The sequence below is a fragment of the Bos indicus x Bos taurus genome, chromosome 1, assembly GCF_003369695.1.
Source record: "Bos indicus x Bos taurus breed Angus x Brahman F1 hybrid chromosome 1, Bos_hybrid_MaternalHap_v2.0, whole genome shotgun sequence".
Lineage (NCBI taxonomy): Eukaryota > Metazoa > Chordata > Mammalia > Artiodactyla > Bovidae > Bos > Bos indicus x Bos taurus.
Window position 1 is genome coordinate 120,302,124 of NC_040076.1, and position 70,928 is coordinate 120,373,051.

The 70,928-nt window shown below is 46.4% G+C and overlaps 2 protein-coding genes and 1 pseudogene across 6 annotated transcripts; 2 read left to right on the top strand and 1 right to left on the bottom strand.

The window, feature by feature from the left end:
* The first annotated feature begins 3,595 nt into the window (after positions 1-3,595).
* Positions 3,596-4,156, top strand: LOC113898124 (annotated as a pseudogene).
* Positions 4,157-26,836: 22,680 nt separating this feature from the next.
* ZIC1 (Zic family member 1) lies at positions 26,837-34,786 on the bottom strand. The gene is made up of 3 exons (XM_027543917.1): positions 32,875-34,786; positions 31,269-31,432; positions 26,837-30,555 (listed from the first exon to the last, which is right to left on the bottom strand). Exons 1-3 carry the CDS (start codon positions 33,854-33,856, stop codon positions 30,358-30,360), a joined length of 1,344 nt encoding a protein of 447 aa, XP_027399718.1. The 5' UTR covers positions 33,857-34,786; the 3' UTR covers positions 26,837-30,357.
* Positions 34,787-36,748: 1,962 nt separating this feature from the next.
* ZIC4 (Zic family member 4) lies at positions 36,749-57,724 on the top strand. 5 transcript variants are annotated; one of them, XM_027543959.1, is made up of 6 exons: positions 36,749-37,610; positions 41,290-41,374; positions 44,780-46,444; positions 47,346-47,963; positions 52,501-52,819; positions 54,926-57,724. In XM_027543959.1, coding segments are annotated over exons 3-6 (945 nt in total). In that variant the 5' UTR covers positions 36,749-37,610; positions 41,290-41,374; positions 44,780-46,437; the 3' UTR covers positions 54,927-57,724. The 5 variants fall into 5 exon arrangements, with proteins under 5 accessions (XP_027399760.1, XP_027399730.1, XP_027399765.1 ...); XM_027543929.1 differs by lacking the exon at positions 44,780-46,444; XM_027543949.1 differs by lacking the exons at positions 36,749-37,610; positions 44,780-46,444 and adding an exon at positions 39,608-39,689.
* The last annotated feature ends 13,204 nt before the right edge of the window (positions 57,725-70,928 follow it).

Consider the following 70,928-nt stretch of genomic DNA (forward strand, 5'->3'; position numbering starts at 1 on the left):
ATTTGTCCTCACATATATCTGGAGAAAACTTAAATTCAAAAAGATAAGTGCACTCCAATGCTCACAGCAGCACTATTTACAACAGCCAAGACATGGAAGCAACTTAAGTATCCATCTATACATGAGGGAATAAAATTGTGCCATATATATATATACAATGGACCAGTACTCAGTTATCAAAAAGAATGAAATGAGCCATTTGCAACAACATGGATGGACCTAGAGATTATCATACTAAGTGAAGTAAATCAGACAGAGAAAGAGAAATATCATATGACATCACTCTTATGTGGAATCTAAAAAGTGATACAAATGAACTTATTTACAAAACAGAAACAGACTCACCTACATAGAAGATAAACTTGCAGTTATCAAAAGGGAAAGGAGGGGGAAGAGTAAATTAAGAGTTTGGGATTAGCAGATACAAACTACTTTGTATAAAAAAAGATAAACCACAAGGTCCTACTGTATAGCACAGGAACTATATTCAATATCTTGTAATAAACTCTAATGGAAAAGAATCTGAAAAAATATATATATATCACTTTGTTATATACTAAAAACTAATGCAACATTGTAAATCAATTATCTTCAACTTTAAAAAATACTTCTTTTAAAAAAGCTATTTGCCCTTATAAATAAGTAGCAATTTGGAAGGAAAATAGATTAATGAAAGAAGTTTGATTTATTGAATAGTGGAGCTCTGGCTAAACCTTTTTTACGCTTTATTAAAATTCCATTAATTTTGCTAATATTCTAAATATTTATAGTGCATAAGACCATAACACTTACATATGTCTTTATATTATGATCAGCTAGTATATGAAACAAAATATGATTTTTCCTATCTACATTTTAAGTCAACAGAGTCTACCATATTCCAACTTTATGTTGATTTACTGATACACATATAAAAGATTGAGATTCTGGTCTTCAGGCACTTTCAATGTAGTATGAAAGGTATATGGGCTTCCCAGGTGGCTCAGTAGTAAAGAATCCTCCTGCCAATGCAGGAAACACAAGAGACATGGGTTCAATCCTGGGTCAGCTTCCTGCAGAAGAGAATGGCTACCCACTCCAGTATTCTTGCCTAGAAAATTCCAGGGACAGAGGAGCCTGGTGGGCTATAGTCCATGGATTCACAGAGTCGGACATGACTGAGCAACTGAGCACACACATGAAGGTATATGCTCCTTAAAAATACATTTATGGAATTTTCTGGTGATCCAGTGGTTAGGATGCCATGCTTCCACTGCAGGGGCGCAGGTTTGATCCCTGGTTAGAAACTAAGATCCCCGTGCTGCATGGTGCAGCCAAAAAATTAAAAATAAAAATACATTTAATCATTTGGTTGAGTTTGAAATAAATAAAGTCTGAGTGACTCAGAGAGTAAAGAATCTGCCTGCAATGTGGAAGACCTGGGTTCAGTCCCTGGGTCAGGAAGATCCCCTGGAGGAGGGCATGACAACCCACTCCAGTATTCTTCCCCGGAGAATCCCATGGACAAAGGAGCCTGGCAGGCTACAGTCCATGAGAGTCAGACACAACTGAGCAACTAAGCACAGCACAGCTCTCATTTTTAAATCATGCATAATATGTGCACTTTGAAAATACTGAAGTTGGATCTATGTGAAGATTAAAAAATGGGAAAGAATGCAGACAGGGATTACCAACATATGAAGAAAAGAATAAAACAATGTAACACTCAAAAAGAAAATCTGAATGTAAGTTATTGAAAAAAAAATCAAAGAAATGAAAAAAATTTAAAAAAGAAAAGAAAAGCATAAAAATGTAATACTTTGTATTCTATTCAAGTTTCCCAGATAGAATGCAAACTAATAAAACTAACTTATTTGAGGAATCAATTACTTCTATAATCAAATTGTATATGCCTACCTGCTAAGTTGCTTCAGTCATGCCCAACTCTTTGCGACCCTATGGACTGTAGCCCACCTGGCTCCTTTGTCCATGAGATTCTCCAGGCAAGAATACTGGAGTGGGTTGCCATGCCCTACTCCAGGGAATCCTCCTGACCCAGGTATTGAACCCATATCTCTTACATCTCCTGTGTGGGCAAGTGGGTTTTTTACCACTAGTGCCACCTGGGAAGCCCCCAAATTGTGTGTGTGTGTGTGTGTGTGTGTATACACATATATATATATATATTATATGCTGTGCATTCATATGTATTAATCTAACAAATTTAAACTATGAAGAACATTCTAACACATAAAGTATCTTGAGTCCTTAATAAATTTATCAAAGTTTAACAGTCATGCCTCTTCTCTCTGATCATTGCTGCTGCTGCTAAGTTGCTTCAGTCATGTCCGACTCTGTGCGACCCCATAGACGGCAGCCCATCAGGCTCCCCCGTCCCTGGGATTCTCCAGGCAAGAACACTGGAGTGGGTTGCCATTTCCTTCTCCAATGCATGAAAGTGAAAAGTGAAAGTGAAGTCGCTCAGTCATGTCCAACTCTTAGCAACCCCATGGACTGCAGCCTACCAGGCTCCTCTGTCCATGGGATTTTCCTGGAGTGGGTTGCCATTGCCTTCTCCGATCATTAGCAACTCACAAAGTTTCTCAAAGGACATAGTCACACATTTCCCACCAAAACATCAAATGAACCTTGAAATTAGACCCTAGGATTAGTCCACAATAGACAACAGAGGTCTTCAGAGAACTGCAATCTGGCAGGGCAAGGCAATGACATAAATCCACCAAAAATCATTCAAGGGGCAAACTAATGGGCAAATCAACATTTGAAAAGATGGATGCAATTAATGGACTAATTACATTAAAAAAACAAAATTTAAAATATTATCTTTTACATTTAATAACAAATTTAATGATACTTTGTTTTTAGACACAAATAATGGATATCTCCCTCAGCAGTAAGAAGTATTCAACTCTTAACACTAGGATTCAGGAAGAGAATGACAGACTTTGGCAGACAGAGGGGAAAGACAGAGGCTACAAAGAACTCAAGGTACTAGGGAAAATAAAAACAATTAAAACATAATGGGTTAAAATGTAAGTGTTCAGTGGTGAGTTGGTACTTATTTAATATTGACTCAAAAGACATAAAATTGTGGATAAAATAATATGGAATCTGAGATTTCCTTTGAAAGACTACATGGGGTAGGGAGTGGCTGCTGCTGCTGCTAAGTCACTTCAGTTGTGTCCGACTCTGTGCGACCCTATAGACGTCAGCCCACAAGGCTCCCCCGTCCCTGGGATTCTCCAGGCAAGAACACTGGAGTGGGTTGCCATTTCCTTCTCCAGTGCAGGAAAGTGAAAAGTGAGAATGAAGTCGCTCAGTCATGTCCGACTCTTAGCGACCCCATGGACTGCAGCCCACCAGGCTCCTCCGTCCATGGGATTTTCCAGGCAAGAGTACTGGAGTGGGTTGCCATTGCCTTCTCCAGGGAGTGGCTAAGGATATAGAAAAAACATATATGGATGTTAGCTGATAATTGCTGAAACTGGATGATGGCTACATAAAGGTTTAAGATGTTTATCAGTTTCTTAAATATTTCAAATGACCCATGATAGCTTTTTAAAAAAGAAATTTAAAAAATAAGTGACCTGTTTTCATGAAGATGGTACCAAATGCAAAGAAGTAAGCCCCAGGCCCTCCCTATGTCATAGCCAAAGCAAAGACTTTGATGGCCAAGAAAGCAGTGTTGAAAGGCATTTACAGCCACAAAAAAAAAAAAAGAAAGAAAGAAAGAAAAAAGGAAAGGAAAAAAATCCAAAGGTCATCCACTTTCTGAATGTCCAAAACACTGCAGCTTAGGAGGCAGCCCAAATATCCTTGGAAGAGCGCCCCCTAGGAGAAGCAAGCTTGACCACTACGCCTTCATAAAGTTCCCCCTCACCATGAAGTCAGCCAGGAAGAAAATTGAAGACAGCAGCACACTGCTGCTCATTGTGAATGCCAAGGCCAACAAGCACCAAATTAAACAGGCTTTGAGGAAGTTCTCTGACATGGACAGGCTAGAGTCAACACTCTGCTCAGGCCTGATGGAGAGAAGAAGGCATATGTTCAACTGGCTCCTGACTATGATGCCTTAGATGTTGCCAGCAAAATTGGGATCATTAAAACTGAGTCCAGCTGGCTAATTCTAAACATAAGTCTTCACTATTATAAATAAATAAATAATAAAAGTAAGTTAAAAAGGGGTGGAGAGTAGGCATAAAAGAGACTCTTAATTAAAGTGTCTATATAATTTACTGTCCAAACTGGAACATGTCAGGAATGAAAGGAGACAATATTAATACATAATAACTGGTACATGCCTAAGCCAGTGCTAAGCTGGGAAGTCCTGGATGTATGGTCATTCTGCTTTTAACCAGCAGGTTTCAAATATCAGGCTACTGAGATTTAAGATTTGTTGCAAAAACAGGAAATATAGAGAACAACCTGTAGTTGAGAACATTTAGATCATTAGCAACCAGTTTTTTTTAAGTCTGAAAGAACCAGTCTCAAATCATTGCCATCACCACTGATCCATCTGGACCAGAAGTCACAAACTGATGGCCTGGCGTCGGATCCAGCTTGCAGATGTGTTTGCATTGGCCTGCAATGTATTGGGTTACAGAGTACTTTTCTTAAAGTATTGAGTTTGTTGCCAACATTTCCAAGCTGAACGATGTCATGTTAAAATCCAGATTCCTAGCTTCTCTTCAAACACTTGAGTATTGAGAGCAGGCAGACATTCTCACATGGCAACTGACGAGCAGAGCTTTCTCTCCCTGCTCCACCCCAGTCCTTATCTCCTTCCAGTGATTTCTAATACCAGGCTGCTTTGCTTGGTTTCTTCTTGGACTCCTACAGATACCTGACTTTTCAACCTTCATACTAGACCAAGCTCTCATCCTCAGAACAATGAAAAGTGAGGTTGGCTGCAGAAGCTGTCATTTTATAAACCATCAAAAATAGACATCAACCAACCCAGATACTAAATGGGAAATTATCTGAAGATTTGTAGGGGATGTACTATTACTACTCTTTAAATAGGCCTAACAATAACAACAACCAACTAATTCTATTCAGAAAATTCCTCTTTAATTTTTCTACAGTTCAGATCATTTCATATTTCCCAAGTCACATAGCCTGAATGGTGTAAGTAAAGCTTCCAGAAATTCCCTTACTAAAAAATACAATAGCCAATCTACAGCCCACTGGCAAAATGAACAACTGAAGGTCCACCCCAATGACTGTTATCCACCCTGCTTCTTTCCACAAGCCTGAAACATCATTGAGTGTGTGATTGTTAGCAGATCTTCATTAATTACAAGTTTCATAAACAGGTGTGCAGTGTGGGAGGTTGGGGAGAGACAGCTTCTGTCTTCATAAGAGTTTGGAACTAAAAGAGGTTTCTAGCTAGAAAGCATTCCAAAATAGGATGAATTATTTTGACAGTAGAGAGAATAGCATCAGAAGGCAAGGATGTTCGTCCTGGAGATTGGTACCCAAACAAAACTGGTACTTAGAAGAAAGGAAATGGAGAACTATATAGTTGGTTTCGTAACCAAATTATGAGAACTTACATGTTCTGAAAACATTATATTATGGCAGAAGACTCTGTGGCCTGAAAGGGGTCTCTCAGGATTCAGAGAACTGTGTTTGCTTGTGTAGTGTTGGTCCTAGTCCAAGGAGAGATGTCAAAGATGAGTTTAGGACTCTTTCTTTTCTACTGGTTTCCTTATGAAATTTCCACTGTAGCCAGGCTGCGGTCCACTGGTGTCTCCATATAGACTATTCAAAATGCTTTGGCCTTTCCTATGATTTTTGGATTTCCACTTAACATTTCATTTCATTTGTATTAGTGTTTGAGGGTAGGGATAACTGACATTCTTACTACTAAAACGGAAAACCATCTGTTTAGAGAACCATCTTAAACACTTTGTGGTCATTTATCTAACTGAAAACTATGGAATGATTAAGAGAAGTAAGATAAGCTATAAAGAATAGCATGGGGATTTCCCTCATGGTCCAGCAATTAAGAATCCACCTTGTAATGCAGGGGATGCAGGTTCAGTCTCTGGTTGGTGAACTAAGAGCCCACATGCGGTGAAGAAACTAAGCCCCGGTCCCGAAACTAGGGTCTATGCACCAAAACAGCAATACAGCAAAGACCCCACGTGCTACTACTAGGACCCAAGGCAACCAAATAAATAAATACATAAATAAATATATATCTAAAAAGAATAGTATGACTCCCTAGCACATATTGCTCTGAGAAAAATCTGCAGAAAACAATACCATTTTATTCATCTTATATACTCATCGTCTCCAGTTCTTTTCTTCCTTTGTCTCCTTCAAACCCACTGCAAAGATATATTTATCTCTACCACCACAATCGCAACAGTTTACATCAAATAGCCTCTACTTCACTGAATCAGACAAACAATCACTTCATTTATCCGATGGCCTATAATCAATATTTTACACAGCCCATCATTCCTTCCTTCTTGAAAGACTTTCTTCCCTTCACCTGGCTTCCTGGACACCACCCTCTCTTGGGTGTCCTTTCTCATTGTTTCTTAGCCTCCTTTGCTAACTCTTGCATATCTCTGAGACTCCTAAATATTGGGGTGCCAAAGATGGGATTTGCATGTGTGCTAAGTCGCTTCAGTCATGTCCGACTCTGCAACACTATGGACTGTAGCCTGCTACACTCCTCTGTCCATGAGATTCTCCAGGCAAGAATACTGGAGTGGGTTGCCATGCCCTCCTCCAGGGAATATTCCCAACCCAGGGATCGAACCCGCATCTCTTTTGTCTCCTGCATTGGCAGGCAGGTTCTCTACCGCTAGTACCACCTGGAAAGCCCACAGGAAGACTTCTAAATATTGCGGTGCCAAATATGGGCTTTAAACCTCTTCTTTTGTACCTTTATATTCATTTCTCTGTGGTCTCACTCAGTCTCAAGGCTGTAAATACTGTCACTATGCTGATCACTCAAATTCAACTGCCTGCTCAACCACTCCACCCAAATGTCTAAAGTGAAAGTGTTAGGTTCTCAGTCATGTCTGACTCTGCGACTCCATGGACTGCAGCCTGCCAGGCTCCTCTGTGAATTTTCAAGGCAAGAATACTGGCATGGGTAGCCATTCCCTTCTCCAGGGGATCTTCCTGACCCATGGATTGAACCCCAATTTCCCGCATTCTTTACCATGGCATCTTTAACATTCCCAAAACCACATTCCTGACTTTCCCACACACACACACACACACACACACACACACATACTAAAAACCTTCTCCTTCCACAGTCTTCTGTATCTCAGCTAATGAAAACTCCATTCCTGTTATTCAAGTTCAAGACCTTGTTGTCAACTCTGACTTCTGTCTCTCTCACGTGGACATCTAATCTATAAGAAACCTCTGTTGGCTCTATCTTCAGAACCAATCCACAATCTTGACTACTCACCACTTACTGCTACATACTTCTTTGTCAAAGTCACTGTGAGCTCTTGCCTGGATCATAGCAACAGCTTCCTAACATCCAACCACTGCCAGTCTCCTTCAGTCTGGTCTCAACACAGAAATCATAATGATCCACATAAAATGTTTCAGATCAGGGATTCCCCTGGTGGTCCAGTGGCTAAGACTCTGTGCTCCCAATGCAGGGTGCCCGGCTTGGTCAGGGAACTAGATCCCACCTGCTGCAACTAAGAGCTCATGCTGCAGCAAAAATGTCCAGCATGCCACACTAAGACCTGGCACAGCCAAATAATTTTTTTTTATGTCAGATCAGGTTACTCTGCCCAAAACCTTATAGTGTCTTCTACTTCACAGAGAATAAAAGCCAAAGGCCTCTAACTTGTTGGTGATAACCTGAATGATCAGTCACCCACCTCCTTCCCCCAGCTCCCAGTATTTCTCAGTCACCCTGACCGCTCCCACTCTCTCCTCATTCAGTCTGCTTCAGACTCACAGAACCTCTTCGTGTTTTTTGAACATGCATGTCACTTGATGTTCCCTCTGCTTAGAATGTCCTTTCTGTAGATGACCTCTTACTAGTCTTGGCTCAAAGCTCACCTCAGTTGGAGTTCTTCTCTGACCACTGTAATTGTTCCCTACTTATCCTCAGGATTTATTTTTTGGGGACAGCAATTATGATCTTATCAAATATAACACTTATTTAGTTTTATCTCTGCATACCCTAGAAGGTAAACTCCATGCAGGCAAGAATTTTTTTATTCATTTTATTTTTTTATCCATTTCATTAAATGCTAAATCCCCAGTGCACAACTTGTGTGTATGTGTGTGCTCAATCACATCTGACTCCTTGCGACCCCATGGGCTGTGATCCACCAGGCTCCTCTGTCCATGGAATTTTCCAGGCAGGAATAATGGAGTGAAGGGATTTGGTCCCTTCCCAACCCAGGGATCAAATCCGCATCTCTTGAGTCCTCTGCATTGGCAGGTGGATTCTTCATCACTGTACTCCATAAGAAGCCCATGAGTATATGTGCATATCTCCAAACCTAGTTTAGCTCTAGGGAGAGCAGTGGTGGGGTAGGAGGGTTGGTAAATGGGCTCAGGATTGGTGTGGCTGGAAAGTCTATAAATATGGTACTTTATAAGGACTGTTTTAAGCTTTTAAGTCTGATACAGTCATTAATTCTTCTTATGTAATGGGAGATTGATTATTTCTTAATAATTACCTAATGTATCACAGGTACTACTATGTAGCCCCTATCTGCTGTTCCCATACTCCAGCTACATCTGACTGGATCAGTTGTTATTATTTAGTCGATAAGTCATATCTGACTCTTTTACAACCCCATGTACTGTAGCCTGCCAGGCTCCTCTGTCCATAGGGTTCTCCAGGCAAGAACACTGGAGTGGGTTGCCATGCCCTCCTCCAGGGGATCTTCAGGATAGAACCTGCATCTCCTGCATCGGCAGGCAGATTCTTTACCACTAAACCATTAGGGAAGCCGACTGGACTAGAGTATATATCTAATTAAAGGTGGGAAAAAAAATCAGATCATCTCTCCCAGGAGTTTGGAATAGAGATGTGGAGAGATTAAGTCAGTCAGAGAACTGTGAAGACTGAAACTATAGACCATGTAGAGTCTGAGACTATTATCAACCAACACCATATGTAAAGTGAATTTTTAGACACACAAAAAAACCATAATTAAGGAAAGAAAGCTTATGAGAAGGAAGAACAGAATAGATGGTGCAGATATATAGAGACAGTGAGACATCTGGTCTTCCACTTTTCAGTGCCATCCACATATCTAAGCTCTGTTTCATTTACTCATGCTCTTTCCTAACAATAAAACCGTTTATCATGAGCTGCTTTAAACAGAATTGGATTCCTTACAATGTTAGACTCTTAACTTAAATATCCACTATATTTTCCATGGTACAAACTAAGACAATATTCCAACACTTGAAAAAATATATAAAATACACAAAAAGGTTCTCAATGCTGAATCCACTGCTTTTAATTTTAAAAAGTATAAGAAGGCGAAAACCAAGTCTGATTCTTGCCTTTGCAGGATTGCTCATATTCACATTAATTTGCATGCCCTCATTATTTAATTTTAAGTTTGATCACTATTAAAGCTATTATTTAACATTTATTCAGCAAAAGCTCCTTAATTCTGCCATACATTCCCATCCATTAAAACAGCTGTTTTGAGCCTAAATATCCCAAGCCCTTGGTGAGAAGAGTTGTATGTAATTTGCTACTACTAATAAAGTACATAAATTTACAAACTATTTCCCTTTTTTATAAACTCACACAGCTGGAGTTCCTTGCATTCCCACACGCATTCAACAGTGGAAGAAAAAGTGTTGGGTTGACTAGTAAATCACACATTATCTTCAGCCTGTATTACTAGGGCCCAGTCCGTCATTTGAAATATCCAAAGGGAGTAGGTGACACAAATGTGTACTTCACATTGCACCTTCTTAATATACAGGTCACCTACTCAGAAAGGCATTCTCTGGCTCCACCAAAGAAGTTTCTATCATGTTATTCTTTCTGAGTATTAATTCACTATCATCCGATACTTTTCTCGTTAGCTTTTGCTTTGTCTTTCCCACTGGAACATAGTTCTGTGAGAACTGGAACCCAACTTGTCTGTTTTGCTCGTCACCATTTCCCTAGTACTTCAGAGTATGTTGTACCTGGCGCAAAATAGGCACTGAGCAAATACTTGTGGAGAGGATAAATGGATGGTATAATGAACACACCAAGACGTTCCTGCCCCGGGGCCTTTATACTTTCTTTCCTGAGCCAGAATCTCCCACCCCTTATTCTTCTCATGGCTAATTCCTGTACAGCATTTGGGTCTCAGTCACTGGCTCCTCAGAAAGGCCACTGATGACACTAGACTTTCTATCTCTCAATGTCTTCTCTAACCTGTCACCTTATTTTGGTTTAACACAGCCCTTAAGTCTATCCAAAGTTCCTATTTATATGTGTTCTTTCCATGTTTATTATCATCACCTGTCTACTCACTGAAGTGTAATTTCCACAAGGAACTTTGACTGGTTCATCACCTGTCTCTAGAAACTAGAAGAGGGCCTGACTCTTAAGAGGCAGTCAATAAATATTTGTTAAGTGAGTGAATGAAAGGTTGAAAACTGCAGTTTTAAAATATATGCCCACACACACACTATTACTGTTCTTCAGTATTGGGATTCAAACAACAAACTAAATTGTTATAAGCACAAGTAATTTTTTAACAATTAAAATATCACATATGATATACATCAAAAGATTGCCAAATTATATTTCAGATGGATTTAAAATCCCAGTTGGGTACAAGTAGTACATGGTCAGTAGTTAGTTCAACTTTGACTAGCTGCACTTATAGTTTCCAAGAGAAAATCTTCCTTTCTTTCCTCATATGGACTGGAAACTAAAATTGCAAAGAAGGTGTTGCTACAATAAAACCACAACCAGTCAGACTTGCTACACGTATTTCACCATTCAATATATTTCTATAGGCAGACAGACAGAATTCCTAAAGAAAGAAAATTTTCTAATTCCAAAAAGCACCTTCCCATGCCTACTTCCCCAAACAAAATTAAGTTCCACTTCGTAACAGTCTCAGGTCTAAAAGGGGGGGGTGCAGTTTCCTCCCCAGAGCCAGAAAATCACAATTATAACCACCTCAAGTCATCAGTAACTGGGTTAGCCCATAGGAGGCAGACTAAAGCTGTCAATCGTGAAGACATTTACCCCTCTAAGACAATTTACCTTACAATCCCATAGCCTCCACCTATAACCATTTCCTACCAATCTATGGGCACCTGTGAGATCTCCCTTACACGCATCACCTTTTGGAAATCTTTTCTGATTAACTTCATTTAGTCAACCATAATGATAATCAGACAACAAATATTTATTGAACAAACATTATGGAGCTGACATAATCTGTGTAGTGAGAACACATCAGTAAAGAAAACAGAGAAAAATGTTCACCCCCATGGAGCTTATATTCTAACTACCTCACATCCACTTCAAAAGCAGAAAAATATAGATATGATAAATACCAGGCATTTGAGAAAGATGACTACTTAAATTCACGGATACATCAACAGATACAATGTTGGTACATAAACACAAGGTTACCCAGTATCATCCAGGGAACTCAGATTTGCATCACTAAAGAGAATATTTGGGGTATGAATCAGCTATGTTGCTTTCCAATCGTTTTCATGTAACATTATGTGTGCCTGTTATCCTCATTATAGACTTCCCTTGGGCAGAAAATATGTCCTTCATTTTCTTTGTACTATGTTCAGGGGGCAAGTTATACGGTGCCCCCAAATGACTATGAGTTCATTAACTGTTTGTTAAATAATACATTGCACTTATATAGTGTTTTAAACTTCATAAAAGGCACTTTCATGTGCATTATTATTACTAACATAGTGTACTTATTCTTACTCTAATACTAGATCAAGAAGAAGACAGTGAATTGCAGTAAGGGGACTGGTGGGAACACAAGTAGTATGTTTGAGACAACCACTTTTGCATGCCAAGAACCAGTTTTGTTTATGTTTTTCTACATTTCTACTAAAGTCAAGATACTAGCAAGTGCAGGAATCTGGCAAATTTAAAATCATAGCAATGGAAATCAGAGAAAGAAAAGAAAACCTGGGCTCAGAAAAAAACTCAAATCCAAGGGCAAAGTCTATGGCTTTAGTTAGTGATTTTTAAGCTTCATTTAATTAAAATGCGCTTTCCTGGGAATTCCCTGGCAGTCCAGTGGTTAAGACTTCATGATTTCACTGCCAAGGGTGTGGTTCAATCTCTAGTGGAGGAACTAAGATCTCACAAGCCGCATGGCACAGCCAAAGAAATAAAAAATTAAAAAAATTCACAGTCCAATGAGCATCCTAACCCAGACATCCTGATTCATTAGACCTGGAGTAAAGGCAAGGAATATGAATTTTTACAAACATCCTCCAAATGATTTTGATGCTAACCCTCTGGGAAATGGTGGCCCAGAGAGAGTTTAACTTGACTATAAAGGTTGGACCAGGGAAGGTTAGTCAGTTCAATGCATGGCATCCAAAGCTTGGCATGTTCGAATATGGTTTGGTACCAGAAGTCTGTCATAGCAGGCATAGCACAGTGATGAGAAAAGTCACCATTTTTGAGTGTGGTCAGAATAACCACTGCTACTGGAGATGACTGGACCAGGATCTAGCCCTGGAAAGGAAAGGGCTAGACTGCTTCCAATGTTGGTCTAGGGCTCAATCTCAGGTCTAGGGCTGTTTTGTACCCTAGGGGAGATTTGAGTTCAAGGCAGGAAAACCTGGCACAGCCAACACATGTAGAATCCCAATCTATGGGAAGATCAGTCAGGAGGGTAAACTTGCCCTTTGAAGGGCTTATTTGTCCTCGTCCCTAATATTCCAAACAAGGCTAGAAAATTAGGAAGGGCAACATAATCTAAAAATAGAGATATGTTATGAAAACCCAAGTCTGAAAATCATGATTCAGCTCCAAGTTCCACAATGAATTACAGTTGAGGATGCTATATTCTCTCTCCAGCAGGAATGGCCCAGAGAGTCTGAAGGGCAGATGTGGTATAAAGGAAGAAACAATGAGGCAGGGGTTAACCCTGAACTTCAAGAGTCTCCATCCCCCACCAGGGAAGTGGATGCCCCAGCATTATGCTCTACCAATAATCTCATTTTAAAATCTACAGCTATCATTGTTTTCCTCACATACTGAGAACGGTTCTATTGTAATCAGTGCACAAAACAAGCACAAACGGAAAGTAACAACTAGGTCTTTCCAGAGATCTCAGAACAACCAGACAGCAAACATTCAAGTAACTGCAAGTTTAAATTATTAAGCAACATTTTCACTAGCAAGGTGTTAGCAAAACAGAGCAGGACTCTATGGTCTTGCCACCCATGTACTCAGCCTGCCTTTTGTCTGTGGAAAAACTTTAGCCAAAGAGTAAATTTAATCAGAGAAGTGAGAAGATGCAGAAACAAAGGAAAACAGTCAAAGGAGACCAAATAATACTTTAGTCATTAAGCATAGTCAAAGACCTTCAGTTCATTCTCAAGGGCCATAGATAATATTCTGATTCATACCCTGCAAGCTGTCTTACAGATAGTAAAACTCCAGGTGGGGAAGTTAACTACATGATGACCAGACTGTAGCCATGTCATAAGCTGTCACAGTTCTGAGAACTGACCTCAAAGAAATGGAAACAAACCAACCCTAGAACTGAAGATTAACTGTACCTAAAAACAATCAAGATGATGCAGGTCAGACTACAGCATGACCAATTTCAAGATGACTGTAAGAGGTGACTATACTATTTCGCCATGTAGCCCCCTTACTCTGTCTATAAAAGCTCTTGCCCCCTGATTGTCACCAGGGAGATTTGGCCTTTGGATAGGCATCCCCGCCCACCCCACCCCCCACCGCCCCGTCCAAGGTTGCCAACTTCCAAAATAAAGCAAAATTTCCTTTCCATCAACCTGGCCTCTTTATAGACTTTTGAGTGGCGAGCAGCCGGATCCTATTTCAGTCACATTAGGAATTTATATCTAACATATAGGGGTACATGGAAAAATACTGGGATTTATTTAAACCAGAGGGAGTATTTTATAGGTGTGAAAATGCAAATTGAAAGAGGTTCATTGGCTTTTTCAAGTATACACATAGGTAGTCCAAGATGAAGGAAATAAACCTCGACCTTTTTAATTTTAAATTCCAAACATTTTCATCCTAACTTTTGACTTCTCTGCTGACACTTTTAAAGTGATAGTTTAGTGGGATATTTTTTCCTGGCTTTTTTTTTACTATTAAGAAAAAAAATATTTATAGAAGTAGTGAGAATATCATCAAGTTCCGATCACCCAGCAATAAAAATCTTGATTCTTTTTTCACTCACTCACCACCCCTCCCCCAAGGTTATTGAAGCAAATTCTAGACATTGTATTACCTCATCCATAAACAGTTTGGCATAGAACTCTAAAGGATCAGTACTCTCTTTTTAAAAATTAACCATAACATATGGCTTCATACAATTTAATAAGATAAGAAAACGTTATACATAAATCACAGTGCATGAATTCATATTTATTATTGTATGAATAATTGGTGGGGGGTTGCCTTGGGTAGTATGAAGTTGAAATTCAAGACATATAGGTGATAGTTTTTTAAGCACAATGGTTTTTCCATATCACTATGTGTTCATCTTATTTTTTATAAAGGGAATTTATAGTCATCATATTTTTCCAAACTCAGAAACTTCTGAGTAAATTATTCTGATTCCACTGTGACTATTAGACTCTGGGAATTGTGAGATTTCCCACTTGAAGCTTCCATCTTCATTGATTATGAAGATAATCAACTGAATTATTCTTTTCCTCTTGAGAACTACAGAGCTCCTTGATTCCAGTGGCTAATAAAGGCTCTGTTATTAGAAGTAAAACTGTTAAAAGGATCAAGTACAGCAACCTAAAAGCTCAAACCAGGCAGTGTTTCAGAAAAACACACTAGTTGCTTTGAAAAAGCTACTCTGCTTTATAGCAAACATTAACTATATATAGTTAAATAATAAATATTTACATATTGAATAATGTAATGCCTAGAATGTGCTTCAAAATAATCCTGGGAGAGAATGGTGGATGAAAATATAGACAAAATTAAATTGGCTATGAGCTGATAAATGTTGATGTAGGGTAATGGAGATTTATTACTTGTATATGTTAGAAATCGTTCAGAATGAAAACTTTATTTTATAAAGAGGATAGGAATTACACAAAAATGATAAAGTTCTCAAACACACTTTGCAACCCCTCCTGCCTGAATCTACTCACCCAAACAGCCAGTAAGTACTAATCAGACTGGTCTGGGCTGTGCCACTTTCCAATCAACCCATAGAACAGCAACAAAGAAGAAGAAAAGAAGAATCTGAATAATATATAACCTGACCAGTTATTTCTACTTCTTTGGTTAGTTACAAGTTAGTCCTCCTTAGAGCTTCTAAAACACTTGAATGCAATCTATTTTGGAGAAAATTAATTATTCCTTGGTTTCATGGGATGACTATCAAATATTATAAGCAAGACACAAAATTTCCCAGGAAAATACTGCCAGAAAATCAAGTCAGCCTCGGGGAAAGGAAAAACATAGCTCAACAGCTTAACATCACAGAACAGATCAAAAATTTATGAAACAATTAGTATGCTAAACTTTTATAGCAATAAATTTTAAATTGAATAGAAATGAACAAATGAACCATCATAAAAATAAGAAAAGGCTTATTTATTAGTGACAAGGAACCTGTATTTAGATCAAATAAATAACAGAGGAGAGAGAAATCCTGCACAGTTCTGCAAAGTGTAACGTCCTTGCAAGCAATCACTGTTCTCTTTTCAAGTATTTGCCTGGAGTTGTCAGAATTTGGTCTCTGTTTGGCCTGACCCACTTCAACCAGAAAAACGGACACTCTGGTACCTGAAAAGCTCTGACCCAGCTCTAAGGCCCCACATTCACAGAGCTTAAGCTCATCCATGGGAGCCCAGGCTAGCTGGCTATAGATGGGCACTCAGACAAAACTGCCCCCCAAAGACAAAGGCCTGGTGAGGACTCAAGCAACAAGCCCACAAACCCACTACCACCACCCTGAGAAAGGTCTTTTGCAAATGTCATATTGCCTTAGGTTCCAGAGTCAGGGAAAGGGGAAGAGAAAAGGGAGGAGAGCAAGGGAGGGAATGGAGAAAAGGAGAGTATGAAGGAGAGAGAAAGAAAAGTTTGTGATGCAGTATTTTGTTCTGATTTTGTAAATCAGCAAGTGATCAGAAAGTCAAACATTGCCCAACCATATTTTGTTCATGCCTCCCTTCTGACAAATATCATATTTTACCTTAAATTTTGTTTAATTCTATGTGTCTCTCCCGTTGTATTCCTAGAGGAAAGAAAGCATTTGGAATTTTTTTTTGAAATGCCACACTCTCAATAACAACTACCATACTTGACTTTAATGTTTGTTGGTTTAATTAATCAATCAATTAATTAATTGGCCTAGTCAAGTGTAGTCAGCTTATAGGTAAGTAACAAGCAACAGCTGCAAAACCTGTAGATTGAATAATATACTCAATATATTTAGCCCTTCACACTGATCCAGAAATGAGTGTGCAGAATTGTGTTTTATTATTTTTGTTATTTTACATAGTGGGATTTGTAAATTCAGTGAATTAATATGTACAGCAAACATATTTTACATACATTTGCATACAACCAGAACTTGAAGTTCACAATTCCCAAATGCATGCCCTTAAACTACTGAATTTAATAATGCTTCCATCTCCTAAGTACTCTCTGCCCCAGGTCCTTGTAATTCACATAAACAAAACATTAGGAATGTATGTTATTTCTTTTTCAAACTAAGAAAAAGAGATAGATTTCCTGTATCCCCCACCCCTTGTTTAATAGAATGCATATTTCTAAAACAGGACTCTCTCTCAAGTACACATACACAAAAGAAAAACCTTAACGATGAATTTTACAATAGGAATTGCTGATTACATTTATATCCAATCAGTTAAGTAAATTTTCCTGATTTAATTTTTTCACAAATAAAATTCTATCTTTAAAAGTTTTTAAAATGTCAATCTATAAGAGTAAGCAAGACCATTGCTTTAAGAACTATATAAAAATTCAGTGAGCATCTTATCTAGGGCACTAATTTTACACTGAAAAAACTAAGAGTCAAGGATATCAACTGACTTTGCCCGGTCAGCAAGTGAAATCAGGACTGAGGCAACACCAAAAATCACATAAGGCCCATAGGATACTGTCCAAATTGCACAGATTACTTATGTGGAGATACACATACATACATAATGACCTTGAAATTTGGCACTTCAATTATTGCCTTAAATCTATAAATAATTGATTCAGGAACTATAGCAATATTAGCTGACTTTTTTAATCTAATGAATATCTTAAGGTTTTTCTCAGCCAGAGTGTAACACATATAGTCTGGAAAATATCTTAGACCCATAAATTTCAACCTGTTGCACCAAAAAAGAGCAGAACTCTCTGGGAATATTTATAGTATATAAAAGTAGTAGTAAGTAAAGTAGCATTGAAGTTGCTGGATGCCGAATAACTGTTGTCCTCAACTTCAAATATTTATTACAGTTAACACACATTTTTGGAATTTTAAATAAAAATCTAGGTACAAGCCATGAAAACAGATAATAATAATCAAAGAAAAAAAGGTTGGAACTTGGACCTTTGTTTTTATTTACCCTGAGGTTCTTTTTTTCCCTCTTTGTATGCAGATATCTCTTTTCAAATACTTCTAATACAATTCCTGGAAATTTTTATTGGTGTGTATTTCTGGAATTTTGTATTCAATACAGGTATTAATATGACCTTTTAAGCTTTTTAAAATTCTCCATAGAATTTCTATACTACAAATATATTTACACTTGGTATTAAGCATGGGCTCCATTTTCCCTCATATTTTATGAACTAGGTCTCTTCTGAGAAATCAGTATATACTTGTTAAATGTTTATCATATAATTATTGGTTCAAAATAAATTACTGATTTCAGAATAAAATGGTCATCATCATAGATCTGAATCAAAAGCTGCCTACAGGGTTCTAAAGGTTTCAAAAGAAAAATTAAAGTTTAGTTCATTCTTTTTCAGTCAGTGAAACTAACAAATTACCTGCTATTTAAAGTACTTTTCAGGATATTTCTGCCTTCTATAGATATAACTAGAGAGGCCTTGTGTTCTGACTCTGGGTAGTATCAGATGCATTCTGTATTCACATGTATGAAGATAATTTTATATTTCTGAGAGCTGCTATTTACTGACGATATGCAGTGATATATGTGAGTTTTATTTTTATATTCAGGATCTTCCAAATGGCTAATTCAACTAGCCAGTTTCGAGGAAATTGTTTATGGCAAATAATATAATATTTAAGACATTTGAATTTGTGGATTATTGTTTCCATTTACATAAAAAATTTAATTTAGGTGGGGTTTTAGTTTAACTCTAAGTTCACTTTGTTCTTTTTTTTTTTTTTTCAGAAAATCACTTCACTATCACCTGTGGAATTTATCATATTGCACGATTTTTGTTCCCTCTGCAGAGAAGGGCCCAAGAGAGAATATGCCTCACAGTGACCCTGCTTATGTTTACTAGGCAGTGATCCTCGGAGAAAGGATTTTTGAAAATGTATTAGAGCTAGAACCAAGAATTGGTGTGATTTTTAAGAAGTTATTACCGCTTAAAATTCTATTTTGAGCTAGATATTGCATGCCTAATTCCTTTTAAAACAAAGGAAAAAAGGAAAGCTGCTTTTGACATTACCAGTGAAAGGTTTCGTTGCTAATACAGAATTTCATTTTTCATTTATCTTGACCCTGTCGATGTACGTGGGGTTTTCCCTCTTTTTACTCAACAACAGCCATAATAATATCAGATCTCTGGCCAAAGATCTAACCAAATAGAAAGGGTGATAACGAACATCCTAGATCCATCTTTAGGACGCAATGTCCACCCTATCTCACCTCCTTGGGTTCTGGAGATAATTAAACTCCTCAAACTTGAATCTACAGGGAAGTTGTCAATGCGAGTCCCGTAGGAACAAATACTAGCACTTCCACCGAAAATCTGCCAAACCAGCTACAAAGTGAGGAGCCCACACCTACGGAAGGGTGCACACAGGGGGCGGACCTGGACACTGGAGGGTGAGAAGTTACTAACTATGCTTTGAGAAACCGAATCACTGTTTCTCATTCCATTCCCCCCCTTCTTTTCTCGCTCCCCACACCATTATATATATATACATACACACATATATACATATATATATAATATACACACACACATATATACACACACATATATAACTCTCAAAATCAGCTGCCTCCTGAAAAACCTTGAGCTTCCCGTGTAACATTTACTGTCTGGTAATTAATGATGCCCGCGCCGCGCGCCTCCTGGCCGGGGCTGGAGTTCAGGTCACTGGGAGCCCCTGACGTCAGCGACCGCTCTGCCTTCGTCAGGTCCAGGGCAGCCCCTGGGGTGGCCAGGCCTAGGGCTGTGGGGGGCTGCGGGGAGGGAGCCCGGGTGAGGGCCGGAGGAAACCCCCAAGCGGCGAAAGGGGCAGCCCTGGCGCCCGCCAGAAAGTCCTGCGGCAGTCAGAACCACAGCGTCCGTGGCTTCCGAGCACAAGCGGGCACCCAGACTCCGGACCGCGTGCAGAAGCTCCAGCGCTCCTGGAGACTCCCGGGGCTGGACGTGGGTGGGCGGTCTAGACAAGAGGGCCAAAGAAACTCCAGACTAGTCTGCAAGCTGCGGGGGCTTCCTTCCTTCCACTCTTTATAAAAGTCAACGTTAGATGGTTTCCACTGACTCCAGAAGTGGACCTTAAAATGAAACAGACCCACCGTTTTTCAACCTCAAACTTGACACAACTTGGCAGTTGGTGATCCAGAGAGTTTCTCCCCCAAGCACCGGTTGCTGATGCTCCAAACCTGGGACCCGCCACCAGGGAAAAATGAACTCGATCTTGAAGAGGACTGGCAGCAAACTCTGCTCTCTCCACTCCCAACCTTTCCTTCTTCCCCTACTCTCCTGTTCACCATTAGGCCAGCTTTTGTAACCCTCCCAAACCTTAGGGGTTCTCAAGATTGTGCAGAGGTGTGATTTTTCAAAAGGGGGTCAGAGCCTGAATCCAGAAAAGTGATCCGCCCGCTCAGTTGCCCTGATCCTAAAGGTGGGGGACACGCGAGCCTGTCAGCCTGTGCGTGGGACTGGGTCTACAGAGCTCTGTCTGGAATGAATCCCGTACCTCTCCTGGGTCCTGTCTGAATTTCTTCATCATAGGTCTGGGAGAATCACTTCTCTCCCCTAGCATCCTTGTTTTTAAACTGTCTCTTTCTTTTCATGATAGTTAATTTTCCATCTTTTTATCCACACTCAGAGGACAAGAGGGGATTGGAGGCAGACTCCCAGAACAAAGATTTGAGGCCAAAAATTGCTTTGCCTAATAAACTCTGGTCCCAGAAACCGCCCCTGTGCAGCCCCAGCAAAACCTGAGGCAGAATCCAACACTCAGGTGTAGAAAACTGCCACGGCTGCTGCGACCCTCCCCCAGGATAGTAGTTGAGGGAAATCGGCCTTTGCAGGGCTGCAGGACACAGATTCCTCCTCCCCTTTCCACCCTAAGAATGGCTGGGAACTTACGCAGGAGAGAATTTCTCCCCCCTCTCTCCAATTCAGACCATTTCGCAGGCTCTGCTTTTGGGAGGAGGAGAAAAACATTTTCTAGGGGTGCTTCTTTTTTGTTTTTTTTTTTGAAGTTGGAGCTCTATTGTCAACTTAAATAAAATCACACCTTTCCAAAGTCAGTAAATACCGCGGGAGCCGCTGCAGCCTCCAACTGGCTTCCTATTCCACTGTCACAGCCAAGTCCCCAACTTCAGTCTCATCCGTGAGGCTGGCGAGCTGCAGGTTCCGCCGCCGCGCCAGGCCCGGGATCCCCGTGTCCAGCCTGCCTTCCCTTGATGGGCTCCGAAGTCTGGACACGAGTCGAACCAAATTAAATCGAGACGCGTCAACTTTGAAACGGTTTTAAAATCTGTGACTTTCCCCTCCATATGTGCCCCCACTGCCTGGCAGAAATGAACTGTCACATTCTAACATCTCCAGCGATTAATGAGAAAAAAAATTATATAAATGTGTATTAAATATATATCATATACGTGTATATATTTCCATGCACACACACATTATATATCCATAACTGTGACACTGTCTTCACAGCTTGGCCTCGTGTTAGGAATTAATACAACAGAATTCACTAGAACGAGATGATTAGCCTTATTTATAAGCATCACTTAAAAGGAGTGACTTGGAGGATTTCGGAAATCTTTCAAAGATGATTTGGGGGGTTGATTTTGTTTGTTTTTTAAGGAGCAGTGAATGTGCCTTTTACATAGTGTCTTTCGCTGCCCTTTTCAGGAAGCAATCGGCCCTCCTGACACTTGGTTAAGCCTCAGGACTTAAAAAGATCATTTCCTCGTACACTAATTTGAGCGAAATCTGGATTCAGAGTGTGGGTTTACACGCCCAGCTCGAATGTCTAATGTATCAAATCCTCGTTAACTAACGGCCCGCTCCGTGGCTGTGTCAGCCAAAGGTCAGCCCCGTGCAACAGGGCTGCTCGGTTCAAAAGCACTCTTCCAGCGCCCTGCCTTCCCCTCCCCCCCCCCCCAAAATCCATCCTTCACATTTCAATAACAGAGCACGCGGAGTCCCAACGAGAAATGGCAAGGTTGTTTTTCTTTCTTCCCTTCTTCCCTCACATTAGGAACTTGTAAACGACGTGTCCTAAGGCAACTACTGAAAAATTAAGTTTATTTTTTTTCCAGTGGGAAGGGAGAGGAGTTAGTGGACAAGGTAATTGTCGAAATGCCCTCCAGAGGCACGTATATCTGAGAAGCTGTGACTCTCAGAAATCTTCACTTGAAATAGTAATGATAATAACTTCACAGCATTCGAATGGAGATCATGAGTAAACTTTGTTGGGGACCTCAGGAATTAGAAACTGCTTAGGGGAAGGAGCAATTCTCCTCCCCTGCTTCCCTCCCCCAACACACACACACACTTTAGAGACCAGCAGAAAGCTTATTCTTAAAAGATAGCTTTAGGGGGTGTCCACAGGGACAAAGAGGATCCAGAGGAGCGAGGCTGGACCACCCCCCTCCGCTCCATCCTCACAGGGGAGCCCGCGACACCTCTGACTACTTCGGGTAGTGTGTTCACACACACCAGCCGCAGGGGCCCAAGTTCTCGGCGCGCGCCTCCAGCGGCTCGCGCGCACACGCAGCCGCCCGCGGAGTCCGCTAGAAAGGTGGCAGGGCGGGGTGAGGGGAGAACGCGACTTACCGGATCTGGGGTCTAGATTTCGGGCAAGGTTGGCAGCAGAGTAAGGCCGGGCAGACGGTCAGTCCTACCGGATACAGGCAACTTGGGCAGGGGCTGGGACTGGGGCGGAGGGAGGGGGAGGGGAAGAAAGCGCCTGTCCGGTTGGGGTCCCCGATTCCTTGGCCCTGACCCGCGTCCCCCGCCGTCGCTTCCTCAGACTAAACTCGGCCTGGCTCGGGGAGGCCCCAGAGCCCGCCTCGCCGCCTCAAGTCAGAGCCTCCGGGCCGCCAGGTCTCTGGCGCCGACCCCGGGGGCGCTGGGGGCGCTAGGGGCGCCGGGGGCGGGGAAGGGGCGTCCCCAACTCTCTGGCCCGGAGAGGGCAACCGCGTCGCCCGCACGGACTCTGGCGGCCAAGCGGGGAAGCCGGGCCTGTCAGCCACGCAGGGCTGCCGGCTCGCGGAACCCGGCCCGCTCCCGTTCCCGCCCCTCCCTCCCCTCGAGCCCCAAGCCAAAAGAAAAAGGTTCTTTGGGCCTTGGCCTTTGGGGCAAGAACGCAGGAACCCACGCTGAGTTTGAGCTTTCTGCTTAGAAGGAGCCGACTCAGGTCTTCGTAATTAGCGTAGAGTTAAGAATTAAAATTGCACCTCCCTCCCAACATATTAAAACACAAAGGGACCCAAATCGGAGCGAGTTTCCTGTGGAGTGTCCCTTTTAACGGAGGTTCGGTGGATCGAGGGCCTCTTCTCCCCTAAATAGACGCGGGGTGCACTGTCCTCCCGGGACCTCGAACAAGAGAACTCTGATGCGCCAACCCCTTTCCACCGAGTCCTTGGGACCGAACCCAGGTTGGTTGACTTCTGCCAGGCCTCGCCAGGCCTCCCCAGGCCCAGGTCCCCCGGCAGCTCTAATCCAGCCACCCTTATGTTATTTAGCTCTGAGACTCGAGACTCGGAGGCCTCCGGGTAGGCCTTTTCCTAGCAGGAACGTTTCCACAACCCCTCTGCTGCACTTCCAGTTTCAAAGCTGAAGACTTGGCTAGTGATGGCTGCCAGGTGAAATGATGCTATGGCGCTGGGATCTCAGAACTGGCAGGAGTGAAGCTGGCTCTTGGTTAGCTGCACTGAGAACCGGGCAGTGACAAAAGGCCTCTCCTGTTGGCAGTGAGGGAAGCAAAAGGGGTGGGCCCCATGGAATGGGTCTGCCTCTACTTGAAAGTAAAATTCAGAGGAGGATTGGGACCTGTCTGGGAGCCATTTTCTGATGTTATGGAACCTAGGACTTTTGACAGAAACACTCAGAAGCCTAACTCCATGGACACTGGTGTGAGGATGGAGGAACCAGGGGCGCTCCACTACCCCTCCCCTGTGCTTACAAGTGTTAGTCACTCCACCAGACAATTTATGCACTCACTCTGGAATGTCAGCACATTGGCCACAAAATATCATGAAAAGGGCAGAACCCAAAGAACGTCACCTGGAAAGCAAAGCAATAGCCCAGCGCCTGAACTCTGGGCTTTTCTCCCCAAACCCTACACTTACCAGGTCTCCTGGACAGAGTAGTTCCTCCACCCGTGGCTACTTTTGAGCTTAATAGAACTACACCAGCTCTTACACGTGCGTGAGCGCACGTTTTATTTGGGAAGGGTGGAGTTAAAACCTTAGAGCAGTTGTTCAAACAAGGGGCTGATAGTCCACCAGATGAGTGGGTAGGGACTGGGGGACACAGTCAGAAACAGGACTGGGAACCCGGAGAGAAAAAGGAAAAGGAGGAGAAAGACAAAGACAGGCCTGAATCAGAGCAAAGAAAGAGGGTGGGTGATAGGAAAACCCTTAGTACCCTGCCCACCATCTCAGGCGTGGGGTCTGTGACTGGAGAGGGGCCAGGTGACTAGAAAAGCCATGATGCCAGCTCCCTGGAAGGGGACAGGAGGAGGACCGCTTCTAAGCTGCATGGTTCGTGGTCCACCGGGGCGGTCTTTAAGGAAGGGGAAATTGCAGGGCCCACCCAATTGCTGGAGCCTACGCTGTCTGCCTGGCTTGCTGATCTCACTTAAACCCGCGAGGTTTCAAAACAAACACGTGCAGCTTCCTCGCCACACTATTTTGGCAGCCAGACCACAGGCTTTCGCAGGCCGAAGCCTCAGAGCTGTTTCCTCCGCGGCCCGCGTGGGCGGGGGACGCCTCATGCATATTCATCAGCACGTGGAATCGCGGGCCACGGGCCGCGCATGCGCACTACTCTCCCAGCCAGAGCCCCAGCCCGCGGCAGTGACTTGGAAAGCACCTCTCTGGGTTGCAGGGTGGCGTAGGGGGCCCGTCAAACGCTGACCGCTAGACCTTTGATGAAGGTGCTGTGAGGAAACCTTGGTGTTCCATCCCACCACCACAAACTCACCTCCAAAGCCTCTGTCTATATGTTTCCAAGAAATTCTCCAGGACAAAAATCTTCTTTGACTCACAGACTCACCCACCCCGATCCTTTTTCGTGGTTTTACCTTCCTCCACAACTTTCAGTTTTCTTTGCCAGAGGCTAGGATTTTCCCGGATGGACAGAAAAAAAAATTTAAAGGAGTTAGGATATGAGCTTCTCTCACCTTTTTCTCCTTGTTTTCTGTAGCTTAATGGGGATTTTTATACAAAAGTAGATGCAAAATAATCATACTTTTTAAAAGTTTGTTAAAGTCGCTAGCCTTTGAACGTCTTTTTTTTTTTAAGATAGCATTCCCATCTGTTTATATCCACGCTTAATAATTGATTCTTGTGTATGTTGTAGGTAAAAATATCACTGTGTAAGATTCACAACCCATGAATTCTTACGCATAGACTTACAAAGTACACCCGCTATGTCAGAGACAGCCAAAATTTTGTGGACAACTGACAGACAATGGTGAGTCTCTAGTATTATTGCCAAACAATGTTGTTTTTTTTCCATACTAGATAGCTAAAGTCAGTTTCTTATTCTTGAAAAACCCACCTCCAGTATAGCATCAATTGGAAACTTCATACTGTTTCAGGTCCTTGCTCTAAAGTGGAAATAAACGTTAGGAACTAATGCCAGAATTCAGTTTGCATGGTAAAAATAGCCCCTGGTTTGTTTGGCCTGATCATGTTTCCTCTTGCTTGGTGAGATATTCTGGAGTGAACCAGCCTTGCATAGATAAATAGAGAACACTTCCCTTATTTTTTTAATATTATGCCATTATAGTTGCAAAAAATTTTGAGGGAAAGGCTCAAATGTGACATGCTATAGGAAGTTACTAACATTTTTTTCTTATTTCTAACCCCAAACTAGTGATTACCATTTGAAAAAAGAGATTGCTCTATAGTTACCCCCATAAATTCTTACATTCTGTATATATAACCAGTTTAAATGGATACATATTACTGATGTGAATGAGTTGGTAAAAAGTTGGAAAAAAAAAAAAAACCTGAGTAATATGAACCTTTAGTGGTTTGCCTGGCATAGATGACATAAATCTTTCCATTGCCACTCTATTTTCAAGAATTCTAAAATCAGACAGTGATATCAACTGCGGCAAATTTTATGAAAACAACAAAGACTTTGTTTTCCTTATATGAACACATAGTTCTAAGAACTACATTTGATGCTAGAAACAAGGAGAACTCTATACCTAGACAGGAGAAGATAAATTTGTAATTAGTATTTTGAGTTGGAAAAAAGAAATGTGAGTTGGGAATCTGCTGACATCATACCTAGCTCACAAATAATTAAAGGCACAAGCTCAGTGCCTTCATTTTGATTTTGCCAAACCACATATGGTGAGTTCCTCCCCAACCCATCATAAATTGATGCTCTTTAAGGACCATGGCCTTCCCCAAGCTGCTTCCTGAAAAGCAGTAATGCTCAGGTACCAACTCCACCAGCACTTATTCACAAGGGTTCCAGGACACTGATCACAATTTGACCTCGAAAAGGGAACATCGGGAAGGTTTCAAGGCTGGGTAAGGTATTTGGGGAATTTAGTTCTGTTGCCAGCCTTTAAAAGTTCTGAGAAAACTTCCCCATCAACAAATAAAAACATCTAAATGCCAGGCCCATCAGCAAAGAAGGTTAGTGTTATTTTCATTGTCAGCTAAAGCAAAAAAAAGGAAAAAGAAAAAAAAATGATAAGCATATGGGGCAATTGAAAGGTTACATCTTTCTTTTGGAGGTGGTTTGCTTCTTAAAGGTTAACTTGAATGCTTGACTTTAAAAAATCAAAATCATCAGCTGCAAATGCTTAAAGCAGTTGGGGGTAGCTTTTGAAGACGAAAACAAAGGACCTGAAATGTTTGAAAATTAGCCCCCACATAAATGGTGCTTGTATATTTACATGCTTACTCTATAAATGTACACACACACGTACCACAACTCATTTCTCTTCATTTCTCAAATATGATTGCTTGTACTCAGGCATTTTTTGTTGACACAATATAACTTTTTAATAACTTGTTAGCTGTTCTTATCATTTGATAGTAACAGAATACAATGCAGTCAAAATATGAACCAGGACAACTTTCTGCCTAAATCAAAATCCACAACTACACACAGAAACCAGCCATTTGCAGCATCTTCAGCTCCTGCTAAATAGGGTCTAACAATATATTTCGCTGTTCACATTCATGTATTTCAAAACCTAATAGCCCATGAAGAAAAGTATGAAGAATACATCTCAACAAGCAGACATTAAAGGTACCAGCAAAATAATAGACTACATTTACGTATGAAGCATTATTTTAGGCAACCTACATCATTAATGACTTTTTCTTTGTGGTAAGTGTTAGAAAAGAGAATGCATAAGAGGAATTGACATAAATATTGGCTGCTACTAGAAAAATTCCTTTCTGGTGAGTGTGATTATTCACACACACAGTACTCCTCAAATGGCTTTGTGGTTTTTTAAAAAAAATTATTTGACCTTCAATGTCTAAAATTTTTTTTTACACTATGAAGTAGTTGTGAAGTAAATATTTATCCCTAAAATTTATATTTAAAATATCCTATTTAACTCATATATCACAGTATGATATTTCATTATTATACTTTTATTAAAGTTTAAAAGAGTATCAGATATATAACAAATCATGAGACATTTATATTTGAAATTTTGAGGTAAACTGCTTTCAGGAATAGTCAAAAAATGCACTCATTGACTATCTTCCTAAATGTTAACATCCTAACAAAGTTACAAAGGTACTGTTATTATTATGAATATTATATCAGTCTCCCAGAAATTCTGATCTCTAAAGGAAAGTATTATTTTTTGAGGTGCTTACTTTTCCTTCCTAGAAAGTTGAGCTATTTTTATTCTTCTTTCTAGGTTTATTAATTATTGGGCCTAATGTCTGGAGTCACTTCAAATACTATGCTGTTAGTTTTATACCTCCAAAGCCATTGGGAGGCAGCTTCTACTCTCACAAAATTTCAGAACCAGCAGCAATTCCTGCTTAGGTGTTCCGACTTCCTTAAATCTCACCAAACCTTGCAAGGTGGCGCTCTTTTCATGAAAGGTTGATATCTACTCTTATAGATCACAATAACATTTTTTTAAGTTAAACACCACCAGCTCTAGTTTTTTGATGTGCTGCAGAAAGTGTAGTAAATCCCCTCCTTACCCAATAAAATTTTGTTGACTAAAAGTGACAAATACAAAGAGCAAGCAACAAAAGGACAAGCCCCCCAAAATTTAAGAGAATTTAACATTTTGACTGTAATGGGTTGAAGGTATACTTTGGAACAGATGTATTTTAGGGGTTCTTATACTCTTGAGGGTTTTTCCCTCTTGCTTTCATTCTCAGAGTCAGTGCGGCCTGTGACTTCCTGAATACACACAGTATATTAAACATCCAAGTCTGGGTTCCTCCTGGCCTTCGGTGAGGTCAGTTTCTGCTTCCAGCTCTGACCCATCCACACCCTTGCAGCTACAGCCAAGACCCTGATTTGTGATCTCCGGCTACGCTGTCTGCTTAATGGGGCGATCATGCAAGCTACAACCAGAGACAAAGAAGCTTGCGTTCCTACCAGTGCAGCTAACTTCGAGGGAGCAGCATAGCTTGCAAATCTATCAAACTAAACTGCAAGAAAGACAATCTGATTTAGAGAAAAGGCGTTCTGCTACAGTCATTAAGCACAAGTAATTTAGATTTTTTATATTGTCTCCTCATTTACAAATTTACTGTATCAACGCCAGCCAATGGAACGAATTTCTTAAGTAAATGAGAAATAAATAAAAGAGATAGAAAGATAATCAAATTACATAAAATAATTCTCTTCCCTAGATGTATTTTTGAGAGAACTAATAACAGTGGCAAAATTATAGGAATAATAACACATTATAGGAGGTAATTAATTTAAATTAGCATCACGTTTGAAGAAATATAAGTAAAACGCTTTATGGACGTTTACTTTTGTACAAAGAAGGCAGGCCTGGAAAAACATGCATCGACATCCTGAAAATTAGTTATGGCCATAAATGGTTTAATTGAAGATGGCAATTTAAAATATGATATTGTAAATCTGCAACTTGGTTTCAGCTGGGGGAATTTAATTTGGGGGACAGCGGAACCCTAGGCTGCAAGTTCATTTGCAAAGCTGCAGATCCAGCCCCTGAGCTTCTGACAATTCGCCTGCATTAATATTGATGTTGCCTGTGCAATCTATTTCTGTTATTTTTATGGTTGTTATTCTACGTCTGCAAAGGTCATTTAAATTATACTGCGGCCGAAAATTTGTTTCATAAATTTTGATATAAATACTAATTACACCCTCTCGGAGAGCCAGCAGGGTAGCTTTCATTTATCATGTTTATACGACCTGCAATGACAGAAAGGGAAGACTGGTGAGCTTTTCCGAGACCCAGTAAGGCTGGTAGAAGAGGCAGCAGGTTGCTGGGAGTGAAGAAGAAATTCCTACTACAATCACTGAGATTTCAGAATCTTTAATAAGGTACGAAAGGTTACCAAACAGTTCTGGAAACTAAAGTGTACATACGAGTTCTTCTAGCCATAAATATTGAATAGCTGTAACATGAATAAACCGGCCCTTTACATGCGGATAAATATGGAAACTAGGAATTATATACATTATGTGGTTGTATCTTTTGCCAAAAGCAACTGGACAGTTATAGTTTATATCTTTTTTTAATATCACTTTACATAAACAAATGGAACAGTTTGACACGCAGATCCAGGCTCGTACTATACGAATTCTTGACAGGACGTGAAACAACATTTTACTGCACTAAGGTACTTAGACTTTGGGACGAAATGTTTGCACTTTATACAAAAAAAGCACATTAATACCAATAATATTCTGTTAGGTCGACGTGGAGACTGTAATCGTACAAAGTAATTCACATTTTGGTACACATTTACTAGAACATTCTTGCCATTCAGTACAAACAGTTGGCTTTCGGCCTCCCAACCCCCCTTCCCCTCCCCCTCCCGCTCCCGCCCGGCCCCTCCCCCCTCCCCCAATGCAAAGACCACAACGCCACGATCCCACCCGCCCGTTCCAACCGAGATATAACTATATACAGAATCCAACAGTACAGTTTTAAGCTAATAATTCTGTATTTACAAGAATGCAAAGCAAAAAAAAAAAAAAAAAGGCCGAATCCCAGAGAGCTTGTTCCGATTCCCAAGAGAAACCGGCCCTCGGGGTTGGCGGCATTTGGTCAGGCGCCGCCTTCTCCTTGCCCACCCTCCCACCCGTTGGCTACCAAGCCTTTGCCAAAAAAAAGAAAAAAGAAAAAAAGTAAAGGTTTGGTGCTTTCTCTCACTCGGTCCTGGTTCTATCGGCAGGTTTAGAAAAAAACAGGATTGGGGGGGTGGGTGGGGATGCTGTTTTGATGCTCAGGGTTCTTTCAGTTATGTGTTGTATACGCGTGTGTGCTCAGTCTCTTAAATAGGGTTTTGTTCGGTGTTTTGTTTCTGATTTTAAACGTACCATTCGTTAAAATTGGAAGAGAGCGCGCTGTGGCCGGCTGTGTGGTGGACCGCGGAGGATGAGGGCGACAGGGAGCTGGTGGTCGGGTTGTCTGTGGAGGGAGACACGATGGTGGGCGGCGTGGAGGACTCGTAGCCCGAGCTGGCGGCAGGCGAAGGTTGCGAGCCCTGCGAGGAGGATTCATGGACCTGCGGGAATAAAGTCGCGTTTTTACGGAGATAAAGAGCCGCCACGGCGGCCGCTAAGGGAGCATGAAGGCTGAGCGCTGCCTGCAGTCCCCCAACCCCCTACCCCGGAGCCCTGGATCCCCTTGAACTCCAGGGAGGCCCGACCCGTGGGACTTGGGCTTGGTTGCCCCGCCTCGGCGCGCTGCAGAGACCCGGCTCCAGGAAAGGACAGTGCCCCCAGCTACCCCCGACTCACAAAAGAAAACAGATCTGGGAAGCAGGAGGCTGGATGTGAGGCCAGAGCCCGAGATGGTGTCCCCCCCCACACACACGCTCCCCAGCAGCCGCTGAAATTTGCTGGCTCAGGGTTAGGTGAGCCAGCACTCAGGCCCGCGAGCAAGACCCCAACTCCGTGCAGGCGCTGCCAGCCAAGCCGCCGAGGCCGCAGCTTCGGCAGCATCATCCAGCCGGGACTGTCCTGGCTCCCCCTCAGTCGCAGCCTCTGCTCGCTTCTTTTGACTTTCATTATTAAACAGTAAATTTAGAAGGGCCTTGGGTACCCACATCCCCTTTTCCAGCCCCCGCCCTTTCTGCGCAGTCTGCAAAGAGGAATCGTGGCCTTTCCGCCTCTGCCGGCTCCTGCCACAGCCCAGCTGCCACTCGCCGCCAGACCCCGGCCGAAGAGCTGCGAGGGCTCCTGGCTCCAAGGCGGGCGGCGAGAGCGCGGCGATTACCTTCATGTGTTTGCGCAGCGAGCTGGGGTGCGTGTAGGACTTGTCGCACATCTTGCAAAGATAGGGCTTGTCGCTTGTATGCACGTGCATGTGCTTCTTGCGATCGCTGCTATTGGCAAAGCGTCGGTCGCAGCCCTCGAACTCGCACTTGAAGGGCTTCTCCCCTGGTGCGAAAGGCGAGAAACAGAGAGGTCTGATTAGAACAAACCCCGCGGCTCTTTAAAAAAAAATAAACAAATATTAAAAGTAAAGACAAAAATGAAAAAAAGCAGCGGCTCAGGGTTAGGACTTTTCAAGCTCAAAACCCGGGTCGTTAATGAAACAATATATCTGCGTTGGAATTATAAACATCTGAACTATTTTAACTCAATCCAATTAGATCCAGATTTTACTATATTATTATTATTATTGGTGGTGGTGGTGGTGGTAGTTTTTTAGATCCCAGAGTAGCAGCAGGTCTGGCTGCAGGTTTTTAGGCCCGGGGCTATACAGACAACTCCGGGAAGCTTCTACCTAGCTCTCGGTTTCTAATTTTCATTTTCCGGGCGTATTCTCCTACTGTTTGGCTCTTCTCTCCTCCCCCTACCCCCTCCTCAACGCTCCGCACCCTCCTTGTCGCCGTCGCCGCCCCCACCCCACCCCACCTCCTATACACATTTTATAGGATAATCTGGGCCGAGAGCTCAGCACTGCAAGTTCTTCTCTGACTCAGGCGTTAAACGCCAAGTTCCAAACGCGATTCTCAGAAATCACCCGGGCCCACTAGAACCATGAAGCAGCATTCCCGGCTTTGTTGGCCCAAGAAGCCCAGAAGGGCCTGCCCGACCCAGATTGCAGCCCTAAACTCGCCGCGAACTTTTCTTTTAACGGCTCCCGACTGGTCTCTTTATTTTTAAAGGCCAACTCAAGGTATTCGGTGTTTTGAAAACGTCCTCATAGAATCTAATTGACAAAAAGGAATTCTCCGCCTTCTGCCGATTCTCCCGACTCCTCGAATCTACTTACAAACAAGTCGTTATTAAATTCGGGGCTCTTTAAATATGCATAAACCTCCAAAAGCCTCCACAGGCCCGACTGACTTGCTTTCACCACCGCCACCCCCTCTTTTCTGTCCCTGTTTTTGTTTCTATGCCCTTTCATCCGATCTCCTCCAGTTTCCTCAATTCCTCCCTTTGGCAAAGTCCTCACTAAGGTGCGTGGAGAAGGGATGTTGGCTGGAAGCAAACGTTTAGATTTGCCTGCAGCTGAAGCGGTTGGCGCCTCCGCCTCCGCCTCCACCGCCGCCGGGAGCCAGCCACCTCTCTCGGCTTCTCGCGCACCAAGGGCTCCCCAAAGCCGGTTTGTCTCTTAGCTCTCCCGGCCTTTTTTAGTTCTTATTTAAAAATCTATATGCCCAGATCCTTCTCCTCCAACCTTCTCTATACTTCATTAGACTTTCAAACCTCAAACTAAAACCCAGAGCACACTTTCGCTGTCTGTCTGCTGAAATCTTACTTCCAGACCCAACCGAGGCCGGGTTTGTGCACTCCCGCCGCTGACTTTTGAAATGTGGGTCCCAGGGTCGGGATAGGGAACCGAGGGCTGTCTAGGACAGCCGTTTCCGTACCTGTGTGCGTCCTTTTGTGGATCTTTAAGTTCTCAGAACGGGCGAAGACCTTGCCGCAGCCAGGGAAGGGGCAGGGGAAGGGCTTCTCTCCCGTGTGCACGCGGATGTGGTTGACCAGTTTGTATTTGGCTTTGAAGGGCTTGCCCTCGCGCGGACACTCCTCCCAGAAGCAGATGTGGTTACTCTGCTCCGGTCCGCCGACGTGCTCCACAGTGACGTGCGTGACCAGCTCGTGCATGGTGCTGAAAGTTTTGTTGCACGACTTTTTGGGGTTGGCCAGCTGCTCAGGCTCGATCCACTTGCAGATGAGCTCCTGTTTGATGGGCTGGCGCATGTAGCGGAAGAAGGCGCCAGCGCCGTGGTGAGCGGCCATGTTCACGTTCATGGGCCCGTAGCCGTGCAGCTGCGGCGCGGCATAGTGCTCTGAACGCGGACTGGTCACCTGGCCGTACTGCTCGGGCCGCGGGTACATGTCCCCCGAGAAGCCAAGCCTCATCTGCCCGTTGACCACATTGGGCGATGCATGGCCCGCCGCCTGCTCGTGAAGGCCGGGGAAGAGGAGGTGGCCCGCGGCGTCCGTGTGGCCGTGTGGGCCCCCGAAGCTCCCGGCTGAAGCCGCGAACAGACTGTGTTGCGCGCTGGCTGCAGCCGCCGCGTCGCCAAAGCCCCGGTTGCGGAACAGAAAGTCCCGCGTGGAGTTGAAGGCTGCGCTCGAATAGGAGCCGACGTGGCCCGGGTGGTGGTGATGTCCCAGGGCCGCCGCAGCCGCGTAGCCGGGAGCCTGGGATGTGAAGGCTGTCTGGCCCGCGGAGGCCAGCTCGTGCGAGCTGGGGTTGAGCTTGAAGGCACCCATGCCGTCGGCGAACGGGTTGATGCCCAGGCCCACGTCTCTCTCGGCCACGTCGCCCGCCGAGTGGTGGCGGGACGCGCCAAAAGTGGTCACGCCGATCGCGGGGTACTGGGGGCCGGCGTCCAGGAGCATCGTGGCTGCTCGGGGCGAGCCCCGGCCTCCCCCGCCCCCCCCACCCTCGCCCGCCGAGGAGGGAAAATTAGGAGGAGGAGGAGGTGGTGGTGGAGGAGGAGGAACGGGAGGCGGAGGAAGAGGAGGAAGAAGAAGAGGAGGGAGGAGGAGTCGACCCACCTCGCGAAGTCCTAGCCCGCAGGCAGCGGCGCGGCGCGCCGGGGCGCCCGCCTGGCCAAGCGCAGGGAAGCCGGACGGCTGCGGGCCGCGAGCAAAGCGGGCTCCGGCGCCCGCCGAGCGGACCCCGCCGGCCCGGCTCTCACTTTCTCGTCGCTCAGTTTCTGCCGAGAGGACCCCGCGTCAAGGCTGCCCGGGGAAAGGCATGGAGCATCTCAGCCCCCCAAAAAAACTTCCTCCCGGATTTGTAGCATAGAGGAATGTGAGCGCCGGAGCCGCGACTGCTCGCTCTCTCTCCGCCTCGCTCCGTACGCCCCTCCTCACTTCTCCACTAGCCCCTCGCCCTTTCTTTTCTCTCACTCTCCTTTCTCTCAGGCTCGCCTCCTCGCTCCTTCACTCTCCTTTTTCCCCCTCTGCTTTTTGCAAAAAAAAAGGGGGGGGGGAGGGGGAGAAAAAAAGAAAGAAGGAAAAAGCCAAAGAAAAGGCGCAAATCATGCACAATATTGTCTTTTGCGGTTTATCTTCCTGGGGAGAAACTTTCACCTCCTCAGCCGGGCGGTGAGCGCGAGACTGATAGCAGCAATCATTCCTGCAGATAAATGAATTGAAAGGACGACACCGTCCCCCCCTTGATGAATGGGAGCAGGGGGAGGCGTCACGTGCTGCTGACGCGGGCGCCCATTGGTGTGCCGGCACTCCCCCCGCCCGCAGCCGCCGCGCCAACGGAGGGCGCGCCGAGGCGCCGCGCGCCGTTCATTGGCCCGCCCGCCTCATCAATCCCAGGTATTGTAAAGCGCTTGACATCCCCTTTTGACAAACAGGGCTGCCAGGAGTAGCAACTTTTTTTTTTTTTTTTAAACCAAAATTTTCCCTCTTCTCATGGAAAAACATTTTTGCCACAATTTCTTTTCCTTTTCGCAGTCATATACATTCTCTCTCTCTCTTTTTATTCGTACCCCTCTCCCTCTCCACCTCTCTGTCTTTCTCTTATCTTGTCCTTCTGCAAACCTGCTCTTAGCTGAGCGATTAGCGACTTCGGGCGTCCCCGAGAACAGGAGGCGGGGATGGGGCTGGTAAACACAGCTAAGGCACTTCCAGAATGTCCCGATTCAGCAACTTTCTTTTCTTTCTTTTCCCCTGTCCCCGCCTTGAAGGGAAGCAAAGGAGGCTTTTGTTATTTGGTCCTTTTGAAGTTTGCTTCCCTCTTGCTTCGTCCCCCTCCTGCTTATAATTTAAGATCGCGGGAGCACACAGACACTCCACTCTCTCTTCACAAGAAATGTTATTTCTCAGGATGAGCGGTTGCCTCGATTTTTCTCACTGTTATTAAATCAATCAGGCTTTTTGTGCCCTACCCACACCCCCCCCCCCGAGAAAAACAAAAAGCACAGGTGGATCAGAGCTCTAACTTTCCTGGTTGAAGTTTGATTTGTTTTTGTTTTTGTTTTTTTTAAGCAAATTAAAAACATTATTGCCGATTTTTCTTTTTTCCTTTCCTGTGTTATTCTTTTCTTTTCTCCCTTTTCCCTAGTCTCCCTTGTCTGCCCCTCCCGCTAACCCCTCCCTATGCACTCGTGTTCCCAACCCGGGCCCCTTTCATTCAGGTAAAACTGTAAATTTCCCAACGCGCCATTGTTCTTCAGGATTGCCCAGAGCTCCCTAGAAATCCCCGAATACTTTTTTGGTATTTAAATCTCCGATAGATAGGACCAATGTAAATTTTGTGACATTCAAACCTTTTCTAGTTCACAAATCAGTCACCCTTGTCACAGTTATTGAAATTCCGCAACTCGCCACACCAGGACGGTGGAAAAAGCGGGCGCGGTCTTTGTTGCCGACCAGGCTTTTGATCGCCAGAGAAAATTTACTTACCTTCAGATGAGTGAGCAGAAAAAGAAATAACACTCCCTTTGATTTAGTTAGGAAAATGCAGACATTTGGATTCAGTGCAAACATACAACACTCGCTTGTTTTCGCGATGCAGCCCTCGATTAACCTGTCTTTGCCCAGCGCAAAGTCTATTCAACAACTGCGCGTAGTTGCTTTTTGTCCCGTCCACAAAGAGCCATTGACTATATATTAAAATGATTGTTGAAAGGTAGAGGAGTATGGCACTTAAAAGCAGGGGAAAAAATCCCTGTGACTCAATCAATTAAGGCGAGCAACATTTATGCATTTCAAAAAATGCATGCAGTTACGGGGGGTTGGGGGATGAAGGTTGCATTTCTCCACAACTCTGTTTAAAACCCAGCAGCCCGGGCCGAGGGTTTAGCAGAAGCGTCTGCATATTCATTAGGTCTAATTATTTTCTAGTAAGGAAAACACAAAAAGCCAAGAGTCGGAATCCTTCAATTTGCCCTTTGTTTCTAACTTCATTTGGCTTCTTTGCAGCTGAATCAGAGCCCTAAACTCTTTTCTCAGACAAAGAGACCTCAACTCATCCTTTCACAGGCAGCCCGGTTAGGAAACTCACCAGTGCCTGGGCGAGAGGAAAATGAAAATGAATATTTTTGCCCAGCTGCCTGCTCAGGCTGCACTGGCTGCAGGAAGGCAGGGTCAGAGTCGGCCTCTCCTCCTTTCTGGTTTTCTGGTCTTTTCACCAACTAGACTCCTGCTTGGGGTTGGTGAGCTGAGCTGCTCTTTTCCTGGGTTCTCCCTCCTCAAAACTGGACTTCTTTTAGTTGGGATGATTTCCTGGTGTCTGAGGGAACCTGGCTGAGCATTTGAGCTTGTTGTGCTGGGAAACAGAAATTTGAGAAAGAAAGGAAAAAAAAATCAAATGTTCAGTCCCCAGCAACAAGTCTGAGTGCAGCAGCCCCTGAATTCCCTGCCAACTTTGAGCAGAACTGGGATGGGGAATGGAGGCAAAGGGATTGAGGGTTTGTTTGTTTTAACTGCCATACACTTTGTTCAAAAAAGATATAGTGGAGCCACTCAGAGTCTTTTCTGTTTCCTGTAAGGGGAATTTGGATCCTGCCTCACGGTAGTCATAAAAATATTATCTGCAAGGTGAAGTTTTCTCTAGAGGCTGTACTGCTTTCACCAGGGAGAACAAATATTGAACCCACCTCGCCTGCTTTTCAAAAAAAAGAAAAAACAAGGGAGGGGAACTGAGGAGAGAAGGGTAGGGGTTGGGAGGGGGGAAGAGGGAAAATAATTCTTCAAAAAAGAAAAATCAGTCCTCTTCTTTCCAGTCCGTGGAATATCCAAGGGGGACGTTGACAAGAGGGTATTTTTAGGAAACGCGTCCAAATATACAGAGTAAGAGTGAATGTGAGAGGAAAAAAAAAAAAAAGTTGTGGGTTGTAGAAGTTATCAAGTGGGATTTGCGGCGCTCTCTGCAGGAAACGCAAGCGGCTCCAGTTCAAAGCCACATGCACCAACGTGACATATAAGCCATTAAAATATCATCCTGACGGCTCATTTCTGCTTCATCATACATTCCCTAACTGCTCCCCGAAAGCTGGAAAAGGAGAAATGAAAGATGACCGCCTCGCTGGAACCACAAAAGAGAGGCTTGGAGGGTTCTGTGGTCCCCCCTCAGCCACCCCAAAGTGATGTGCAGAAATGAGGCGATCTCGGCAACAGGTGGAGCAGGGTAAGTGCGTGAGTCCGGGGGGCAAGCTGACCGGACCTGTACCCCCAGCCGCGGGGTAGAACGCACCCTTATCTCGGCCACTGGCACCCAAACCCCTCTGGGGTAAAAGGCCCAGCTAGATGTTTATCCCCATTTCCCCCTCCTTAGCCCCCCAACTGTGGGTATAGGCCCCACCCCACTGACACTGAGGGGAGGAGGGGGCCCTTCCGCGGAGAGAGGCTACGCTGGGGATGAGTCCATCCCTTCTACTCAGAGGGGGGTGGGCAAGGGGGATGAATGGGGCTCCCACTGGCACTCGGACCAAGAGCAGTTCGTTGCCTGTCCGCCTTCCCTCCCCTCTCTGTAAATCGCCTGGGTGCCCCACCGTTGGCACCAGAAGGGGAGTCATGGCCCTGAGCTTCCCTCGCCCCCGGGCCGGCGCAGGAGAGGGGGGGGGCCTGTAGGCAGCTTCTCCGTCCTGCGCCCCCCACCCTCACCCAGGACGGCTCCCCTCTCCGGGGTCAAAGGAGCCGAGTTAGGCCGGCTGGCTGCAAGATGATGAAGCCTCTCCGCCCCAACCTGCCGGGAGATGCCGGCTGGGTCAGCTGCGGGGCCCGCATCCTCGCCCTCGTGCGGTCTGGTCCTGCCTCGGGACGCTGACCGCTGGATCCACTCTCTGCGCGCGGCCTCCCGTGGAATGGGGACTTGGCTTTCTTTCTCCCGGATGCGAACTAGGGCTACGACTAGCTCCCAAGGGAGAAGGCCGCAGCTATCTGGGGTTCTTGGCACTACCCTAGACATCTAGAAGCCTTAGAAATTAGGGACCAGTGGGGCGGGAACCGAGTCAGACTGTGAAAGAAATCTAGCAGTATCCCAAAGGTTTAATAGGAAAGTTTGGAGTTGATGAATAGTCCGTGGGGACAGCTGGGAGCCAGCGAGGTCTTAGGAATGGAGAAGGGGCGTTGGAGGGGCCGCAACTTGGCCTGCACCGTCTGCAGGAAACTCCCTTTGGACTTCAAGGTCATATTTCTACCCCCTTTCCAACAGCAATGGCCTCAGAGCGACCCGCGAAGAGGCACCACGTACCCTTCCACTTTAGCCGCCGGCAGCTTGGAGGCAGGGAGCGATTCAAAGGGACGGTTCAATGTCCAGGCTGGTCCTTTAAGGGACCCACTAACGCAGATTCTATTCTGGACACACGGAGGTCGCCCCGACTTCAGCTCCCAGCTGGAGGAACCCTAGCTTCTCCCTCTAGGGAGCAGAAGAATGAGCCAAGGCCGTCGCACAACTCAGCCTCGAAGCCCAACTTCCTGGCGCCTGAGGGCCCAACGGAGGGGAGCCCGGGAGGTGCCGGGTGCAGCTGGCGAGCGCAGACCGCGGGCAGAGGCCGGGAGCCGTTTTGCCTTTAGCAGGGACGCTCCTAAGCATCCTGCAGGCAACACCCCCCCGCCCCGCCCCCCGCTCTGCACCTGCCCCGCTGGCTGAACTGTGGCCGAGAGGCGGGCATCCCTTTGCCGGCGCGCCCGCGGGGTAATAAGTGTGGAGCAGCGGGTAAGGCTCCGGGACTGAGATCGCTGGCTTGGGAAGCAGGCTGAAGACGACCTCTGACCTTGGGCAGGAAACTCCCTTTGGATTTCACGACCCCACAACGTGCAGCCTTGGGTGTTCCCCCGCAAAGAAAAATGATGCCTTTTGCCTGTACCCACTGGCCCCACTTTTGTGGCTCTCCCCTAACACGATGAATTACCGATGCTCATTGGCACCCTTTCCTTGTCTCAAGGGAAGGAAGGCAGATTCTAATAAGTTTCCAGGTTGTGCTCCCGGCTGGAGATTCAGTGCCCAGGGCTGGAGTGAAGAGGAGACAAGTCAGGAGCAACCATTTGGGGGAAACCAAGCCGAGAATTTTCAGGGCTTTTAGATCCCTGGGTTGGCAATAATCTGAGGTCCAGGGACCCAGGGACAGCTCCTAGATTCTCTTACCCCTCCTTCAGTGAGATGACTGGCTTGCTAAGTGGGGTCAGAATTTGAACCAAAGGAGAAGATATTTACCCAGGTTCCGTGCACAGGCCGGTGATGGAGCTGCTACAGGAGCAGCCTAAGGTCGGTCCCAGTTGCCTGCCTGAAGTCCAGCCTCTGAAACATTTGTTTGCATGCCTTTGGGTTTATAATGCACAAAGGACCGCCAGGACTGGGGGTAGAAGTGACCCAAGCCTCTCCAAGGGAGGGCTCGGGCAGCATTGTGGGTGGACAGAGGTCTCTAGGGAAACTCACACCCATTTCCCTCTGAAGCAAAAAAGTAAATTCTATTAGTTCCAACCAACCAGGACTTTTCCTGTGCCAGACATCCTGCCATGAGGAAATTTTAGAGCAAGGACTCCCAGCATGCCGCCCTTCTGTAGGAATGTGAAGTTGGGCTTCCTTTCTTTCCTGATCTGTGCGGGAAGGAGCTTATTACCTTTGGGGACAGATGCCTTTTGGTTAGAAAGAATTGAAAATAAATAAAACACTCTGGGAAAAGGTGAGTCTAACCCCCTACCCCCACCCCTCAGACTTGAACCTAGAAAAGAAGGGAGAGGGAAGGGTGAAAACACCTAAGCCAGTTCAAGCCTGGGTTGGGGATTGAAGGCTAGAGAAAGAGATCTTTGAGCACAGAGAACTGGAAAGCCTTTGAGATAGCAGAGCCCCACTTGGATTTGGCCTGTGGTTCAACAAGTTAAACAACTGCTTGTTCTGTGGGCTGGAGTGTCAAGACAGGCAGACGTCCTCATTGACAGAGAGCTTGCTGTGTTTGTCCAGCCTGAGAACTTTTCAATGACTGTTTGTCTTTCTAGTCCAAATTGAGGGTTGGGGCTGGGTGAATCGCCTGTTTGGCTGCTCCACTGCTTTCAGCCTTGCCTGACAGATGCAGAGATTCCCCAGGATGGGTTTAAGTCTTTAAGATGGCCAAAGACTGGGTAGCTGTATCCACAAAGTAAATCTGATAAGGAATGCGAATATTTTGGGGGTGGAGTGGGTTCTTTCTGAGCTTCTTGAGCAAGAAATGTGGACAGACAGGACCAAATGATAGAAAAGATCTCCCCGCAATCTGATGAGTTTTACATTAACTTTGAAAAACCAACAGCTACCGCTTCCAAATGGGTGAGGAGGTGCAAGCCATATGAGGTTTAGGGATTCCACATCACCTTGGGCATAACAGGAGCTACGAATCTGCAAAAAACTCCCTCTCCTATCAGTTTCAACACTTACAACTCAATTTTTAACCTGCTAACCTCCCCAAGGACACCCAGCCCGCCTTCTCGCTATACTTAATTAATTAATAAGTTTAAAGAAAATGATGGGGGCTTCTCAGATTTAAAAAATTTCAATTTCTGGCATGAAACATGTTCGAACATTGGCTGATGGAAAGGGTGCGTACCTCTATTTGCGAAGAGACCCACAAATAATTTACAGATTAAAGTCTAGTTGGAAAATGATGTTTTTTAAATATTTTTCATCGCCCAGGATATATTATTTTGCTGTAAAGAGGGACAGTTCTCAGCAGAATTCTTTCCCTTCCAAATTTGAAAATAGTCAAAGAAACACTGAAAAGCTCTTCAGACCAGCACTTTCTTTTTCACTCATACATTCAGTCCACACAGTCTTGCCATACAAACATGTTAGGAAATCATTTAACTAGTGACTGTCTTTTCTTCCCAAACAGGCTTAAAGTCAGAAAATGAGATCCAAGACTTCTTTGGTGATGAGGAAACGAATACGGCTTTACCGAAACGCCCTGAAAGAGCCAAGTAAGTTAGTATCCTCATTTGAATACTGGTCTGCTGAAGTTATTTTTTAAGTCGGAAGTAAGTTACTTTTGTATGTTTTGTTGTTGTTGATTTTTGTTTCTGTTGGTTGTGAGTTTGGGGTGTTTCTTGAGTTTCAGTGAAACTTAAAACAACACCTTAGTGTTTGATGCATTTGCATACAAATCAACAACACAACTTCCCACCAGCAACCAGCTAATCCCCCTCAATGTCTACTCATCTGGACGTTCTAGAATTAATATTTGACGACTCTCTCATTGAAACAACAACCCCTGACCTTCTGCAGTTCCACTGTCACATTATTCTATGACATATTCATCTTGAATTCATTTCCGGACGATTTGATTGGAATGAGGTTTGACATGTATTGGCTTCCATGAAAGGAGCAGACTTTGATCTTGGTGATGGGGTTTACATGATATGCATCATCTTTACCAGGGACACCAGCCTTCTGCAATGTGGCAGCCACGATGTTCCCACAATGTGGTGTCTGAACGGGAAGTGACTGACAGCCGCTCTGTCAGGAATACCTTCATTGTGAAGAATTTAATTTAATATTCCATTTAGAATAAGCATATGATTTAGGGTTGAGAGTTTCCCCTTTCAGGCATCTAGTCTGCCTCATTTCAACTACACCACCAGCTGAGGTTGCCTCCAATACCAACAGCTGCCTTGTTGGTAGGAAAAGCAACCTTCTTAACAAAAGCTAAATGGACAACTTACGAAATGACTCTCTTCTATTATTTTGGGAAGATTTGATGGCAGAATTCTCTAGAGAAATGTGGTTATTATGTAAATTCCGTTGTTTTAATTCCTCAGTGCTGTTCTGGAAGATCCTTTAACCATGTTTACTAATCATTTGTCAAAAGACGGTTTGTTTGGAAATTAAATTTTATCCAAGCATGTTTTCTTTCATATGCACTTCCACTAATGATAATTAAACCCCAAACTTCCATAGCAGAGGGGAGGAGTATCTTCCTTTATCTTCAAAATGCTGATAGATCTCACCTCCTCTTATAATGTGGTCATGGACCCATAGAAGGCTTCAGGGGCTTAAGGTATATTTTCCCCCCTTAAGACTAGAGACAGCTTCTCACTCTAGGAATCTTCAATTCTGTCTGTGAATAACCTATGAAAGGATTTGCCCCCCTGCTTTGGGTGTAACCCTAGCTAGAAACAGAGAAGAAAAGATTAAAACAGTGACTCTGCAGACCAAAATGCAGAATATTCAGCCAACAAAGTTAGTGCTTTGGCCAGGCTCTGTGCAGTGGCCCTCAGTTTTTGGGATCCTGGCTCTCAGCATAACCTGCAAGAGATCATCACTTAGCATTGATGAAAAGATCAAAATAGAAAAAATAGCCCAGCTATTGACTGTACATCTCTCTCATTTTTTTTTTTTCTCTCCAAGGAAGAGAAATTAGACCTTTGCCCACTTAAGCCAGTGATGTGAGGAGCTATGGCAGATGGTAGGGTCACCAAATATGTTTCTATCCAGCAGGACTAGAAAATCACTTTAGTTTATGATGTTGCTTTATCATGGCTGGAGTAAACCATGCTTAGGGCATGATTCTGATGTCTGGAGGGATGTTTGGAGTCTGGTGGTGGAACTCGCTCCGAACAGGCTCCTATGAAAATCCCCAGTGCTTCTTGAAACTGCTGAAGATCTCTGAGCTGCAGAATGTATCTTTTTTCCTTCTGTATATTAAGCAGAAATGTGGACTCAACAATGCTATAACTCCCCAGCATGGTTAGTAGACTGCTCCAGTCAAGCATTTGGTATTTGGGGTAAGTGTGGTGAGATAACTTTCTGAAAGAAAAATTCTGAGCATTACTGAGGGACACCACTACTCAGCCTGCCCAATCAATAGTCAATGGAACCTGGAATCCTTGCTTCCTGGGTTCTGAAAGACTCAGAGGAAGAGACTTGAAAACTAAAATATGCCTCCCTGATTTCAGTGCCCCACCTGTCATCTGTGACTAGCTGGATACTGCTTTGGGATTTATTTCATAGAATCACCTTGAAGACCCTTATATAATCACCCCAAACGTCCCTCTTCATAAATAATAGTGAGTAAATGGATTTTTTCCCTCCCTCTTTCTATCCCTGGGGAAATGTCTCTCTGGGAGAATGCATGGTCCCATTCTGTGTTTAGCCAACCAAAGTGTGAACCACGTGGCTCCAAGGCACTTGCAAAGATTAAGCAACCTTAGTGACCTTAGGTCAACTGACCCCTGACTTCTCAAGAAGCATCTACCCAGGATGCATCCAGATGTTTTCAGTACTTCAAGAGAAGGCTGCATCTGGGAAGGAGCTCCATGGGGCCGGGTGACTGTCCGTGAATTTGGCTGAATCAGATGCATCTGCCCTTTCATTGTTGGCACAAAAAGTCATACACATGTTCAAAGCTTTTCAAGGGTAAAATTATCAAGATACACTGTGTGGTGTAGTAACAGTCTATGTATGTAAAACCTCTACTTCTTATCCCTGGTTTCTGTGGAAGTGCTTAGAATTCCAGGGGAAGAGGTGTCCACAAACTCAGATGGTCAAAAGGAAAAAAAAAAAAAAAAGCATCTTCGTTTTCACCACCTTCTAATGGAATGTTATATGCTATGAGTGTGGGCAACAAACACAGGATTATTAAAGTTCACTAGCTTCACCAGGTTTCCAAAAGAGTCCACAACCAAAGACCAACTTGAATACTCCTGTTCTGTGCTGTTATTCAAAGCTTTTGACACAGATGGGGTCACAGCGCCTATACTAAGTGGTTCCTCTTTGTGCAAATCAGTTTTAATGGAAGCCAAAGTAGATGGTTAGTTTGACAAACAACCTGAACATTAGGTTGTAGATCACCTACTTTTGGATGGGAAAGTAAATACTTTAATTTAAATAAAATAATTTAATTGCTGGACTACTGCAGCAGTGCCCCTACACTTAGGCCTGAATGCTACAGGAAGATCTAAGTTCTATGCTGATAAATGGTTAGGAGAAAGAGCCTTTGGGCCAGAGGTCCCAAAAAGGAAAACACTGGGTTTGTTTTTGGACTATGTGTTTTCAGAACCCATCATGGGTTCGTGGGTTTGCCTAGACCACTGTACCATTCAAAAGACACCTTCTCGGTGGGACGCCTTGAAACCAGCGCTTTGTGGAAGGGAAAATGGGGGGCAAGCATACGGAAAGGAGGCACCTGTGGGCAGAGGGGATAAAATCCAGCAAGGGCGAGTGTGGGAGAGGGTGAAAGCTCGGGAAAGGAGACAAATCCTCCAAGTCTAGCCTCAGCACTACTGGGTGGAAGCCCTTGGTTTCAGAGCAGAAGGGGTCCGGCTGTCAAACGCTCTCCTTCAGCTTCTTCTTCTTCTTCTTTTTTTTTTTTTGTAATGCTAACGCAGCATCTATTGGTAGCTTGCTTAAGCTCTTCCGGCCAGAGGAGCAGAAAGACCAGGACTTGTCAAAGCCGAGGGAAATCGCTGTGGAAGTTAATCCCTCACCAAATTGCGGCCCTGAGCAAGGAACAATGCATTAAATGAAGAAAGTCTCAAAGACTCTGCCAACCATTATTCATAAGTTAATTATTTTAAAAAAATTAAAAGAAATCCTTATTGACTGACCAGGAAATGTTTAAGAATAGTCCTTGGTGTTGGGGGTGGCTGAGGCAACTCAGTCAACTCCATCAGGGTACCCTGTAACATGTTCAAACTCCTCACCCCCTCCTAGGGGAGCCGGGTCTTTTACCCAATCCTTAAAACTTCTCTTAAGTCTTTCACTGCTTTGAGGGCGCTTTCTGTGGCCACCGGGAAGGCCCGAGAGAACTTAGGTTGGCATTTTCGGCTACTGAGTGCAAGGCCAGCTTGAAGGCAAGCAGCCCTTTAAATCGCCGGGTGCTCCAGCCGGCCCCAACCGGTCGGCACAAACAAAGAACCGCTCTCCACCCCCCTTCCCCGCCCCCGTTGAGGCCACACTCGGCTAAGCCAGGAATGAAGACTGAAGGCTTCTACCACCCGCCGACCTCCCACCCCAAGACAGAGGAACCCGCAGCCCAGGAGGGCGTCCGGAGAGAGGAGGCCGCGGCCGGCCGTGGCTCTCACAGCCTGGCCGGAAAACGTGCCCTTGGCTCTAGGCAAGCTAGTAGAGGACAGACTCCGGCCGCGGGCAACAAGTGGCCTGAGGGCGCTCAGAGTGGAAGTGATTTTCAAGTTTCCTTTCCCAGGGCTCCGTCTGACGGCTGGGTACCTAGTTCAGGACCGCAGACGGACCGAGGGAAGAGACCTGCGGTCGAGGACCCTCCCTCCTCGCTGCGCTCCCCTCGCCTTTGTCTCTGTGGCCCATCGACCCCCGGCTCGCTGTGATTTGCGGCGGGGAGGAAGGATCCTTAGGCCCTCTCCGGAGGGAGGCGTGGATTCGAAACCAGCCTCTCCTAGGTCATGACCGTCTCTGGGCCATTCCTGGGGCTCGGTTCCGGGCCCGATTCTAGAGTCCGCCCGTCTCTAAGCGTTCCAGGCACCCGGGAAGAGGGGCCGACAAGGCTAAACGGGAAAAATATGGAGTGGAGGGAAGAGAGAGGAGGAGCGGAGAAGAAAGGATCTAAGTAGGAAGGCGAAGTGTGGTCAGAGGCTCGTGGAATTGAGAGCGAGAAAGAGCGAGAGCGAGAAAGCTGAGCGACACGAGCAAATTCGGAGAAAGCGAGAAAACAAAATTAGGGGCAAGGGCTGCTAGCCCGGGAGCTCCCCTGCTCTCGGCCTCCTAATCTGCAGCCGCCTTTCCTCCTGGGATCCCCGGCCCTCGTCTCCTCCCGACACCTGGGACCAGCTGCCGAAGCAGGCCGCCGTCCCTGCGCGCCGGCGGTGGCAGAGTTGGGGAGCTCCGGGCCTCCAGGAGGACATGACGCACATCGCAACGCCCCCTCCCCGAAATCTTGGTGGCTAGAGGCAAAACCCAGCCTCGCTCGCTTCCGAGAGCGCGGAGGCCGAGCAGATCTGCCTAGCTTTCGGGAGCGAAGGGGGAGGGGGCCCACGAATAGAGAAAAGAATACGTGCCCGGGTCAAAGCGCATGAGCAGTAAGGGCGCGAGATGGGGGGTGGGGAGGGGAGCGCGAGCAGTTGTGACTCTGTACGTGTGTGTATGTGTGTGTGTCCCCCGTGCGGAGAGACCTGTCATCGCTGACGTCGGACCGGGCCGCGAGCCAATGGGCGACCTAGGCGATTGTTCCTCTCGGCGGGCCCGGGCCACGGCCCCGAATCTCTATTCATTTCCTCACGCGCCCCGCTGCTGCCTCTGTAGTGTAAGGGATTTCAAGTAGACATTAAAGACCGAGAGAGAGAGGAAGAAAAAAAAAGTCACAACCCAAAACTCGGGGGGCGGGGGGAGAACTTTGCAGAAGTTGTTTGTGATTGTTCTCTCCCCTCCGCGCTTTTAGGTGACAGTGGCGTGAGTGCCCCGACCCAAGGAGCTCCAGGGAGCCCCGGCCGGGATGCAGCAAGCCTCCTTCTCTCAGCCGATCTGGGCGCTGAAATTCGTATATACGGCCGGGGCGCTTGGGCACCACCAGCACTTACAACATCGCCACTTCCCCCACCTCCACTCCCCCGGGGAGCTGGCCGCCAAAGCGCACTCGGAGCGGCCGGTCGGACCCCTTTGGAGCAGAGCCCGGGGACCCCCAGCAACCCACAGACTCAGCTTTGCGCACCCCACTACCCCTTCCATCTACCCCGCCGCCACAATCACTCTCCTGCTCATGAAGCGGCAGGGGGCTCTACGAAACAGCCGCCCAGCCGGACCGCGGTGGCGGCGCTTGCCCCGCGTTGTCCACCCGGGTCGCAACGGCTGCCATCTGACTCTCGGTCCCGGCGTTGACCGCGGAGGCCGTGGTGTGGCTGGGCTGGGCCTGCCCCCTGGGGCCCGGTAGAACGCTCAGCCCACGCCACACGTTCTCATTCGCACTATTTGTCTCAACAACAGGTAGCAGCTCCGGACACCATGGCCCCCAGCTCGCTGCCGCCTCCAGCCCCTCGGTGTTCCCGGGCCTTCACGAGCAGCCTCCCCAGGCCTCCCCTAGCGGCACTCTGAATGGACTCCTGCGTCTGGGGCTCCCCGGAGACATGTACGCGCGACCTGAACCCTTCCCGCCGGGACCTGTGTCCCGCAGCGACGCCCTGGCAGCTGCCGCAGCCCTGCATAGCTACGGGGGCATGAACCTGACCATGAACCTCGCCGCGCCCCACGGTCCCGGCGCCTTCTTCCGCTACATGCGCCAGCCCATCAAACAGGAGCTCATCTGCAAGTGGCTGGCGGCCGACGGCCCCGTGCCCCCGCGCCTTTGCTCCAAAACTTTCAGCACCATGCACGAGCTGGTCACGCATGTCACCGTGGAGCACGTCGGAGGCCCTGAGCAGGCCAACCACATCTGCTTCTGGGAGGAGTGTCCGCGCCAGGGCAAGCCCTTTAAAGCCAAATACAAACTTGTAAATCACATCCGCGTGCACACGGGCGAGAAGCCCTTCCCCTGTCCTTTCCCGGGGTGTGGGAAAGTCTTTGCTAGATCAGAAAATCTCAAAATACACAAAAGAACTCACACAGGTCAGTATTCGGCACTGTCTGTTTCGTGCGCACCCTCTGGGGGAAAAGGGGGGCCTCCTTGGGGCCTTCGAGCTGGATTTCCTCAAGTTCCACCTGGGGGGAGGAGGAATATTTTGGTGTTTCCATGAGCCAAGTTCATAAAATATTAATTATGCCCTTCTATTAGAATCTCAGAAGTTTCCTGAGGCTGTGTGTGGGAAGGATAGTGTGAGATTTCTGCTGGGGGGGCGGGGGGGGGGGGGCGGGGAGGGTGCTTGAGTTTCTGTGTGTGCAAATGTGTGGTCCCTGCTTATCGAGTTTGATATTAAGGTATTCTAAAGGGCACTGTTCATCAGAGTTGTAAAGACATAGGAACAATTTGTTTTCCTGGTCCCTTTGGAATTGTGTGGGGAGTACTCTTCCAGTGGTCAGCCTGACAACCTGACTGCCACCTGGACTTAGAGCTCACCAGGGCCTTGGTGCCTTCTTTAGGATTTGGGAGTCTCATGGGCTAACTTTGCCTCTATTTTGAAAGCCTTGGCCACCCATACTCCGGATGTTTCACAGACCCTTTTGCTTTAGCAGAGACCCAAGGAGACTCATCTGCCTTAAATGTCATTTACTGAGCTGTTAAGTGAAATGGGGACATGTGTCAACAACATCTGTTAGTTCTAGTTAACAGAAAGAAAAGGAGCGAGCTCAAGAGCCTGAAAAGTTGAACTCCTCTGGCCAGAAGCATCTCTAATTAATGCAATTGCAAGGAGAAAGTTTTCACACTTCCCAGAACAGCCTGTGAAGTTATATTAATTAGTTTAGCAGCCAGTGTTTTTGCTCTCCTTAGCTAGGGTTTTCTTGCCTTGCTTCCTCAAAGTTTATGAAGTCAACATCTACCCTCCTCCATTTTGGGGGACGGAGAAGGGCACGTATGGGAGAGACAGAAAGGATGCAGTAAGTTTCAGCTTAGTGCCCCTTTCTACTCCCTGGCATTTTGAATTACCTCTATTCTTGGTGGAAACATCAGCAATTATCAAAGTATTCCCCCAGGCTGGCACTACCCAGGAAAAGAAGCTTGCTAAAATCCCACTTTCTCCCCCCAAACCCTGCAGCCTGGGGGAAGGTCTTCGTCAGGACATTGGCACACTCGGAGGCAAGGAAAGTCCACTGTTAGCCTCCTACTTTATTTCCGGAAACGTACGGTTTATCCGAGCCGTTTCCAGGATCCACCCCCCGCCACAATCTCGTGCAAGAGTTTGTTCCCCGCCCCCTCCGATTTTTATCCAAGGGAAGAAGGAGAGAAGTGAGACCCAGATCGCCGCCCTCAGGCTCGCTTATTCATGGAGCTGGCGACCCGCACCGCGAAGGTAGACTCGAGTCCTGAGCCAGAGAAGGAACTCATTTTTAATGACAGGGGGTTTAAAACAAACAAACTTTTACTGCTCTTTGCCGGCCTACTGTTTGAAGTCCGTGAAGCAGAAAATGGTTAAATTCTCAGTGCAATCGACCTACAGCAGAGAAGCAAGTTCAGTGCGCCCGAGCTGGCTCAGGTTTGCGCCTATTCAGAACAGAATTCTAAGTGCATCCTTTCCCTTTCTACTGGCAGTCCTGATTCATTATCACGGAGTTAAAAAATTTTTCTTTACAGAGCTTCTGCCTTGGCGTTTCCCTCAAACCCTCCTCCTAAGTAATGAAAAGAGAGAAAAACAACAACAACAACAACAAAATGTTTCTGAAATGGCAATAGACCTCACTACAAATTATTCATGAAGACAGTTCTCGATTCAACAGGAAAATAATTGCCTTTTCAAATATTAATGGCGTTTCATTTCCTTGAGTCGCGGAAGCGGCAATCAGGAGCCGCTTTCTTGGGAGTTGAGATTTTCTCGGATCTGATTGCCGGGCCCGGCTTCCGAAGCAGCGGCTCCGAGCCCACTCTGAAAGCTTTCTCTTCGCGGTGGTCACAGCGATCTCGGAACAATGGTGCTGCCGCGAGGGAGACTCGGGCCGGCTGCCCGGCGCCCTTCCCCGGACCCCTGGGCGGGTGGCTCGCCCCACTTTCCCAGGCTGACGGTAGAGGGAGGCAGGGCTGGGATCCAAGGCAGAGGAGAAGAGACAGCGCCGGGGCTGATGCTCGGACAGCCCGGCCCAGCCACAAGTGCGAGAAAATGGCGCGAGCCGAACCGCCCCGCCGCTGCCCAACTTCGTCCGGCGGGCCTGGGCCGGGCCGGGGAAGGAGGCCTCTCGGCGGCTGAGCCTCTGGGAGGAGACTGCCGGCCTTTCAGGACTCAGCCTCAGGCCCAGGCTGCTCGGGGCGGGCTGCAGGACCCCGGCCCAACCCTGCTTCCCCACATCCATCCACCCACCCACCCAGGGCGCAGCGCCCAGATCTGGTGGGAGGGAGAGGGCGGGAGGCTGCGTGTTGGGTGTAGGGGCGGGGTAGGATGGGGTGTGCAGAGTTAGGCGAGGAGTCCGGGGCTCCTCCTGCTGCTGGGGAGAGGCCGGGAGGACGCCCGGGCGCGGCCTCACCTGGCCTCCCCTGGGCCTGCGAACTACCAGCCTGTCCGTATCACCTTCAGTGCCCTGCTTTTTTCGCCTCAGTACCTCGTCTGGGACGAAATCATTGTTTCTGTTTTACGTGAATGTTCAACAAGGCGCTCACAAGATGGGTTGGGGAGGGAAGCAATATTGGGGGTTGCAATCAACCTCAAATTCTATTTCTCCTCTGTTGTCTTAGCAAATCTTGCTTTCTTTTGCAGGCTCTGAATTATATGGTTCTTGTAAGTGATTTTAGAAAGAAAAGACGGAAGGAAGGGAGGAAGAAAAGTTTTAGTTTTGCAGATGCTAACAGGGAGCAGAAGGGAGAAAAAGAGAGGCATATCGGGACACTGGTTTATTCTGCATCGTTCTCCTACTTTTTTTTTTTTTTAATAAAATTATACAAGTGTGCCGAGAAACGGCAGATGCCAGCACTGTCCAGTGTTTGCACTGAACTAACAATACTCCTGCAGTGTGAACTCACAGCGGCCGCGAGGTGAGGGAGCCATGGGCTTCTAACCCGCTGCCTGGCGGAGGCGAGGGTTGTACGCAAACCTCTGGTTCAGCCTAAGCCTCCACGGGACTCGGGAACAGGGGCTTTGTTTATTCAAACCTGACCCAAAGCACTCATCTCTCCTGGAAGCGGCAGGAGAAGGACCACAAAGGCAAACCGTCCTCCAGCCGTGCATCTCTTCCTCCTTAGCCAGACGCTTGGTAGCCTCTCCCTCAACCCAGGGCTCCCGACAGCCTCTATTTGTTTAAAGCGCCCGGACATTTCTTCCCCTCCTTCCCGCAGCATCTGCAGCTCCAGCAGAAACCTGGGCTTCCGGATTCTTGGGGTCCTTTCCTCCCCCAGACGCTAGCGAATCCAGCGGGCTGTGAGCTCCCAGACTGGGGCTCGGTCCGCGGCCAGTATTTCCACCCTAACGCGCGCTCGCGCCTTCCCGCGGCTCTACAGGGCATCGCACTGCGGAGCCGAGCCCTCCCGGGTCTGCCCCGGCTGCCCGCTTGCCCTCCGGTCCACCAAGCCAGGCCTGGCCTGACCGCAGCAGCTGCGCTCATCCTGAAGCCGCCGCGACCAAGGTTGGGATTACTGGAGAGGCCATAGATCTCGCTTGGCCCGGGCAGAACCTGCTGGTTTCTTTGCTCAGACCCGGGAGACCGGACCGTGGGCCGTGGGTGGTCTGTGGAGGCCGCTCGACCTCTCACAGTCAGTTTGGACTGGGAGAGACGGCTGCCCGAGGCACAGTCTCCAGGAGGCCGCTGGAGCAGCGTAATAAAATATTATTGCCTGCGCGCGTATCTGGAGGGATCCGGGACAGTTTAGGCAAGATTTGAAGAATGCTGCTAAATGTTTGCCCTCGGGGGGTAAAGGGGAAGGGGGAGGGGGCTCCATTTCCCGTAAAAATCGCGTCTGAAGTGAATCATTTCTCAGAATACCTTTCCCTGCAACACGAGTCCACATTAGGCACACGCCGTGTGCATCAGCTGCGCATCCTGAAATTATTCCATCGCCTTGGCGTTTGCACAAAACCTACTTTAGGAAACAATGTGGGCCAGGACTGGATGTGTGCGGGGTGGACCACTGGGCGGGGAGCAGGGGGCAAGCAGAGACGCTTGGCTGGAACAGCAACTTTAAATTGAGCAGATGCGAGCTCCTCAGTCAACTCTATTCTCCGGGCAAAGGTGCTTCTGGCTCCGAGTGGAGAAAATTTGGAGGAAAACAACCGGAGTGGATCAGGATGTTCCAAGGAAGGCAACTCGACTAAGATGGAGTCTTTGTCGCTCCTCCTCCTCCCTCCCCTCCTCCCAGGCCCAGGCGGGAGAAGGGGAGGGCTGGAGGCTTGCAGGAGAGAGCTCCCGGGGCGCGCTCTGAGTAGGGGGAAGGGGGTGCCGGGCCTGCTGCGCCGGGGAAAGAGGTTTCTGAATTTTTTGGTGTGGTCCTCTTCCCCAAAATGGAACAGAAACTGGGAAAGGGTAACGATGTTACCCACGCGCACTAATGTCTCTGTGTTGCCTCCACCAGGGGAGAAGCCCTTCAGGTGCGAGTTCGAGGGCTGCGAACGGCGCTTCGCCAACAGCAGCGACCGCAAGAAGCACTCGCACGTGCACACGAGTGACAAGCCCTACACGTGCAAAGTGCGCGGCTGCGACAAGTGCTACACGCACCCCAGCTCGCTGCGCAAGCACATGAAAGTGCACGGGCGCTCGCCGCCTCCGCCCAGCTCTGGCTACGACTCGGCCACGCCGTCTGCCCTCGTGTCGCCCTCGTCGGACTTCGGTCGCGAGCCCCCGGTGGCCTCCTCGGCGGCGGTGGCGGCGCGGGGCGCCGACCTGAGCGAATGGTACGTGTGTCAGGGCGCGGGCCCCGCAGCGGCTGCCCCCGCGGCGCCCCCAAGCCCCGCGCCACCACCTGGCCCTGCCGCTATCGCCGCCGCCGCCGCCTGTGTTAAGGTTGCTGCTGTGGGTGCTGCTTCCGCGTCCACTGACTGGCAGGTCTAGGCTGGGTTCCTGAGGCTTGAAGAGAGAGTGAGGAAGGAAGCGAGGGAAGAAGGAAGGGAGGAAGGTCACCACTAATAGGGGGTAGAGCTCACCGAATATGCTGATATAATGTACATTGTCTCAAAATATCAATATGGTACCCACATGGATTCTGCAGGCACATCCAGCCCCCTACGCACCCACCCAGATGCCCTCGACTGTGTTGCGTGAAGCCAGGGTTGGGGTAAAGTAAAGAGGCAGAAGGTAAAAAAAAAAAGAAGAAGAAAGAAAAGAAAACATCTTCGGAGAGTTTCTGCGCAATCTTGGCAACTGCAGGTGGCACAAGTAAGACCACAAAGCCCTGTGTGGTTCACAGAATAGGAAATGTTTTCCTCGAGGCCTGGGCCTCTCTAACTGCGACCCCTACTCCCTTCCCAGCTCCCAGTCGGAGCCTCCTCGGAATTCCTACGCGGGAAGATGGCAGAGGAAACTCATGAGCCATTATCTTCCCTCCTGTTTTCTTCCTCTTTTGCCTCCCTACAATTCCCCTCCCCCTGCTGTTCAAGTCCCAGATCGAAAAATTTCCAGCCACTTCTGTAAAGGACACGATAGGGAAGTGGGGGGTAGGGGTGGGGGAGGGGGAGGTTAAGCACCTTCCCTGCGGATTATATGCCCCTCCTCCATAGACTGGCCCAGGCACTCTGTCTGCGGACTTGTCTGCGGCTGCGGTATGCATTACATACCAGGGGCGAGAAGTCCCAACACAGGAAATACAAAAGAAAGTGTGCTAAAGGGGCTTTGGGATTCAATGCTCTGAGGACTCCACAGACCAGTCACGCTCTTCCCACGTCCCACCTTGGTCCAGGAGCTGCCTGTGGAATCTTGTGGGTGCTTGGGGGTTTGGGATGCAGAGTGGACCAATGACGTCACTAAGCCTAGGCCTCCGTAGCAAAGGGATCCCGCCTAGGCGACAGTGTCTGGGTGAATCGCGGCAATTCTGTGATGGTCTTTGTCAAAAATCACACAATGTTGGTTTTGTTTTAAAAGGGGGGAGGGGCGCATGGGACAAGAGACAAACTGCAAGAATAAATATTTTGAAGGCAAACACCCAATGGGTCTAGATTGAATGTGTATTTGATGTGCTGGGTTCCAAATCCCCTGAAAAAGAACCAGATGTTGGGGCAGGGAAAAGGAAAAGTCTGCAATTGTTGCCAAGGGGGAGGAAAGATCAGGGCCTGGTTCCCAGTCAGTTACCCTCTGAAGGGAAGGATGGTGCTGCCTCAAACTTCTTGCTAAGATTTGGGGGGAGGGGCGGATTAAAAAGACAGGGAAAAGTTTTGGTAGACCCATCCCAGTCCCTTAAGAATTTGGAGCTAAGTAGAAGTGTGATACTCCTACCTATGGGGAGCCCCCAAAGAGCTCAGTTAAAAAGCTGGACACAGCAAACCAGCCCAGATTCTGCCACTCTGTTGGCTTTTCTTATGTTCTTCCTCTTCAGACACTATTGGAAGATTGTCACTCCTGCCCCATCGCCATACACGTCCATCAGATAAATAACGTCCTAACTGGAGAGGGACTGTTTTCATTACCCCTAATAAAAACCAGAATCTTCCTTCCAAATACATCTCTAGTGAATCCGCCCTTGTGGAAGGGGCTCTGCAATCCTCTTCCCGCCCTACCCCCACTACAATAGGTCCCAGAGGCCGTTTGGCCAAGGACTGGAGGTCGGCTGCAAACGGTTCTCTCCCATCCAGCAATTCCCGCCCCGCCGCCAAGGTGCAGGGGACATCTGGGGAACTTGCTTCTTCTGAAGATGTTAAAAAATGTCCCAGTCTCCACAGAGGACTCTTTCTTTCTCTTGCTTTTCTAGGCCCCATTTTTCCTTCCACCCCCATGCAAAATAATGAAATAAAATAAAAAATGCGTAGTCGATCACTAATCGCCTTTAATTTTTCATTTGCTTGTTACAGATGTCCACCGCGTTGCTCGCAAGGTAATCTCGCCCGGCGCAGCTGAGCGCCCGCATCTCGCGCCTGCGACATCAAAGGGGCCGCGCACAAAGCAATGTTTCTTCGCCACGGTGCATCTTCATGGTAAGTTAGGATTTCTATGGCAATGGGCAAGTCGCACTGAAATCCTGAAAGGCCGAGCCTGGAGCCCGTCCAGGCTTTTCATTAAGGACATAATATTTACGTCTAACAGGCCTTTTTTCTTGTGTATACAAGTATATATTTTTGTTTGACGCGGACTAAATCATTTTCATTTAATTTCCGGTAAACAAAACCCACGCGAATGGGCACTTGTTCCCGATCATAATAAAAATGGATAATAATGTGAGGGAAGAAAAGGGCCGCTTGAATCGCCGCTCAGCCCCCTTTGTTTCTGCTTTCTGCGGTGATCAGAGGGCGCATTTGGGTTTGATGGCGAGTTTCTAAAGGCGAGGAAATGGTTTGTAAGAGGGGAAAGAAAAGGAGAAAGGTCTAATCAAACTCGGGTTGTTCAAAGAGTCGGGTTTTGGGGTTGAAAGTGTGAGTTTGACGGTGCATCAGCATGCCGCGTTAGGCTCGCCATGGAAATACGCGCGGGGAGCGGCCGCTTCAAAGGCGGCACACTTCACTGCAGACACTCTATTAAGATACATTTGCGCTGACCTTTGCTTTCACGCCATTTAATACTGTCACTGTGCTCTCCAGTATATACTTCCTCCTTAGGACCTGCCTCGCCAGCGTTTAGGGGTTCACCTTGCACTCTGATGCGGGGGAGGGGCGCTTGACACCAGGGACGCTTTCAGGAAAGGGAGGAGCCGGACTCCGTGCATCTTGACTGCGCCCTGAAGAGGCTCCAGGGTCAGGAGTAAATAACTTTAGGGCAAGCTCGGAAGCTCAACAAATGAGCATCCCCAGCTCGGTTTTGTGCCAAGCAGCTCTCCGCCTCTGGGCCAGGTTGGAGGCCTGAATTTAGATGGGACTTGGGGGAAGGAGCAGGAACCGCCCTGGATGAGTCTGGGGAGTTCAGACTGTGCCTTTGGGACATTTCACTCTGGCCCCCAGCACAGCTCATTCGGCCCCTCTGTCCCAGAAGTTTCTCACACACCCCCAAACTTGTTTCTCCCCAGGGTGGAGTGTAGGGAACCCCTCAAGCCTGGCTGGCCTGGGCATAGATTCAAGAGCCCAAGGCCAAGGGGATAGGGAAGATGGAAGGAAAGTTAGAAGTCCATGTTCCCTTAATTGTCTTGTTGTTTATTTTATCCAAGTACCCCAGTGAATAGGGGAAAAATAAACATGGTGGAAAAAAAAAATCAAACAGTGGAGTCTTCTTTAGTGCCAGTCCTTGTGGTTGAATAAAAAGGATGGTCCGCTTTCTATTCAGCTGAGAAATCTTTGAAGTGGGAGTTATTATCTGAGACATTCCTCCTTGTCGTCCTAACAACGCTGATGAAACGTAAAAGGTTCTTTGTCAGCGATTTGTTCTCCTCTCTGTCAAACTCCCTCTGCCCCGTTAGTTTCAAACCGTTTCTAAAGAGATAAAATCTAACTTCTTAAAAAAAAAATACATGCACACTACACTAACTGGTAACTTAGGGCTAAGTCCTGCCAAGGGGAAAACAAAAGCATTGCAGAGACATCAGGTCCAGAGCCTGTGGAGGTGTGCAGATGTTGAGGGGGCTCTTTGCCCAGGCTCTGGGACACGAAAGAAAGAATGCAGAGACAGTGCAGGCAGAGGGTAGATACCCTAAGCCCACACTGTGGGTCTGCTTCTCTCTTTGCTGCTCTGCACTCAATCAGTCCAAGTCAGGTCACCTGGGGACCCCTCAAGCTCCCACTATTCTTGTTCCCTATCCTTGGAACCTAAAGCTGCAGCAGAGCAATTGTTCATATTTCCTGCTCCTTCAAAGACAATCTCAGCTAAAAATAGACCCATTGTGTGTTTCTTCCCACTAGCAGCTATCAGCAAGCCCTTTCTGCCATTAATAGAAAGAAGAGGGGCTTGAGGGAGAGAGACATTTTTATAATTTCCTGTTTTCTTCAGCACCTTGGCAATTGGAGTTCAGAAGGTCGTCGACCCCAAAGTGCATGCAAACGTCCCGCTCCCCCATCCACATGTGCAGTCCTTCATTTCATATTGTGCCCAGGAAAAAGAGAGAGAAACTTTCACCCAGTCCAGCTTTCCCCAGACATTTTGATGTGGTTTTAAAGGTGTTTTACAAAAATGAGGATGTTCCAGCCTCGCTACCCCCGTGTGTGCTGACTAAATGATTTGTAAAGAAGTTTCCCCAAGCTGTAACCCATGCTGTTATTATAGTTGCTACAAAATGTCATCTCTTATATTGATTTTTATTTGTTTACTGAAGGTCCCCACATGTTTGTTTATATTGCTAATTTATGGGAAAATGTAATGATTGTAATGAATGTGAATTATACAGACAGGCAAATGTTTTGTGATCATAATTTACTCACGCAAGAAAGCCTGGCTGAAATCTTAGACTATTTGGTACCCTCTCTACCCACACTGTTAGTGATTTATCATCTGTCCCCTTAGCATCCTTAAATTATGAACTAACTCGAAAGGAAAAAAGTTGTTATGTATTTCACTGAAAGTGATTGTTGAATGAAAATATAGTTGAAACCTGTAGTTTAATCTGCTGTAAATATGTAAAAATGAGTTAAACCCGTGATTCCTTTTCCCTCCAAAGATTTTTGTGTACATGGAGATACATTTCCCTATTTTCTTTGGAAATAAACAATGTGATGTTCCTCTTTCCCTTGAAATTCGAGTGTCCTGTTATTGCTTCGTCGTCTTGGGAGAGATTTGGGGCCCGCCCAGCAGCATCCCCTCCTTTTCCCTGCCATCCCTCACGACTTCCAGATACATCTCCAAAGTCTAGTCATTCAGAGCAGCAAAATACAGAAGGACCTACCAAAGCGGCCCTTTTCTTAAAGAAGATTTCTCTCGTCCCCAGTTTCACCCTAGTAACATTGGCACTCATTAACTGGTTTCCATCGTGGAAGGGGAAACGATAGGCCGATGCTTTCAGTGTGTTCCTGGCAGGGGCTGTCTTGCAGTTGTACCGCAACCTCTCACTGCTGCTGCTACTGCTGCTAAGTCATTTCAGTCGTGTCCGACTCTGTGTGACCCCATAGACGGCAGCCCACCAGGCTCTCCTGCCCCTGGGATTCTCCAGGCAAGAACACTGGAGTGGGTTGCCATTTCCTTCTTCAATGCATGAAAGTGAAAAAGTGAAAGTGAAGTCGCTCAGTCGTGTCCGACTCTTAGCGACCCCATGGACTGCAGCCTACTAGGCTCCTCCATCCATGGGATTTTCCAGGCAAGAGTACTGGAGTGGGGTGCCATTGCCTTCTCCCAACCTCTCACAAACCACCTCTAACTTTCTAGAGAGATGCCTGGTACCTGGCAGGAATAAAACAAAGAAAAAAAGAGAGGGCAGGCTGCCTCCAAGTCTTCCCTAAGCCCTGATGGGGCTTCCCTGATGGCTCAGACGGTAAAGAATCCTCCTGCAATGCGGGAGAAGTGGGTTCGATCCCTGGGTTGAGAAGATCCCCTGGAGGAGGGCATGGTAACGCAATCGAGTATTCTTGCTTGGGAAATCCCATGAACAAAGGAGCCTGGCGGGGTACAGTCCACGAGGGTCGCAAAGTCGGACATGACCGAGCGACTAAGCAGCACAGCACAGAACATAAACCCTCGTGAGGGTTCTTCGAGTACAGTTGCCCGCAGGAGTCTTCCCAGAGGACGTCACTCCCCTCTGGGAGTAGCCGGTGCTCAGACCATTCACCTCCCCGAAGATTGTGTGGCTACAGCCCACAGGACTCTTCTCTGATCCCCGATTGGGAGGTTAGGATTCAGTGAGTTTTAGCATCTGATGGAGAAGCTCTTATCCCGTCCGGCCACTGGAGAAATTATTTCAGATATATCAGTACCACCTGAACCACCAGAGCCTTCTTCCTCCCTCCCCTGCGGTCACTGAACCTCTGGTCACCCGCGTGCCTTGCGCCTTCCCTCCTAATTCGCAGGCACAGCAACCGCCGGACCCCTTCCTAACGAAAGAGAAGTTGGGTTTCGAGGGCCTGGCTGGGGCTTGAGATGAACTGAGTGAGTGGGACAACAACGGCTTTTGGCGTCTGGATGCTAGGTTCCCTTCGAGAACACCTTGGGAGAACCAACTCGTTGGGCTAGGGTGGCAGGCCTGCAGAGAAGGTTGCGGAAGGGACCCGGGCGCGCAAAGGTGCCAGGGCGACGCGCGAGTGTGAAAAGACAGTCCCGAAGGAACGGCCCCTGGAACAGCCGCGACACGTCGCAGTCAGTGGGCGACGCGGGGGAAGAGGTTCCTGGACTTTAGTCCTGGGGTGAGCGCCCCCTCCCGTCCTTCTCGCGGAAAGGTCCCCCTCCTCCGGCTCTGGGCCGAGGTAGAGCCTCTCCAGATGTTTGGGTCTCTGCGCCCTGCCTCTGTGGGACAGGGCACTCAGTAAAGCCGGTTCACCGACGGAATCCTTGTTGGGGGAGCAAGTGAGTATGAGAAAGGCCCGGGGCACCCTGGGCCTGGTCCCCTGCCTGGAGTCCTCACGGCCGCCAGAGACCACGGACCCTCCAGCTACGCCTCCCTAATCCCTCCCGGGACCACGCTGTTCCGCGGGGTCGCCGGGGGAGTCGTAGCCCAGCCTTCCCTGGGAGCCGAGAGGACATGTGCGGAGGGCAGCTGCCCTTGCCCCCATCTCTCCCACCCCGCCACGCGGGTCTCAGGCGGAAGACCCGAGGTTCGAGAGGGAAGGAGAGGACAAGGGCAAGTGTGCTGGGGCACCTGCCTGCCGCTGCCCCTGAGAGTGCTCGGGTTTCCTTGGGAGACAAGTTATCTTTGGCAGAGAAGTTGAATGGTGTGACCTTTGGCAGAGGGGTGGTCACTGGTGCCCGAGTCCCCCTGGCTAGTTCACCCTAGAGAAAATCTTTAGGGAAGTTGCCCACCTCCTTTCCCACACTGGGAGCCTCGAGGGAAGATTGGGGACGCCTTAGCCTCTTCGCTACTTCCAATGCGAGCACCAACTGGAAAGTGTGGGTAAGAGGGGAAGACTGGCTAGGCCTGTCCACCCGTGGCCCTGTGCTTCGGTTTCCTTGTCTGCTGAAAGAGAATTTCCAAGAATTGTCTTCACAAGTTTGCTTGGAGCAGTTAATAGGATAATCCTTGAAACCATTTAGAGCTTAGGTGTCAAGTGCTTGTTGTTAACTTGTTGTTATTAGGACCACTTACAAGACTCCATCTTTCAGACACATCACTTAGCTCCTCCTTGAATCAGGTCTCCAGACCCTCCTAGAAAGCAAGGCACTTGCAAAGGTCTCAAGCTCCAGAGCAGGGTGTGTCTTTCCAGGCAGCACCTAGGCTAGCTGAGGGTCCTGAAACTGCATGAGTGTATGTACTCTGAGAGTTCTAGATGCTGGTGCAGGGGGCGGAGGGAGGAGAGCCCGGAGGCAGAGATGCCATTTATTTTTAAAAGCTCAAGAAAAATGAGAGGGAATCGAGTTTATTTCTGTGCAAAACTAAGCAGGAGAAACCCGATCGTCTTAATGTCACTCCCATGACTTGTTAAGACACTAACACTGCAGCCGGCCCAGATGTTGATTTATTTTTTTTACCATAATTCTGCGGTTACTTTGAATCCAGATGGTGGCCTTTTCATGGCCCAGGTGTGCAGGGCGGGAATGTGCAAGTGGGGGGTAAAAGTGAGCAACCCAGGACAGAGCAGTTTGGGGCAAAAGTCACACAAAGGCACATTCTTTCCAGGAAGGCATCAGAACCTTTTTAAAAAAATAATCATAGTTGTTTAAAATGCTGAATCCTCATTTAAATGCTGAATCACTTTTCATGCTGAATTCTCATTCTTGTTCTGAGAAAATTAATAACATCTTTGTCATCAAGTGACTGAGAATCCCACAATAACATGTTCTACTTGTCACCAACTTCCTGTCTGGGCATCAGGACAGCATTGCCTTTTTAGCCAAATATCTTCAATGAGGAAAATGCCTGAGAGTTTTCTAGGAACATTACCAAGTCCAGACCCCAAAATCATTTAAGAAAAAGAGAACCTCATTAGACAACAAAGAGAGTTCTTGGCGTTTGCCTCTGAACCTTCCAGTAGTTTTACAAACATCCAAAACAGCTGTGTAAGAAAAGAAACGAGAGAGAGAAAGGAAGAAAAAAATTACTTCAGGATGTAAGTTGATAAAATATAAATAGGACCAGGGAGATGAACTTGAAACCTGTCTTGCATTTTTGGCTTCTTTAGATCCAATTTAGACTCTGTGTGAGCCAACATGCAGGGCAAAAATATTCATCAATTCAAAACAAGTCAAGCAGGCTCTGCATGCTTTTGAACCTCAATAATAAATGGGCAGGCTTGAGAAATGTCTGCAGAGAAAAGAAACCCCAATTGGGTAAATTTCTATAGTTTTGTCTGTGCCACGTGATTGTAGAATAATGGGAAGAAGAAAGGGGGAAACCCCAAACACAATATTATCAGATGACTCATACAGAAAATCAGAAGGATGACCAGTTTTCTCTTGTCTGCAACTGACGACTGGCCCATGAAAGATCAGATTAGCCAGATGAGGATAATGTTCTTTGCCAGAACTGGGGAGAACTGCAGACAGCTCAAGGTCCTTGGCTTATGCCACAGCAAGGTCTTGCTCAGGGTTTAATGGAGGCATCTAGCTTTTGTGAACTCAAGGATGTATTCATTAAGCGTTATAAAAAAGTACACCCAATATCTTAGTGAAAAGTGTTTTGCCTGAAATGTGCATATTCTAAGTCACAAAAACAAGCATATCACCCCAAAAGATTTGCTTATGTCCACTGAGAGAAGGGAGAACAATTGCCTGATGCACATATGCAATTCTCAATCACATTGCAGCCACTTTCACCTGTGAAAATGTGTTTCAAACCTGTGGGTACAAATTTCCTCTACATTTTCTGGCACTGCATTTAGTAAGCAAGAAATCCATAGTCAAATGCTTTGTATCATTCAAAGAACCTGCCAACTTTCTTACACACACACACACAAACTGTTATAGACAAACAGAACTTCCTTTAAATGTGAAATATCATTTCATTGTATAAAGTTAAAAAAAATAAAGGAGCGGTAATCCAACTTCCGGATACTGTTCTGAATTTTTTCACCAGACCCTTTTAAAAGGGGATTAGCAGGGCTTTGGGAGCAAAATCCTTCTGTTTTATTCAATCTCTGATTTTATGTTATAATTACATGTTGTAAAGGCTCTGGAATTAGTATGCAGGCCCCGTCAGGACACGATGCAGGTGCTATTCTAATGGTTCAGCTTTTTAATTAAGAAAAGAGGTAAGAGAATCGAATCATAAAAACACTTTTGTGAGAGCTGAGAACATTGCAGCGACTGCATGAATAAAGCCTTTATACCTTCCTCTGACAGGTCAGCTACCAAGGCGCTGACTTACGACCTTTTCAGGGCCAGACAATAGTTAACAGCTTTCTCACCTTGTCCCCACCAAACCTATTCTTCTAGCACAGATCTTAGAGAAATTGCCTTAAGTCTCTAGCCTTCTAAAAAAGATACTGCAATTAGAATAGATACATATCCATATCTCAGGGCCCAACCACTTATCTCTTGTTCTCCGCATTCCTTTTCATGAGTGGGGCACAAATATAGTAGTATATGAGGGTGGGGAGAGAATCTGCCCTAAAATATCCACACGGGGGAAGCAGGACCAAGGCCAAGGTGGACACCGCCCCCCTCCCCTCCATCTCTGGGAAAATAAAACAAGGAAAGTGCAGGAAAAGCAAGGTAGGGCCTCCAACCAGTTCTGGATGTCTTGAAAGTGGGCTCTCCTTTGAAGAAGCAATTTGGCCTGAACACTGTGGCCTTCCTCAATTCAGTTCAGTTCAGTTCAGTTCAGTCACTTGGCCTGGAGCAGTCCAAATTGGTTGAGTGTCTTAGTCCTTCCTAAGTTCCTTCAGCTCTCTAGTCACTTCCTAAGAATCCTCACCTTGGAGTAAGACTGTTCTTGCCTATGACACCCCTGGCAGTCCCACCAAAGTCACACTGGAGGCCCTTCAGCCTTAAGACACCTCACCATTGGGCCCGAAGCCGTCAATCCCCCCGCGATTCTTCCATCCCAGGTTTTGCCAAAATTGGGGGCCCAGATCTGGACTCCTAGGGACTTCCCCACTCTGTCTTCCACAGGCCCCTGTAAAACTTCTATCCATCGCCTTTTCTTCCAGAACCCAGACAGTATGATTGGGAGACCTGGTCCAAGGCCAGAAACTCAGGCTCTGCCCTTCCTGAGGAGGCCAGGGCGCGCCTGGGCCCAGCTGAGAACAATGCGAGTATTAGGATATCAGCCGCCCTCGCAATGATCACGCGTTCAACGATTTTGTTTTCACGGCTGAGGGGGCTTTTTTCCAATGTAAATCAAGCGCTTTAGTTATTAAGGCCGAACACTAATCTCCAACAACCTTGACATAATGTGGCCGGGCGCGACGGCCCACTTCGCACCTGCAGTCTGAATAGGGCGCCTTGTCAATGGGGGACACGCTTGTTGCCCCGGCTTGCAAAAGAGGGGAGTGAATAAGTCAAGCTTTGTGAATGCCCATGCGCGCTCACCCTCCCGCCTTTGATCACGGAAAATGTCTTCTAATTTGTCCTTTTGCATTGTAACAACGTTTTCAAGGCCCTTTCTATTTTTCCAAACCACATTTTTATAAAGAACATAAATCGCCCCCCGAAAACAAAAGGGGCGCGTCCGGGCCAACTGGCGCCATCACGCTTCAGTGTTTCGCGGTTCTAGAAAGTTTGTTGCGTCTAGAAGCTACCCTCACTGCAAACGATGCGCTGGAAGTTCCCAATCATCTACAGCTCCAGATCCGGGCTTCTGGAAGGACAGTGGTAAGGGGTTACGCGAAGGGAATGTAGAGGGGACTCCCTTTGAGGGAGGGGAGACGCACCGGCCAGCGGCAGGCGATCCCAAGGGCCAAGGAGCTAAGATTCAAACGGTCAGGACCCAGGGGTCAGTTGTGTCCTTTGAGGATGTTATGCCACTTCCTGGCCGCTCCTGAACTCAGCAGGCAATTCCCGGAAGTGGAAATGGGTGATCCACTTTTTCCTACGCAAAACCGATTCGCTCGCTCTCTCCTATCCCTTTTCTCCTATCCCTACTTCCGCAATCGGCAGTGGTCCTGCGTTCCCAACAGACCCTGGGAAGTTGGGGTGTGTCAGGAGAGACTTCCTGCCCGCAGACATTCCCCTAGATCTTCGGTTGTTATCCAGAGCATTTTAGGAAACCTCCTTCCCCATCAAAACCCTACAAGAAAACAGAAAAGTAGTGCTATCTTATCCCGGTCCATGAAGCAATCTCTTTGCTGAATGTGGCTTTTATTCGGGTTTGCAATTCACTAAATCTCTCTCCGGGAATACACAGGCATTAATGACGTTGATGTCTCATTTGATGGGATATTAATTATCAAGTTGCAAATCAATGAGCAATCTCCGCCCCTCCTCCCCCACCTCCACTCCCAACACTGATTTGGATTTCCAAATGTTTTGGGGGACCCTTTGCCAGAAACCCTTTTATCCTAGAGTTTTAACCTCCCCCTCTCCTAGAAGATCAAATAATTTTTCTAAGACAGAGGCAAGCCAAGACTTCTTTTTCCTCTAGTTAGCTATTACTTCAGCGCAGGCTCCGCGGAGTAAGAAAACTAACATCACCCACTAATACAGTTTAAAACACTTTGATGTCTTGCCAAGAAACACACTTCCTTCAAGAGAGAAGTCAACATTTGTTTTTCACATTAAATGGCGTTTAGTCGCCAGTGGAAAAAAATAATTCTAAGGACCACTTTTTAATTCGATGGATAACAACCGCAGGGGTCTAAAAGAAAATAACGACGATAGCTATAGACACAAATAACTAAATTACCAAAACGTTAGTATATCTCCCGGCTTCATTAATATGTAACAGACTCCCCAGTTAATCTCCAAAAGCTAGTGTTCCCCCTGTAAAATGGCACTCTGGGACGAATTGTACATGAGATCAATCACTGCTAATGCAGGAAGGTTTACTGCAGGAAAGAAAAAAAGCTATTTACACCTTCAAATAGAAGCTTTTCAGATTTAAGAGTAAGAGCCATACATCACCCAGAATAAATGATTATGAATTGGTAAACGCGCCCTCCAGCGATTAGCTATTCGAAGCTATTTATCATTTCTTGGGTAGAGATGGTGGTGGAGTTCCCTCCCCACCCCGCTTCTTCTCCTTTGCCTTCTTTTTAAAATCATCTGACTGTTTGGAAAGAAAAGCTTGACAAGCCGAGTAGAAGGAAGGGGAAAAAATAACGCCACGGGAAAGTTTGTTTTTGCATATACTTGAAGTCATCAAAACATGGCGGTGCAGATAGAAACGGGGTCAAGGATGGAGCGCTTAACAGGAAACAATGCATCCCTTTCATTGTTTCATTTGTTATTAGAAGAGTGTTTGCCCGTTTCAGTTGACACATCAGCAGGTATTTTTTTCCCTCTGCCCCTTCTCTTTATTGATCCCCTCCCCGATTATATTTCCCTCCTTCATCCAGTCCCTGAATTCAGAGAGTTTATCATCAGTACAATTCATTCTTAGGAACTTTCTGTGTGTATGTGAGCACGCAGGAGCTGCCCGTCTGCTCTGGCTCGGATGTGTGTGGCAATGTGCTTGCTCAAGACCATCACCCGGAGGCCCACCGAGTCACAGTCGTCCAGGGAGACTGTGCTCGCGTCAAGGCATGGGCTTAGGGACTCCTGGGGACCCCGCTTGCTGTTTGCAACACGAAAGCATATGCAGCCCCTAAACATTTCAACAGAGACAAAGGCTGGAACCGAGGACTGACTTAACCCTGGTGAAAACTAACCCACAGCCCACCTCCTTGGCCCTGTCCAGCTCTGGAGCCAAAGAGGGGTACCGAGACCCGACTAGGGCCAGGGACTAACAGATTTAGGCCTCAGCCTTGGCTGCACTTGGGATCGCTGGTGGGGGCGACTTCTGGTGTTAAAGTGAGAATTCTCTCCAAAGCCCAGGTAGAAGGCGACCCAGGGCGCTGAAAGGGTAGGGTAGGGGGATAATTGCTGGCCTGTCCATCAGTGACGTCAACCTGTGGGATGTTTGGCGGAGGAGCGTCCCGACGTCCTCTTCTTTTCTTGAAGGTGGAAGGAACCTCAGGCACGTGCTCTGTATAGTAGGGGGAGGGGCAGAGCACAAGTTCGTCAGCAGAGAGTTCGCGAGTCCAGGTCACTAGACCGGGGCCTCACTTGCCCACTCCTCTCAAGTACTGTGCCACATTCGGCGACGGTCCACGTGTGGCAACTGGGCAGCACTCTGTGGGCCTCCTTCAAGAACCCTTGTACCTGTGCATCCACCTGAGTGTGTTGAGCCATCCAACAGGGAGGCGTGGTGGAAATTTTGGAGGCCGGTTACATTTCCCAATTGAAAAAGAGGGCTAGGCACAATTCTTATATGCTTTCAGTGCCCCGAATTCGGATTTGAGTTGTGTCAAGGTCTTTTTTTTTTTTTTTCTTCAACTTGAAGGTTTAATAGGACTGGGAGGGAAACTGGCTGTAAGTCCGTCATGGCAGGTAACACTGCCTAAGGGATCTTCCAAGCAAAACAAGCAAATATGCAACAGGCCTTGCAGAGAGTCTCAAGGTTGCAGAATAAACCCATGGCATTCCCCACACAGGTAGGTAAAGGACCTGTTTCAGGCTTGCTTTTATCGTTGACTTTTAAAGCTAAAGCATTTGCAAAACATTTTACCTATAAAGACAAAAGGAAGGCAGATCCCACCTCCCCCGCCAAAGTTGATAAGAATAGTTGGAGGCTGACTCTTAAGTATCTAACTGTGCATTCCAGATTTAAAACATAATATGAAGTTATTATGAAATAAATTGATGTCTGGGAAATGGGAGCAGAAATTAAACATTTCCTGGTTAATTTCAATTTTTATTTCCTGTTCTAGTATGTAAACTTTCCTCCTCCTTTCCCCCATAGAATCTTCTCCCATTCTGATAACTCATGACAGGCTGGTATAGAAAATCTGCTTGAAGGATCAGCTCGGACAGTACTGACCTTCAGGGAATGGATTTTTCTTTAGTTTTCAAAGCTGGCACAGTCCTGTGCTTAGGAAAAGAGAAATGGAGTGAAGGAACGAGCTCAGAAGTTTGAAAGAGGAAACAGACCTTCCTCTTGTTTCTCTCTCCCCCCAAACCTTTAATACTTTGCACTTAACCTTGACTCCAGGAAGGAGAGGGGGGGGAAAAAAAAAACAACTTGATAATAAACCCTGTGAAATAAGCACATTGTCATCATAAAGGTTTAATTTTTCAACTCCAGCAAAGAATATTATTCATTTACTTTCTATTGTTCTCTAAGCTTTTATTCTTAATTTAAAAATTTAATGCCATTATTTTCTTCTGTACAGCCCATTTTTGAAATAAAGGATATGTTTTCAATAGTGAAAGTCTCTGAAGGTCTATAATATTATTTATCTGAATTTTGTAGCTCTGAGGGCTGTATATGCAATGTAATTGCTTTAACATGTTTTCATAAATTACATTCAGAAATGTGTCATAGTAAATTACCTTTGTAATAAAATGTAAAAAATGCAAATGGCTGTTGTCTTTATTACGTTTTAAACCATTGGTTTATCTGCACTATTTCACTTGTCACTTGCACAATATGTTGGCTAAAGGGGCGGCACAGTTTGATAACAGAGAGCTGGGTCCTGTGTGTAATCTTGCAGGCACGTACAGTTTGGGTCATTTCCTCATCTCCCGCAGAAAAGACATTATCTGGCTCATATTTACATACTTTTCAATATTTGTCAAACAATCATAAATTATAAATTAATGAAATGTTCGACAGTCTTCAGAGATCAGACTAATGAAGACATTTACCTTTTTGGTGATTCTGAGTCTCATCTTTGTAAGTTTAATGACATTTCAATGCTCATGCTTTATTAGGCTTTATTAGATTTGTCTTTCACTCCCGCTGTCATTCAGATGTCTCTGCTGAAACATCACCTGCTTCAGGTAGAACAAATAGACTTCAACCAAGAAACCTCCAAAATGGGGACTCTGTCACCTTAGTTTTAAGTTGGGTCTAAAGACCCAAAATAGGGACTCTGTCACCTTAGTTTTAAGTTGGGTCTAAAGACCACTGGAAATTTTTACCCTTCTTAACTGTTTTAATGAGACTGATGTAACACTTATTCACTAGAAAGCAATAACATGGATACTCAGAAAGATGTAGGGCTGAGATAGACTGTAGTTTCAAAGTGATTTACAGCAGCAATATTAAGAATGAGGGAGATCAACTCTGATCCTGATTTCACAGGAATGGGGGGGGGATGTTTTAAATTTTTCTTTGGATTCAAGATGGATGCATAGTTCCTAAACCATTTCTTGAGTCCAAAGGAAGGGGACTCATTTAGAACTCAGCCTAAATCTTGGCATCATCTCACTCAGCTTTGGTCTTAGGCAAGCAAAGAGCTCCTCTTTTCAAATGTCATCACCCATGGGAGCTGAATTAACCTTGTGTCCTCAGAGGGAACCCTAGGTGTGTGCCTGCTCAGTTCAGGACAGCTTGAAAGGGATGGTGTAAGTGCCATGTGTCTGTGAAGTTGACACATTTCCCTGGAAAACGTTGGCTCTCAATGCTCTCATTATGATTGATGGCCATGAGGCTTTTTAATAAAATTATAGGTGATGAATTTAGTTCAATCCAGAGAGGTCAAACGATCAGCCTTAAGATTCAAATAGTAAATCACAGGAAACAAATGCACATCGTCATCACCATCCCCAACCAGCAGGCCACCAGGATGGAAGTGAGCAGGGGCTTTGGCGCCATCTTACTCCAAACAAAGGGCAAGGAACCGAGGAAGTCAAAATGTCAATGTCTCTGTCATCAGATTGTGTAATTTTATTAGCCCTCTTGCAAATTTTATCAACCCGTGTTATACACACTTCCCCGCTGGGCCACCAGACGCCTTGCTTTTCTTAGGCTTACCCATGAGGACATACATCCTTCAGGACACAGAGGTGTTTGTGGAGCTGAGATGAGGCTCCTGAAAGGAGGGGGAGCTCATAGTCACTCTGAATCATCTTTAAGTAGAAAGAGATTGTGTGTGTGTGTGTGTGTGTGTGACAGAGAGAGAGAGAGAGAGAGAGAGAGAGAGAGAGCGGGGAATCTGAAAGAGAGTTTAAAGATCGCCGCCGGGCCTTTATAGGGATCCACAGCGTACCCGTCAGCCAACTCGGCTTGGAGCGAAGCGCGAGGCGTTCGCTGGGTGGAGAGCAGGAGGGGGACTCCAATTCTCTCTCGGAGCAGGGACTTAGGAGTTTAGCCTTTGCCCCTTTATAAAATATACATCAGGAATAAAACGGCAGCCCATTAAAGGCCACCATCAGTACCTATAAAAACGTTGGGAGCGGCTTCAAAATATTTCCAAACACTACTTTTTTAATACACAACGGAGAGTTATTAAGCGGCTCTTGGTGAAGCGAGCATGGCTTCCACAATCATCAAAAATTGATATGTACCGCTAGTAAAGTAATTATGCGCCATCCTGAGGATAAGGGAGCAGGCAATTGTTAATCCACTTGCACACCCGTTGACTTGCAGCATCAAGCTGCAAATAGCTTAATTAAGTCATACACGTGGACTATAACCATATTGTTCCGTTGCATTATGCACACTATATCTCAATTTATTGGGACAATTAATGCGAGAGCTCCACTTCGGGTGGGAAAGTCATCCACCCTGCGCCCAAGTTCCTTTCTATGTATACTTGCCCGACCCAGAAAGCCGAGAACAGGGAGAATTGAGAGAGAGGGGGAGAAAGAGAGAGAGACAGGAAAAAAGAAAGAGAGGGATATTTCGGGTAGGGAGTGGGGGGTGAAATATGTCATGAGTAAACGTTGGCCCAGTGGCGTTGTCTGAATGGAGTGCCCTAAAAGCTGAGGTTAAGCGAGTGCCTTGGACAGATCATACAGTTCATCACGTCAGAGCTGGACAGGTTTATTTAATTGGGCTGAGTCTCTAGTAGTTTAATTATAATTGTAAAGCGCAAAGCAGAGGCTGTTCATCAATCATATGAAATCTTCAGCCCAGAGGTCAGAGGTATGCTAGGACAGTTATGTAAATCGGCTCCACCCCACCCCCATAAATGTCTATTGGCCACAGGCAGTTTGTTTTTCTGAGTGAAAACTACAGAAATCTTTAGAAGTAAGCCAATAGACTCCCCCCATTTCGGAGCAACCTAGGCACAGAAGTCAGTCCTGGAATCCCCCTCACTCACTTCTTGAGGGTGTAAATATTCGAGGTGATATGCGACCAGGAACACTGTCACCCGCCTGAGAAAGAACCTGGGCAGCAGCGAGGAGAGGAGAGGAGGGAGCGGACCCCGCCCTAAAATCAGGGATGCTTGACTCATCTTCCCCTGCAGGAGCGAGAATCCGAGGCCTCAGTTGGACTTTGTTGTACCCCCTTCTCTTGAGGTACCCCCTTCTCTTGAGGTACTTCCTTCTCTTTGGGTACCTCTTTCTCTTGAGGGCCCGTGGGAGTGCTCTAATTTAGGTCTGAAGTGCAAGATGCCCAAAGTAGGGAAAACATTGACGGAACTCTGGTTCTCATTGCCTCTTTAGACCAGGTGGGGACCAGGAATCACCTTTCTCAACTTCCAGCACCACAAAGGAGTGGAGGACTCCAAGTGGAGGTAAAGGGGCTTGTGGTCTACGTGTCCCTTAAAGCTGGTTGATGTGAACCAGCCTCAGGTCTTGTGGATTTTTAGTTCGGTTTGTCCCACAAGATGGGGACATTGATTATGATAGTTATTTCAGAGATGAGGTCTGGATTCCGATCTGCTGCTTTCCTCCAGGGTCCTGGAGCAGTTGGGGGCTACAACTTTCATT

Coding starts and splice junctions, on each gene's coding strand:
- ZIC4 (XM_027543929.1), top strand. CDS start 41,305: ATGAGATCCAAGACTTCTTTGGTGATGAGGAAACGAATACGGCTTTAC. Junction 41,375..47,345: donor AAACGCCCTGAAAGAGCCAA/GTAAGTTAGTAT, acceptor TCTCAACAACAG/GTAGCAGCTCCGGACACCAT. Junction 47,964..52,500: donor ACACAAAAGAACTCACACAG/GTCAGTATTCGG, acceptor TGCCTCCACCAG/GGGAGAAGCCCTTCAGGTGC.
- ZIC1 (XM_027543917.1), bottom strand. CDS start 33,856: ATGCTCCTGGACGCCGGCCCCCAGTACCCCGCGATCGGCGTGACCACT. Junction 31,433..32,874: donor CCACAAAAGGACGCACACAG/GTACGGAAACGG, acceptor CTTTCGCACCAG/GGGAGAAGCCCTTCAAGTGC. Junction 30,556..31,268: donor CGCTGCGCAAACACATGAAG/GTAATCGCCGCG, acceptor TTATTCCCGCAG/GTCCATGAATCCTCCTCGCA.